Source organism: Anolis sagrei, chromosome 4, assembly GCF_037176765.1.
Source record: "Anolis sagrei isolate rAnoSag1 chromosome 4, rAnoSag1.mat, whole genome shotgun sequence".
NCBI lineage: Eukaryota > Metazoa > Chordata > Lepidosauria > Squamata > Dactyloidae > Anolis > Anolis sagrei.
Window position 1 is genome coordinate 215,313,648 of NC_090024.1, and position 72,089 is coordinate 215,385,736.

Genomic DNA, 72,089 nt, shown 5'->3' on the forward strand with positions numbered 1-72,089 from the left:
AAATGACTACTCTAAGATGGCTGCCTCCCTGCACCATCTCACAAAATGGCTGCTGAAATACTTGGGCCTACTTCCTGAGCTTTTCCCTAGCCTAAAAGGTAGGCAATTCAACATAGGGAAGATTGGAAACTGGCTGAAAGTTGTTCAATTGAGTGGGATCCAGTGATGCTTTTTCAATAGCAGTTTTAAACGTACTAACATCTTCACACACTGACTCAGCTCATATATCTCAAACCCCCTAACACAAATGCCTTCCAATGCCATTTAATCTCAGTAGGTTGTGCAAGTTTTACATGACATGCAAAAGTAGGCAGAAAAAAAGAAAGGGGCTGACTTGAGTTGGCCAAGTTTGATCTATTCCATTGTAATGGGATTTATATAAATGCTTTATGTAGTCTTTGTATATGTATTTTAATGTATGCCTGCCTTGACAAGAAAAATTGAGTAGAAGCAGCAATGATCCAAAGCTGTCTAAAATAATACATATAATCAAAAAGTGAATTTGCAGTATTGGTCTTGTTATGGGTTCTGTTTTTCCAGATGTAACTAAAGCTGCATCTATAGCAGCCAAAATCCCCAAATGCAGCATGGGATGTCCACCTACATTTGTGGAAGTGGCTCAGAACCCTTTTTGAGTCTAAATGACCAGTCAGACTGAGCACATCCACACCAGTACCCCAATCCTTGACCTGCCTTACTTTTAGACTGAGCGAGTCAGACAATAACCTCAGACTAGAGATTCTGGAAGTCAGCAGTGGTACCCTCCAACAGGCAATGTGACAAAAATATCTGTTCTGTGCCCTCTGCTCTAAGTACTCTAGAGAAATACATAGTCCAAATCAACATTATTAAGTTAAGTTTCAACTTCATGTTAATTGTGCACTGTACATTAAGGACCTCATCACATTAATGAGGTCATCCGGATTGATTCGCCAGTCTCCATGGTGTATTGGGGGGCAGTGGAGCAATCCTGATGCCCTGCGTCCCGCTTCGATGGCAGCTGAAACTAACCCATCACATGTGGGGAAGTGTCGCAGCACAGCTCCCCCCCTCCCGCCCCATGATAGCTCCATTGTTCCAAATGGATCATAGAGAAGTTCCCGTGTTGGGGGTGCAGCATCTTAAGATGCTTCTGCCCCACTTGAGCCACAGAGCTTTGCCAAAAGTGAGGCCACACTGTATGACTGGCAGTGTGGAGCTCTGTGGCTCAACTGGAGCAGAAGCATCCTAGGACACTGAAATTTCCAACTGTGATAAGGTTATAAGAGCAGGCAAGTTGTGCCACCTCATTTTCAGTTCCAGAGATCTACAGTGCTTCATGTGGGCAACTGTGGTTTCACAAGTGGGCAACTGAAGGCAATAGCACATCAATTCTCATCTCATTTTATGCAGTTGTTTGTTTTTTTTGGTGGGAGTGTTTTGAAGCAGAGGGTTCTCTGAAACAGCATTCTACAGTTTTGCAAGCTTTTAAAACATTTACAAGTGTTTTGGAAATGTCTGTGGATATTTGGGAAGTCATTTTGGGTCTCCAGGTCCTCCGTAGAACCCTCAAAAGTTTATATGGCTCTTGCTAACGGCACATTTCTTAACCCTGTTGTGCATAGGATCTGAAGGAAGAACACCATCTTGTCTGGTACTTCAAGCAGTAAAGTGTCTAGAAATGCCTGGCCTTGTGAAAGCATCCAAATTGTACACCCTTTTACATATTCTAAATCTGACTGTGTTCAATGAACAATTACTCTCAGCAGAGGGGTGGAGAATTACAGTCTAAATCCCACGCAAAGCCAGAAAGATAAGTTTAAAAAGTCTTGCTTGATGAAATAACAAACCTAAAATGGCATCAGTGCTGGCTTTCTAGGAAGTCGAATTAAGAACAATACATATTTGTAGAGCATCTCCAAGTTTCTACTGTAAGCTATATTTGCTCAGCACTATGTGATCTGCCTTGCAGTACAACCATGGCTCAGAGCCAAAGGAATTCAGCTTTACTCTTGAAATCCACTCTCTCTATCTTTCATAGTAATGAGCACTTTAATCTATCACAAGAATACAGAACATCTTGGCACAGCTTTTTTTCCTCCCCGATCTCTATTTTTTCTCTCTCTCCCTCTCTCTTTCTCTTTTAGGTTAATTTATCTGATTACATGCAATGTTCCAGAGCCAAGTTAGGTACCAGCCGAGTTTCCACTTGGAGACTAGGAGGAAAGATTACCATTAAAACGTGACTTCCATCCACTCCACTGAAATTACTATTGATTGCCAAAGAAAAATATTTGTGCTGTGAAGCTGGGAGCTATGATGTTGAACCATATTAACATAATGTTAGCATAGCTATGGGTGTTTAGTGGCATGCAATCAGATTTGAAATGAACGTTGATTATAGATTGAGATTAATGTTCACATATTCATGGGAACACAATGAAAAAAGAGCAATTTCCTTTCTACTACAGATCAATGGTTTCCCCATTCAATTATACAGCTATAATAATTGCATTGTACGGAAATATTTCTTAATGGCCTATTTCATTCTCTCTCTGAGTGTGTGGTGTGTGTATATGTCTATTTTTAATCTTTTGTTAGCAATACCTGGTGGGAGGCTGTAGACAGAATAAAATGTTTTCAATCAAAGCCACAACAGTTCTTGCTTAAACCAAATCAATATAGCTTCCCTTTTTTCTCCATAAGCATGTTCAAAGTCTCTAAGCTTTGTTTTGTCTTGCATCCACCACACTATAGCAAACTCACTTCTTCATTTCTTAGGAAATATTCACATAACCATCCTGTCACATGAGAAATGTTGGAAAATGTCCCATCATAAGCATCTATTTCCACAGGCAAAATCTGGTACCCAAAAAGTTTTGACATGTGCAGTTTTCTATTGATGTACAATCCATGCAGTTACCCCTTAGCCTTATGAATCTATTAATTCAGTTTATTATTTCTCTACTTTTTGATTCAAACTAGAGCCATCATTGGAACAAACTTGCTACATATGCCCAACATGAACAACTTTAAATACTGATGGAGTTTGGAGGGGTTAACCTGACATGAGGGTGTGTTGTAGTTCACCCACAAACTTATGTATTTTCTTAATTGGGACTATTCATTAAATAATTTTTTTTTAAAAAAATAGCATTGTCAGGTACCCAAGCTAGCATACACACACACACACACACACACACACAATTAAACATATATAAGTAACACGCACACACAGGTGTGGCAGTGATGTGGGTGCTGCTGAATCAAGTGACCGGGCTTTCAAGGGAGCAAAAGCCAGAGGGAGAGGTACTACAGAATCTCAATCAGATCCTCCCATGGGAGGATAACTTTTTGGTTTTGTTTTTTGTTTTTTTAAAAAAAGGGAGATTTTATTTTTAGCAATTTAAGAATTTCTTAAAAATCAATAGATGAGCCAAATGTTCTGAAACTTGGAGGGCTTGCAATGGTAAATGTGTTCCCCAGGTGTGGCCATTTTCATCCCAATAGCTCTAAAATGATGCAAGGGGGGTCCTCAGAAGTTCCCTCATTGCCACCAATGGACTAGATCTTCCTGGGTGAAAGTGGCAACTTACAACGTGTTTATCATAATCAATAACAATACCAATTGCTGGAAATCTGACACATGATGGTTCTCTCCTTACATTGGGTAAAAAATACCCTCCTTCTCTGGAAAAGACAAAAAACCAAGAACTTCAGAGTCACAATTTCCCTTTTGAAGCTGCATCATCGATTTGTTCATGAGTAATGAACAAATAACCCACAAAACCAACATTTCATATTTTCACTTCTGCCTGGGCAGATGTTTTGTGCAAACTGGATTTCAGTTAACTCACTGAGTACTTCTCAAATCTTTTCAACTAAGTTCTCTGTCAAAATCTTCCTCTGTCCCAGTTATGATTTGGAAGAAGTGCAAGAAAATCATTACACAACTCCTGTTGCGTGCATGATTGTGTCAGCTGGCATGAAAAGAAGTTTTGTAGCAGGACTGTTCTCCCCTTCTTATAATTATTGCTTGCTCAGACTCAATCTCATTCTCTCTCTCTGCTCACAACTGAATTTAGGTATTGAACTATGCAAAAGAAACCAGTAGTGTTTCATCTGCTTCTGTTCAGTTGAAAGGCAGATTAGGGAATCCAGCCTGTGCTGGATGGGGTTACATTGCCCCTGAAGACCCACGTCCACAGTTTGGGGGTATTCCTGGATTCAGCATTGAGTCCAGGAATATGCCTTTGCACAATGAAAACTTGTGCGCCAACTGAGTCAATTCCTTGAGAGGTTAAATATGGCCACAGTGGTACATGCCTTAGTTATATCCCTGTCTGGATGACTGTAATGCATTCCACGTGGGGCTGCCTTCAAAGAGTATTTGGAAACTGGTCCAGAGAGCTGCAGCCAGGTTGCTTACTGGGAATGGCTACAGGGAGTGGACAACCCTCATTTTGCAGCAGCTGCACTGGCAGCCAATTTGTTTCTGGGCACAATTCAAAGTGCTGGTTATAAAGCCTGCCCAGACCCTGAGGTCTTCAGGAGAGGCCCTTCTCTCATTCCCACCTCCATTGCAAGCTCGGTAAGTGAGAATGAGAGTGGGTCTTCTTGGTGGCTGCACCTCAGCTCTGGAATTCCCTGTCCAAGGAAGCCAGAATGGCACCCCCCACCCCCCACCCCCACCCCCACCCCCCACTGTCCTTCTGACAGCAGGCCTAAATGGTTTTTTTTTATTCAGGCAGGCTTTTAAAGAAATTAGAAGGTGCTGTGGTTTTAGCCTTAAATACACTTTAATCAGGTTTATGGATTTTAACTGTTAATTTTAATACCATTGATGTTCAATTTTGTTTTAATGTGTGTGGATTTGTGGATTTAAAATTGTATTGAAATGCTTTTTATGTAAATCTCTTTGAGTCTCTATTGTGGAAATAAAAAGTGGGGTATAAATAAACAACATCTTTTCCTTCTGTTATGTAGGAAGGGAGAAATAAAAAAAACAACTTTTCTAATGAGAGATTTATTTATTGATTTCCTAGCCTTATACCAATATGGGACATAAGTGAGTTCACAATAGATCACACATGTCTGCCTGGGGCCTGAACTGAGTATATCGTTTTCTGATTGAGCATTGAGGCTCACAAGAAAAAAAACAAGGGACAATTTGTGCAGGTGGTAAGAGACTTTAAAGAGGAATCAAATTATTTGGGACTGCCACAGACTCCAGGGAAAATTTCCTTGTTCAACTAGTTTGGAAGTTTTAGTCCTCAGTTAAGCAATGGAGTCTGTCCAGGAAGGCAAGCAAGATCAGCCAATCCACTGGGATGAGGAAAAGGCTGGGAAAGGAAAAGGCTAGGCACTGATCTGGAGGACATTAACTGAGAAACTTGTTTCTCCAACTGCAGAATTCACAAAAGGGTGGTGAGAAATTCTGCATGTTTCCTCTGCTGAGAAGTGAATCACTGTTCTGGAACTGCACATCTACAACCTTCCTGCTTCCTTTAATATCTAGACCTCAGTCAAAGATGACTGAATGTACTGCTACTATTTGAAATAAAATCTCAGGTACTTTTTTTATCTTACTTCAGTTTAGCTGCTTTGTATTTGTGACAAGAGTATCATTCAGTCTCTGCAAACTGTATACAAAAATAATCTGAAAAATAAGATAATTAATTTAGGATTGTTTGGGGTTAATTGAACAGAACCCCATCCTCATTTATATACTCAAAATAACAACAGATGATAATGGTTCTTTCTCCATATAATCAAATAAATAATGTTTTACCAAATTAGTTTGTCCCAATCCTGTAGATTTTGAAGATTGATCATTTCCCTTGGTTTATTTAGGGTTTTTTTTGTGCAACAAACAATTATTTTTTAAAAAAAATCCTGCTAAAATCAGAAGCAATTAGCTTCAAGAAACAGTTGAGGTTTATTGTTACTTAATAGATAATTTTATGTAGTTTTGCAGAGTGGCCTTTAATTTGACCCAACACTTAACCTTGGCAATGGGAAAGGATATGGTATGCCCCTCAACTCCTAATAGTCTAAAAGTGGAAACATGCAGGATGGCAGGTAAAAAAGGAAGGGTCAGAGGTCAAATCCAATGCCCTATTGCAAGTATATGGAAAATTACCTTTTCAGTAGCTTATGTCATGACCTTTACTCCTATTAGTCTATGAGGAGTTTCCATCTAACAATTCATACATTCATATATTCAGAAACCCAACATTATATATAAAAGGAGGGAACCTGTAACTTGAATCATGCAAGGTGCTTTTCCTATTAAGATTAGGCAATCTGGGGGAAGGATCAGGGGTGGCTCAACCCATTACGCAAAATAAGCATTTGCAGTATAGTTGATTTTGCCCAGGGGCGCTCTTGAGGCGCTCTTGTGGGGAAAATAGACCTTGACATATGCGAGTTGTAGTTACTGGGATGTATAGTTCACCTAAAATCAAAGGATTCTGAACTCCACCAATGATGGAATTGAACCAAATATGGCACACAGAACTCCCATGATGAACAGAAAATATATATCAGTGATTGGTTGGGGGGGGGGGGCACCAAAATACTGTTTGCTTACCATTGAAAATTACCTAGGGCCGCCTCTGGGAAGGACATAAACATAACTTTTTCTCAAAAGTGCCTAACAAATATGGGTTATAGAAGATGCAATGTTAATCAAATATCCACTTATTTCTACATCTGATACACAAAACTATAAATGAATTATACTTGCATAAGTAAATCTTGAACCTCAGTGACTGATTCTCATATCTTAAAAACTGGGGTGCAAAGTGCATCACATGGTGCCTTTGGTAAGATGTTACAAGGGTCCCATTTTAATTCATTAATGCTAGTTATGAAACACAAAAAATGCCTTAAGATCATGGTACTGAGGTTTGGAGAGCATTAATATTTTCTTTTTTCCCCAATGTTTGACATCAGAAGATCCTATAATTTTAGTATTTGGGGTAACAAAATACAAAAATAAACAGCAACTTTGCTTTCATCATGGTTGTTGACTTCCAGTTACACTATGAAATGTATTGCAGAGAGAAAGAGAGTGGGATCTTACTGGCAATTTCTTAGGATCCATCAAACTTTCTACAAATAGGTACTTTTCTCAAATGTAATTTTGTCTTCATTTACTAAAGTCACAGATAATTCTAGAGATTGAGAACTCTTGAGAGAAGGTTCCCATTGCTGTTCAAAAATCTTCTAATTCTCCCAAATTCCTTCAAAGTTCAGTGCCATACCCTCCAGTTCCCTGGAAATTAATTTTTTAAAAGAAATTTCCATTTTTTTAACAAAGTCATCAAAGATTAGAATTGTTTTTAAATGTTTGGTAGTAGATTTTTGTTATTTTGGTTTATTATATCATTCCAAAGTTGGGAAGGGTATTTTTATTTCACCTTTTCAATTATGTTTCTAATCTGAGAAAAAGGGTGCATTGAGACACTTCATGATAAGTGTAGGAAGCCAATGTGGCTGCAGATTCTGCCAAAGATACTATGGGTGAGCAATTTTGTGTATGTGGGGGGGACGGGACACAAGGCCCTATTCCTTCACCATATGTCCAAATATCTCCATATCTCCATTTCCATCAGAGTTCTTAGATTCTGACTGGAAATGATATTGCATTACTTCTAGTTACCATTTTGAGATAGATACAACCAAAATTGAAGTAGTGGTGGTAGAGGAGGAAGATTCTAATACATCTCCAAATTATCAAATTAGGATGGAACATACAGCAATGATTTTACAGTGCAAATGCACCCTATGTTTGCTTGGACCTGACAGAGACTAGGTGAGACTCCTCTTGTATTTAAATAAATGCAAATAGAAGCCCTTTGTTCAGACAATCTCACTCAACAAGGGGAAGACTGAGTACCATGGGAAATAGTACTAAACCCCTGCCTAGTATAATATAAAGAACATTTGGGTATAAATATTTGTATAAAGTTGCCTATGGACAACTTTCATTGTATATACATTTTGTCCATGGAGACATTTCTAATGAAGATTGCTTCTGTTTTACATAACTTTAAAGCACAATTCCTCAAAAAGGGAAGATATTCCCAGTACATTTTAACAACATCTTTTGCATGGCATTAATCTGCTCTCCTCTTCACTAGTACTTCCTCATTACCAATCTGTTTAAGGGAGATGGGACTGAAAGTGAGAAAGGAAGAAAAAAAACACCCTATGTTTGCTTTTTAAAAAAGACTTATCATAATGACGTATTTAAATCCTTTGCTTTTGATAGCTTTTAATTTTATACAATGACAAAATGAAATTGATATATACAAATTTTGACTGCTGCATTTATAGATTTTTGCTTCTCCTCATTGAGAGGGAGGTGGAAAAATAAAAAGACTATCTACTGTACACAGTGGTTACATTTAGACAATCCCCCTCTGCTTATGTTTCATATTCATACATGTTGTTTAGAATATCATGACTCCATGTTCTTCCCCCTCTCTTCCCACATCCATTTGGAGAGAGAGCTGCATTCATCCTTTGAAATCTACATACTCCCATATGTCTCAAAAATTGCAGACAACTGCAACCTATATAAAGTAAAATTGTGAATTTGGCATTGTGTCCATCAACCTGTTTTGACACACAATGGGTTTTTCTCCTTCTAAATAGAAGAGAGTAGGTGCTTACTTCCCACTAGGCACCCCTCCCCTTTCCACCCCTCCACACACAAAACATAATACCTAACACAGGCCTTCCCTTTAAATGGCACTATTGGTATTTGGGGATTTAAAAAAAATGGAATGGGAGAATGAACGATGGTTGGAGGAGGACCAGATGGCACAGTAGCATCCATATAGGTCTGGATAATGTGGGGAGGGAAGAGCTAGACCATCTAGGAACTATATTTTAAACAACCCCGAGCCAAGTACTAAAAATACACAATTTATCTAAAACTAATGCAAGCCTGTAATATCATCTTGCATCTCTGCTGTGATTCCTTGTGCATTCTGAAAAATCTGAGGGAGAATAGGATTTACAGTGAGTACTGCCTGACAATATTTATATAAAACATAGGAGAAGAATAATTCATAGTGAAGGAAGTGTGAAATCCAAAGCCCTGCAACACTTATGGGTGTGTATGCCTTCATGCTTCCTGTTGACTTAAATCAACTCAAATAACTTCATAGGGTTTTCTTAAGCAAATAATACTCAGAGATGGCTATCTATCAGCTATGAAGAAGGTTGGGGTAGTGGCTAAAAAACTTTATGCCACCTCCAGAATTGTCACTACCAGAGTAAGGCAGGAGGAGAAATAACCCCTCCCGAAGCCTCAAAGGTGAGTGAAGGGGGACCTCTGGAACAGCTTTTCTGGGTTCTAGGTCTTGAGTTGATGGAAAGGGAGCTCCCCTTGGGGCTAGAAGGGGGAGAATAATCCCTGGTCAAGTGGTCCCTGGTCAAAAAAAGGTTGGGACCCACTGGTATATATAAAGCTGACATGTGTTAAAATGTTGCTCATTAAATAATGTAAATTCTTGGCTATGTCCTCCTCAAATGTGAAGACGAAGAATGAGATATCATGGAGATAGGACTCAGGTCTAAACATGAAATTCATTTATATTTTCATGTGAACCTTATACACACAGCCTGAAGTTAATTTTATGCATGACAAAGGTGTCACTATCTCAGCCAACCCCTGCAGAGAATTTTGGATTTTGGAGTATTTTGCAATTTGGAATTCCAGCTACTCAGCCTATTTATATATATATGTATATTTGTTATATTTAGAAATATGTGATTAAAGAGAAAATTCATTTGAATATACATATTTAAATTGCCATTTTATGTTGACTTCAAAATAGTTGATTCATGTGAAGATGAGAGAGAACAAACTGTTGTGCTGTCATATACAAATGCAACCTGAAATAGACAGAATCTTCCGTTCCTAAACCAACTTGTATTAATAATCTCCTCAACTACCCTTTCTCCCTTCTAACACCATGTTTAATTCCTCATGATCGCAGGCCAGAGGCTGAATGAAAATGGCAGCGATCCCCCCATCTGCATGCATCGCTTTCCCTGGAGTTAATACGAAAAGTGTGCAAGGGATCAAGGGCAGAATGTGGCTTTGTGTCTTAAGTGCTTCAGGCAATGGAAGCTTCCTCCAGTTCACAAGACCTATTATAAAAGGAACTGAAGGAAAGTACTCACATAAAGCTAAGTTGCATTCTGTCCATGCTCTTCCCTTCAGCTCATACATTATGCTAACAGTATTAATAAGGATTAATGTAGGCATGAAAGAATTATAACACTGGCCAATATGTCATCCCTTCAGGAAAACCATGTCTTACATTTGTCACATTTTTAAAAAACCTTCTCTGCAAAGTCAAAATTGCTCTCAGAAGATATCTCAAGTTTAAGAGGGAAGGAGGTGGAGAACTTGAAATGGGTGAAAGAGAGGAGGGGCATGTCTTACCGTCGCTCCAGGAACTCATGCTGTGAAAGCTTACAGAGATGAGCAATCTTATTTTTAAAAACTTGAGCCTCTTAAAAATAAAATGAATCTGGGTACATTTTCAGCAAGTTTGAGCCTTAAAAAAAGGGAACAAGTGGAGAAAATGGGGATAACACTCCACTGATGCCTTCTGTAGCAATCATTTAACAGTGCTGTTATTCCTGACTTTGCTTTAAGTAAAGCCCATTGTTTACCTGCATTATAATTAAAAAAATGTTAAAACAGATTAAATGTTTATTTCTAACATTATGTGGCACCACTGTGGCCTTATTTTGAGGACAGATACAAGCAAATCTGGTGTATTGTATACAGATATAACCATCTCATGTGATTCCTCTTGCTAAGCCCATATAAAGCAAAAATGCATGCACTACCTTTATTTAATGATTTGGATTTAAATAGATGATCTAGATCCAGTGTGAGCAATGGTAGCACGTCTAAGGCCCGATTTTGTAGGACTATCCTAGAGCTGCGTGAACTGCCAAAATATTTAAAAAAATACAGAAGTTTTTGTTGGCTTTTTAAAAAAATGTTAAGCACCATAAAGGGCTCTGCATCACATTTAAGAGTTGATATGCCACTCTTGGTAACTTCCAAAAATAAATTAACTCAGGAAAGAGGGGACAGAATTGGGTCACTCCAAGATATCTGGTGAAGTTGAGGGCTGCAAAGATAGCCTTTGGTAGGGCCACATGCCCATTCCCTTTCTAGATCCTGCCCACAAAACTCCCATGCAGCCTGCCTATCAACACTACTACTCTCATTTGGCACTTAATGAGAGCTTATTGGTGCCTTAATGCCACCAAATTCAGGTCATGAAGCTATTCACAGCATGGGGGACCTTCCCAAAAGGTCAACCAGGCAGTGGGGATATCCAGCTACCTACCCTGGATGGCGAGGCGCTACGCCCGTCACCATTGGTAAAGAGTCTGGGAATCCTTTTGGACCCTCTGCTGACGATGGAGGCCCAGGTCTCCGCCACTAGCAGAACCACTTTTTTTCATCTGTGGCAGGCTAGACGGCTGGCCCCCTACGTGTCCAGGGACGACCTAGCTACGGTGATCCAGGCTACGGTCATCTCAAGACTGGACTACTGTAACGCCCTCTACATTGGCCTTCCTCTGTCGGTGATCCGGAAGCTCAAGCTGGTACAAAACGCTGCTGCTTGGCTTCTTGCAGGAACTCCGATGAGATGCCACATAACACCAATCTTACTGCAGCTGCATTGGTTACCAATTGAGCACCGGATCACTTTCAAAGTGATGGTACTCACCTTTAAGGCCTTGCATGGTCTGGGGCCGATGTACCTGAGGGACCGCCTTACCCCCTACCAACCCCAGAGATCCCTCCTTTCTGAGGACCAAGATCTATTGGAATTTCCCAGTGTCAAGACCTTGAGTCTAACAGCAACCAGATGCAGAGCCTTCACAGCAGTGGCACCATCACTCTGGAATACTCTGCCACCTGAAGTCCGTGCCTTGCGCGATCTATCAGCTTTCCGCAGGGCATGTAAGACATATCTATTTCGATGGACCTTTGATCTCTGATTGTTTTTAAATTGTTTTAAATTGTGTTCGATTTTAGCCAGGGGAGTGGTGGCATATAAGTTCAAATAATAAATAAATAAACAAATAAATAAATAAATAAACAAATAAATAAAATATATACAGAATGTGCCCCAAATATCTATACATCCTTTAACATCTAATAATGATAGATGTTAATCTGTATGCCAAGTAAATACACTTATATTGAAGAATAAATGTTATAATAATAATTTAGTCAGAGTTACACATTCTTTTTAAATTAATATTTAAGTAAAGCCCTCAAATTACCAAAACTCCGGCTGACCTCTCCCAGGGGTTTCATATAGATGTTGAAAAGCATGGGGGACAGAATAAAACTTTGCGGGACTCCACAGGTCAATGGCCAGGGGTCTGAGCAGGTGTCCCACAGCTTCACCAACTGGAAACGATCCTCCAGAAAGGACCAGAGCTACAGCAAAACCGTAGCCCCGAGACCCATCCCGGCGAGTTGTCCCAGAAGGATACCATGATAGATGGTATTGAAAGCCGCTGAGATATCCAAGAGGACCAGCAGAGCCACACTACCCCTGTCCAGTTCCCTGCAGAGGTCATCAACCAAGGCAACCAAAGTCGTCTTGGTGCTGTGCCCAGGCCTGAAGCCAGACTGTGATTGGTCTAGAAAATCAGTGCCTTTCACAGGTCCTAACATTCTAGCTAGGGGATTCTGGGAAGTGCAATACTTAAAAGATAATGTCTGCAAGTTCTGAGTTATATTCGTCCATCCTATTTCTGCATTAACAAGTACAATGTAAAGTGATTCAATTCATATAAGTTTGTCAAACTTTCAGCCACCTTGCTCTTGCACTTGGGTCTTAGGTTCTGGTTTTAAGTAGCCAATTGACAGGTTGTCTGTCACAAGGAAGGGGGCTATTTCACCACTTTGCTTTCATTTCTAATCTATATCTACAGAATGTTACATATATTATTCCTTTCTGATTCCCAAGGGGGACTCTTTTCATGCATTCGTTGTTAAAGGGGACAAGACAGTCTATGAAATGTGGGCTGCTTCTTTCTCCTTCCCTCCCTCCCTCTTTCTCTCTTGAAATCGGAAATATGCAGACCCACTTCTATGGATTCTAATTTTGATTTGGTGATGTTAAGAAAGATCATCTGCTGCGGAACAAGGTCAATGCAATGGCAGCAGCCCAGCCTGTAGAGAGCTCCCATATGCCCAGCTATTAATCATCCCATTTCTCGAAACGTACCAACCAAACTAGCTCTGGAAATATCATTAACAAGTAGCAAAGTGTTAAATTGCCGGGAATGTCCAGAATAATAGTGGAAAGGAAAAGGAAAAAAAAAATAGGAAAGAAGAAAGTTTTAAATTTTTCAAACTCTAACCAGATGGAATTAGGGCAATTGTTCTCTTGCAAATGCTGTGGAGATTAATGAGGTCTGTGGGCACAGCCAGGAGAAAATAGAAATATAAAGGATTGCAGTTTCCAAAAATACAGCTGCCACAATACCAGAGGGATAGATCACTTTGAGTGTTTAATCTTATACCCCTATCTTGCACAGTAGCTCTTTCACATTATTAGCATTTCAGAATGCTACTTTAGAAACCTTACAAACTCCCTGTACAAAGCCCATTTCTCTGCTAATGGGGGTGAGAGGTTCACTTTGGTGTATGTTTAGATTTCTCCTTATTCATCATAGCACTGGCACTATAATTCAGTTGAAATTCAAGTTTTGTTTGCACTAAAAATACCAGGTTGACTGCATCCCAGGCCTTGAGATTTTAGAGCCAAAAGCAGAAGCATAGGCTTATTCCCCGGTGATGTTATGTGGTCCAGGTCCTGGAGATGTCATTAACTATCAATTACATTTGCTTAGAGCATGTAATTCAAATAATAATAAAAAACAAGTGTAACAAAATGCTAAAAATTATGTCTATGGTTGGAAATAAGTGCCCCAAGCTGTGTTTTGAACAACAGCAATAAAAACAAAATAAAAACCACTCTTTTCCCAAGTCTGTTTTTAACACATTGGCAAGCACTGCTTTTAAGAACAACCTTGGTGGCAATAGCAATGGGCATTTGTGCTAACCAAAGAAAGATTTCCAAGCTCTGCTTTGATTTTTAACAAATCTGTCCAACTACACCAAAGTAGCCTGTCGCAGTGAGATGAAGCATGCAATACAATATAAATGATATTTTCAAGGCAGTACATTCACCCAAAGATCCCACTTCATTTCCCTGATAAAGTTTAATCTTGACATCAAGAACCCCTAGTTTGTGCATCCCGACTTTAGAGACTGATCTCTAATGCTCTAGCTCCAGAAATATTTGTGTCTGTGTTGGAATGAGACATTTTAAGGTGCTTCATTCACATCCCTTCACTTATTATCTTGGTTCCTTCAGCACTTGTTTAATTTCCATTCAGACACATGCTAAGGATAGTATTTCATCCCTATAATGTGAGATGTATGTTTCTCCTTTACTTTTTTGCCACAGGGTCTCTCAAGAACCTACTACAGGGCACATCCTTACCAAAATGTCTTTTTCAATATTTTTGTTTTCAAAATGGGAAGGTTTTTTCCATGTCAGGAGCAATTTGAGAAACTACAAGTCGCTTCTGGTGTGAGAGAATTGACCATCTTCAAGGACGTTGCCAAGGGGACACCTGGATGTTTTATCATCCTGTGGGAGGTTTCTCTCATGTCCCCACATGGGAAGCTGGAGGTGACAGATCGGAACTCACTCCATTCCCTGGATTTGAACTGCTGACCTTTTCGATCCTCTTCTCTTTTTTTGTCATTGTCAATGCAAATCACGTGTATTGCCTGTACTTCACACAACTGAAAATCTGGGGAAACAATATAGGGCAATGGGGATCAGTGTGCACTGTGCAGGAGTAGTAGGGGGCTTGCTGCAGAAGCTAACCCTTGACTCTTTAACAAAGGGAGGGGGATCTTCTTCTTGTGTAGAATCAAAGACCTAGTGAAAAAAGATTTATGGGATACCTTACATGCATGTGCTCTACCTAGTGCTTTTTACAATAGATCCCTGCACTCTGTGCCCTGTCTCCATGGGCCTTCTGTCTGAACTTGTGTGTGAAGCAGGAGTAGCTGACATTAGTAATAATAATGTGGCACAGCAGTGCAAGATATCAATCTTCCAGAGGTAATTAAATTACCCAGATTTACGCAGGCAGTCACCACATACTTTGGATTCTCAAACATGCTGCCAAGACCTTGGGGAGGATTCCAGCTGCCATGGAAGAAGAAATTGAAGGTGGATGTCCCACACTGAAGAAAGCATACAGTAGATATATTTGACCTTTGAGTTAAAGGAATGCCAAACTCTCATCGTAGCAGATACGATGGGAACTGGATGTCAAGAAACTCAATTTCAGTGAAGTGAGAGGGAACATGTGCTCTTCTGGTATGATTTCAGAGGCTGTAAAAAAGTAATCTGTTCCCTAAATTCAGAAAGCACACTGTCAATTTCTGCCAGCATATTGATTTTGGATGGAGTAGAGAAGGTTCCTTATCTGCACGTCTATCCAGTATACAGGGTCCCTGGGGTGATCCCATTGTGAATCCATTCTCCTGGCTATAATTCCAGCATGAGACTATGCATGGACACATTCCAGTAGATTTTGTATACACAAGAAAGAAGAAGCAGATTCCATTCCCAATAGCATTAAACACATTTAAATAATAGGCCAAGAACAGTTTGAATAAGCTAAAAACATGGTAGTAAAGACTTTCCTTAAATGAGGAAAGGTTTCTATTGTGATAAACTGGAGAATGAAGTGCAGATCAGATACGGTGCATGTGAAATTATGGTTGCATAAACTATTCCCAATCATTTGAGATAGAAATCACAAGTTTCTGGTGCACTACAGACATGCGTCTGAGTTACGCCCATCTAGACCATGAGCCTGCCAATTCCTAATATAGATTTTACAGGGTGTATAACATGCCTATTACAGCTATTTGCATTTGGATTCCACCCATCCTCCAGGGAAATCAGAGAAACACCATTAGTCTCATGATATCCCTGTGAAGCAGACAATGATGTGAATTTAGGATATGATGTGACTTGTCCACGTCAGCATGTTGAACAGCAATTTATTAATCAATTTCCAGTATTCCGGGCCCAACACTTCAGCCACTATATGCACATAATGTTTTCGGAGCTAGCCATCCCATTAAATAAATAAATCCAACCGTCTCCAGAAACAAATAGTAGTAGGCAGCATAGGATTCCACATGAGCACTAGGGCCTTTCCCTCTGTTACAGAATGGAGCAATATGTGCCACAGCCTCACCTACATCCTTAAACAAGTCAATGACTTCAGCTTTAGTGAATATCTCTGTTCACTTCTAGTATATAACATCTCTAATATAAGGTCTCATTTCCAGTCCATTGAGATAATGCATATAAAATGGAATAGAGTGCCTTTTTTTAAAAAAAAACCTTTACTTCAAACTGCCAGATTCCTTGGACATTTACTGCAGAATTCTAAAATTAACCTCAAACTCTCATAAATATCACATCACATCATCTTCATAATCATCACCGTAGATCCCTCTTGGTCAAGTGTGATTGTCTTCCAGAAGTAGAGTCTTGGCAATGAGTCTCTTCAAAATCCACAGCTGACCTCCAGTTACAATGCTCAAGTGCCAGGGCTTCTACATTTGTTTTAGGTTTGCTTTAAAGTCCATATTTAAATCTCTTTTGCTGTCCACCAACATTTTGCTTTCTGTTCCTGAGGTGAGAGTAAAAGTATCTGATTTGGAGATGGTAATCAGACATTTGGACAACGCAGCTGGTCCAGCGAACTTGATGGCAGAGGATCATGGCTTCAATGCTGGTGGTCCTTGTTTCTTCCAAGAATGTCGTCCACCTGGCATTTGTCTACCTGTCTTCTCAAGAGAGTTGCAAGATTTCTTTTGGATGCAGTGCTGATGGAATCTTTCCAGAAGTTGAGAGTGATGTTGGTAGATGATTTATTTATTATTTATTAAAACTTTTATATCCCAATCTTCTCTACCTCCGCAGAGGGACTCAGACCGGCTGACAGCAAAGATTCAATGCTTACACTAAAAATCTAAAACATAATACATCAACATTAAATTACCAAATACATATAGGATAAATTACATAAAAGCCATTCACCAAGATAAAATCATGTCCAACCCAGTCCGTATATTCAGTCCATATATTGTGGTCAGTAACTTTGGTCGATTGCCGGTCTCAGACATCATTCCGCAAAAGCTTTGTTCCACAACCAAGTTCTATGATCTATGAAACATGATCTATGTTTCACAAGCATATAACAGAATTGGAAGAACAATAACTTTATGAACAAGCATCTTGGTATCCCCAAAAATAGCCCGATCCTCAAACATTACACAGCACATAGTTTATGGGTAACTTAGCCAGAGTAGTCCACACACTGATAACTTGTAATACTGGACTACTGCAATATGCTTTATAGGAGGTTGGCCTTGAAGATAATTTAGGAGTTATAGCTAGTTTAAAATGTAGTAGCAAGATTGCTGACCAAAGTGTTATATACTAACTGGAGCTAGCTATAGGGAAAATACTATGCCCCTACTTGAGCAGCTACAATGGCTTCCAACAATTTTCTAAGCTCACTTCAAGGTGCAGGTTGTTACCTACAAATCCCTATATGTTTCAGGTCCAGTCTATCTTTTGGACCACATCTCTTTCTATAAACCGGCATGGGTTTTGAGATCAGCCGAGATTTATTATTTAATCTGAAAAGAGTTTACATTTATATTTTTTGCCACACTGAGATCTTTTGTTAATTATAAGATGCAAATATATAAATAAATAATGTATACTTAGGGCCACAAGATGAAATGAAGACTGAGGTTAGATGGCTTTAGGATGATCAAATGTGGTGGTAAACCCATTTCTTTAAAAGTAATCTATAATGTTTCATGATCTACACAATTAATGAAGGTTGATGTTAGATGGCATTAGGATTATCAAATGTGGTGGTACACCCATTTCTTTAAAAGCAATCTATAGTTGTCATGATCTATACAATCAAATACTGTAATCTATAAAATATAGACTGATTTTCTTCTGAAATTATTTGATGTGCTCTATTATTTTATATATGTTTGCAATATGATCCCTCATGCATCTTCTGGACCCAGCTCAGACATCTAGCATTTACTTCTAACCCCATACGTGGTAAACGTTTTTGTTGTAGAATTTTGAACACCACTTTTCCTGTTTGGGAGATTAATGGTTTTAATGAATTAATTATTTTGTGCTTATTGCAATCCCTGGTGTCTCATTTCTTGGAGATTGAAATGTATGTTTAGCATTTCCACCCCCACTCTTGGTTTGATTTTTTTTCCATTTTTTGGTTTTGTGGACAAGATCCTTTTAATTGTGATCTTGTTGCTATAGTAGTTCTCTTTGTCCCTGCACACAAGTCATTGAATAGTTGCATCCAGAGTTCCAAATACAATTATGCAAGTGTGAAATTTCATGTAGAAATATCATGTTGACACTGCCCATGTTGTCTACAGAATTCTGCAGAAAATGTTTCCTGTGCACAGGAATCTTCCTTTTTTCCTTCTCACTGGTGGAAATCAATGGAATAAAGACACATGGACCTGCTGTGAATGGTTTTGCTAGTCTGAACTAATTAACTCTGTCTTGTCCTCTTCATTTTTGAAATATTTCAGATATTTTGCATTTGGGATAGCTTCTGTAGTTTCCATAGAATTTCATTCAGGAAAAACTGAGAGAACATGTTAAAGTAGAACTAGAAGGATGCAATGAAGCAATAAAACCTATGTAAATGAGACTTCACAAACTGCCATGAATTCATTTGGTCTACCATGCTTAGGACTCATAATAGGATTTAGGTAAAATACTGCTACTGTGGTAACCTTTTCCTTCAAGTATTCAATTATTGGATCAGTTCTCATGAACAGAGCAACAACCATGAGCCCAAAATGTGAGTTGCCTTAGTTCAATTGTTGACAGAATTAAGAACACTTACATGTCACGCAGCCTTGGGTTTCTGGAGTCCAGAAAAGGTAATTTCAGTCTTCCCCTTACACATCATAACTGAATAGCATCCTATTCAGCAGAATTCTCAGATCCTCTAACAGTGTGGAAACTAAAGCTGAAGTCAGAGCGTCAGCATGTGTAGAGACAGTGAACATGTCGCTGATGGTATGCAGGGACAAGGGAGTTCATTTTCACCTATTTAGGTCAAACCCAATAAATTTGTAATGCATCCTTAAAAGGTAAACTATCCTTCCAGGAGTATGGGAAGGTGGATCAGACAATCAGTTACATTTTACATTTTAAAATGAGCTCAGAAGTTGGTTATTTTATTAATAAAACAAACAAAGAGGGGGCCACAGTGGCACAGCAGGTTAAATTGCTAAGCTGCAGAACTTGCTGACCGGAAGGTCAGTGATTCAAATCCACAGGACAGGGTAAACTCCCATTGCTAGACCCAGCTTCTGCCAACCTAGCAGTTCAAAAATATGCAAATGTGAGTAGATCAATAGGTACTGCTTCAGTGGGAAGGTAACAGCACTACGTGCTGTCATGCCACCCACATTAACTAGGAGGCGTCTATGGACAACACTGGCTCTTCAGCTTAGAATTGGAGATGACCACAACCCTCTTGAGTCGGACTCAACTAGACTTAATATCAAGGGGAAACCCTTACCTTTACTAGAACAAAAAAAAAAGTCCAACATGTTTCTGAGCATCTTGGAACATGTCTCTAGCTTCCTTTGAAAGTTATCTTGACTGCTTCTCACTTTCTGGGTCTTACAAAAAAGAGCACTTCACTTTATTTTCATTGATGAACAAGTGTATAAATTTAGGAAGTTCTCAAAAGTGAAGAGAATGAGATTCTCAATCTCTTTAGCTGGCCAGATTTAAAACTAGAAGCTTTTACCAGGATAGCAAGGATCATAATGTTGCACCAGCTTCCAATATAGCTGTAAAAATTAGGATTCGTTTTCTTCTACTGTACAAAGAAAGGAAAAAAGTAGTGTGATTCCAAACTGGACTTTAAAAAATAAGTGCTTTAAGCCTAAAAGGTAAATCTGTCAGTTTTACTTTGCCCAACAATCTTCTCTCTCTCCCAATTGAAACTAAGACAAAAATAACAAATTTGTCATTAATTTTTAGGACTGAGAATTCTGTGCTGTTGTCAGGTCAGACATAAATACTCTGTTTCTCTTTCTTAAAAAAAAGGAAAATAAACTCTATAAAAATCTAACTCCGTGACTTCAGCAGCCAGTTCATGGCTTTGATGTTCAATATGTTTTGACGTTCAATATGTTCTCACATGTTGTTATCTCCCATGTTTTAAAGTCTATAGAGCCTTTCCTGCAGATGACAGTTGCTGTCATATGTCAAGTACCTTCTAGTAGGTGATGGCCATATGTCAAATGTGGTTCACTTTGATTCATTTTTCCCTGGGGTAGAAAAATATGCTATCGCACATTGTTTTGTTTGGAGAAAACTTTTAAAATAATGGATGCTGCTGCAGCTGCTGACCCAGGATGAGAAATAGCTGACAGTCTGTAGGTAAGACTTCATTCTCCCAGAACTTTGCTCAGTTCCCTTTGATGTGCTTGTACCATTTTCTTCATTTAACATTGGCAACCTCTTCCCACCCAGCCTGGGGTCCTTTTACAGTTGCCATTCTGACTCCAGTTCTAACTTTCACACAGCTGGGATGTTTAATCCATATCTTTAAAATATGAATAGTGAGGGGAAAATAGCTTATTAAATCATCCATTCTTTTCACAGGCAACGAAAACAGAACTTCCATTCTGAAATGAAGGTCCATTGCCAATTGGCAAAGAAATGGCATTTTTCACATCTCTTGCCTCTTTTGAAAGGGCCCTAAAATTATTCCTCAACACTATTCCAATCTTTTATAATAAAATTACATATATTCTGATCTTAACTGGAGTTGAACCATTGAATCCATTGTACTTATCTAGTTATTAACTTATCAATCACCAATTGGTAAACTAATGTTTTGTGTTGTTGTTCATTTGTTCAGTCGTCTCCGACTCTTCGTGACCTCATGGACCAGCCCACGCCAGAGCTCCCTGTCGGCCGTCACCACCCCCAGCTCCTTCAAGGTCAGTCCAGTCACTTCAAGGATGCCGTCCATCCATCTTGCCCTTGGTCGGCCCCTCTTCCTTTTGCCTTCCACTTTCCCCAGCATAATTGTCTTCTCTAGGCTTTGCTGTCTCCTCATGATGTGGCCAAAGTACTTCAACTTTGTCTCTAGTATCCTTCCCTCCAGTGAGCAGTCAGGCTTTATTTCCTGGAGGATGGACTGGTTGGATCTTCTCGCAGTCCAAGGCACTCTGAGCACTTTCCTCCAACACCACAGCTCAGAAGCATCGATCTTCCTTCGCTCAGCCTTCCCTAAGGTCCAGCTCTCACATCCGTAGGTGACTACAGGGAATACCATGGCTTTGACTAGGCAAATCTTTGTTGCCAGTCTGATGTCTCTACTCTTTACTATTTTATCGAGATTGGACATTGCTCTCCTCCCAAGAAGTAAGCGTCTTCTGATTTCCTGGCCACAGTCTGCATCAGCAGTAATCTTTGCACCTAGAAATACAAAGTCTGTCACGGCCTCCACATTTTCTCCCTCTATTTTCCAGTTGTCAATCATTCTTGTTGCCATAATCTTGGGTTTTTTGATGTTTAGCTGCAACCCGGCTTTTGCGTTTTCTTCTTTCACCTTGATTAGAAGGCTCCTCAGATCCTCCTCACTTTCGGCCATCAGAGTGGTGTCATCTGCATATCTGAGGTTGTTAATGATGTCATGAGCGAAACCGTGAAGGGCCACCCAAGACGGGACGGTCGTGGCAGAGAGGTCAGACCAAGCGTGATCCCTGGGGAAGGCAATGGCAAACCACCCCAGTATCCTTGCCAAGAAAACTAAATGGACCAGTACAACCAGAGATATGTCAGTATGCCATTGGAAGATGGGACTTCCAGGTCGGAAGATGGCCAAAATGCTACTGGGGAGGAGCAGAGGATAAGTTCAACTAGCCCCAGATGTGATGACGCAGCTAGCTCAAAGCCGAAAGGAAGGCTAGCGGCCGACGGTACTGGAGGTGAACGACGAATCCGATGCTCTAAAGTTCAACTAATGTTTTAGTTGGTACTAACTAGCTACTGTTGGTTTAGCATTACTTAGAGTTTCAAGAGGAGGAGAAGGGGGGTTTGTTGCTTTCTTCTCTCCTCTGTGTTAGGAATATTGAGGTAAAGGTGTGTTTGCCAGGAAAATGAGGATCAGAGTTTCTTAAAGGTTGCATAAAAAATGAAATTTCAACAAGTATTGCTTGTGTAACAACTAATACCTGCTGAAATCCCCTCTTCTACTCAACCATTAAAGTGATGGGAGCTTGATCCCTTATTACATGTGACAAGCCAACCTCTTTTCTTTTAAGATACTGTCAATATTTAATTAATAAAAAATATTTTTTTAAAAAAAATCTGGCTACCTTATCTTTATCTCAGTCTTTCTGAGAAGAGAAGGAAGCAACAATATCTCCTTCCCTCCTCCATGGTCCTTAAATCCCTTCTCCTGTCTTAATTTTTCTATTCCACACCTTTATTTCTGACCACAGACATAGCAGGTGAGGGAGAAGAGTAATGGGAAAGAGGAAAGTGAGTTAGACCTTTTTTTCTTTCCTGGTGGATCAGAAAAATAAAAAAAAAAACATATCTAGCTCAAAAGGTGCCAGGTCTACCTTCTGGATCTCTGGAGATGATAGATAGATAGATAGATAGATAGATAGATAGATAGATAGATAGATAGATAGATGATAGATAGATAGAGATATTGTGTGAATAACAAAAAAATCAAGTACAAATAGAACAGTATCTAACAGAAACTGTACAAGTGTCATACCCATACTCTTATTCCTCACACCCATGAACCCATCACCTATTATTAATTATTTTATCTTTATTCTGCTTTTCTCCTATGGATGGGATTCAAAGTGGTGACCTATGAATTCTGACACTACTCAATGTGAATCTTATACCTATTAAAACCTACCCTTATCTCTGCTTTAATAAATTCCCCTTGTGACTACTTCAAAGTCTACATTTGTCCTCCTTTCCAATTCTCCAAATACTAGCCTCCATTTTTGTTGTTGAATTCTTCATTATTTCCTCCCCGAATACTATTGGTTAGTTTGGCTATTTGGATATGTTCTAATAGTTTTTCTCTCCAGTCTTTCATAAGTAACTCTTTTTTCTGCTTCCAACATTTCGCTATTGTTAATCTTACAGTAACAAAACTATATTGTCAAATTTCTTCATGTCCTTTGGTGATTTTCTTTATAAATAATCCTAAAAGACACATTTCTCCATTGCTCTTTTGCTTTAAGTATTCCCTGTAAGTTCTTATTTCTTCATTAAATGCTGGTCTTAATACAGGTGTTAGATGCAGCCATAGAGGCCTCTGGGTGGCTGAGAAGACAGCATCTTGAGTGTGAGCATGGAATTGCTAAATTTGACATTTTTCAAGCTGTGGAATGGCACTGAATGGGTGACTACTCTTGACTGCCAATGGTGCAGTTTGTTAATTGGAACTACTACCTACTCCTACAGGATAGCTGAGAAGTAGGAAAGTCCTTATACCTATAGTGAAGAAAGCAGAAGAAGCCTTCGTTTGTATCTTAATTGTTGCTTGTTTAATTGCTCTTGGCACAGAAGGAAATTGCCACTTCCAACAAGGATGGAATGCCAATCAGCAATGCCATGCTTGAGTGATGCTGATTAAGGCAGCCCTGCCTCAACCATAGTTTCCCATTGCTTCTTATTGGGGAAAATAGGGATTTTCCCTTCCTCTGTGTTTGTGAGTTCCAATAGCAAAGAGCTTCGTTGGCTAAAACCCCCTTCTGTAATATTTATAGTTTTCCAAATTTCCCATTTGTAAAATGAAAGTTATTCTTTCTTTATTTAAATATCTCTAAACCATTGATGATAAATGCCTTTAAAATTAAAACAACCAGAGTAATAATAGGTCAAACCATTTATAGAACATCTAGAGAAAGGGGGAAAAACAATTTTAAAGCCCATCAAAATCCAACCAGAATAAGTTTTTGTGGGCTGCCTAAAGCTAATCAGACATGGGGCCAATCTGACCTTCTCGGGGATGCTGGGATAGAAAATGACTTTGTATTGTTTCTTCAGCTTCCTAAATGCTCTTTGTGTGAGACATATAACATTTTGATCAAAGAAGGTATTAGTAAATTCACAAGGAATAAGTCAGTCTTGAAGTTTCTTGGACACAAATGAATTGAGTTTTTGTAAACTAAGTACCGTCATGTTGAACTGGACCTGAAAACCAATGAGGAGTAGTTTAGTTGTAGTAAACTGGTAGTATAGGGTTTACATATTGCAGGCCAGAAGATAAGTTTGGCCATAGCTGCAATTTCACAAATGTCTTCAAGGTCATTTCTATGCAAATTGCATCACTGATTTGAAAGGAAGATGATTGAAGCATGAATCACTATGACCAGATTTCATTTTTCAGAAGCATTGTATGTATTTGTAATTATATTTACACCATGCAGAGGTGACTGAAAAATTCTCATGTAGTCGATATAAACACATCTGAATACAATAATCTATTATGATACTTATAGAATCCAAAGAATTGCAGAAATATCCAAAAACTAACAAAAGAAAAGAGGGAAAAGAGAGAGACAGACAGACAGTCAGAGAGGAATAAGTTGTGGGAAAGCCCCAAGTAGCTCTTCTATTTGGTGGGCTTTGTTGTACTACTGACTGACTCGGACAGTACCTTTATTCCAGGTGATTCCACAGCAAACAGGAGGATGGCCAGACACCATTCACTGTAAACTTGGAAGCAATTGCTACAAAAGACAAAAAAAAAAAAAGATTTCCAGGTGTGGGAATATTGCAGTTTTGAGCTGAATGTCCAGATCTTTAAATGTCTGTACGTCTCTGCAATCAGAAATCACAGGATTTTTTATCTGCATTTGTTCCCAGGTTTAAAATGCTTGTTCCTGATTGATTAGTTCCTAAAAAGAAGGTGACATTTGAGTAGAAGGCAAAAACTTGTTTGTATGCCAGAAACTTCATGAAACGTATGGAGGGCACATTTTCTCTGGCAAGGACAAAGTTGTGCCCCCCTAGTCAATGTTGGACATTTTTTCACAAGAAGAGCAATCAGGAACTTCCATGTATAAGCCAGGAACAGCACTCTGTTGTTTGATGCCACAAGTACACAGCCAAATCTGTCTGGATAGATAGCCAGGCAGCCAGGCTCTAAAAAGTGTCAATAATGACAAAGTTCTGTTCCTGGCCATCTTGGGAGCCTCTAAATCTCAGAACAAAGCATCAAGTCTGGACAACGGAGGCAGAAATTCCAGGACCAACAGGTATGTATGTGGACCTCTCCTGAAGTCCTGGGATTTTTTGACCCCCACTAAAACCTGTGATTTAGTGCTGTCTGGAAGTACCCTGATTGATGGCATATGATAATACAATTACTGTATACAGGCATGTAGCCGGGGGGGGGGGGGCTTGAGGGGCTTCAGCCCCCCCCCCCCCCCCAAATTCTCATGGTGGTTCGCGAAAAGGCCTTACTGGTGCATTATTTAAACTGTTATGTTTATTCATATCATGATCTGATCACCATACTCAATATATCCCATAGGCATGGGGGTATTGGGGTAATGATGCAAAAGGTTTGCTAGGCTAGACCCTCTTTCACTCAGACTCAGCCCCCCCCAAAAAACTCAGCCCTCCCCCCAAAATCCCCTTGAAAAAAATTCAGCCCCCCCCCCAAACAAAATCCTGGCTACGGGCCTGACTGTATATACTAGAGTATAAGCTGAGTTTTTCAGCTCTTTTTTAAGGCTGAGAAAACAGTCCTCAGCTTATACGCGAATCAAAGTTATTTATTATTTTACTCCTTTATTATTATTATTATTATTATTATTGCATTCATTATTTTCCTCTATTTATTATTATTATTACATTTACATTATTTTACTCTACTATTACTGTTATTATTACATTTACATTAATTTACTCTATTATTATTCCTTATTACATTTATTATTTTACTCTATTACATATACGTAAACACATTTCCATTGAAGAAGGTTAGAATAATGGTTTAATCATATTGGACAGTCTTATCTTAAATTACAGTTTTATGTACATATTCCAAAATATTTACCGTACTGGTGCCTTGATTAATGTAATTTTATTTTAATTTTGAAATTCACCAGTAGCTGCTGCATTTCCCACTCTCAGCTTATAAGCAAGTCAATAAGTTTTCTCAGGTTTTTGTCGTAAAATTATGTGCCTCTGTTTATATTCGGGTTGACTTATACTCGATTATATATGGTATTCCAAAATATTCCCAAATCCAAAACGATATTGGAGAGGGGATTCTCAATTTATAATATATTTGTATGTATCAGTATTTTGGTATATTATTATAGTATAATAGAAGAAAGAAAGGGAGAAATGGGGATAACATCTGAGTAGTAGGGGAGAGGGAAAAAATCTTGCTCCTGGTATAAATGATCTGGTTGAAGTTCCTGCTTCCTCATGTGTTCAGCACAACTTATCAGATAAATAGCTGAGGAAAGATAAAAGAAAAAGACTTAAATTAGTAGGAATCCAACCTGAATGCCTGCATAATATTCTCCATAATGACTGCTTCCTTATCAAAGAAATGCTGTCTGAGGCCTTGGAGGGTGTATTTTACTGGGGGCGGCAGTATGCGTGCGGTTGGAACACAAAACTTGCCTCATCAGGTAATTGAGTTCCATCCTGCCGCTGGGGTATGTCAAGATACACAGAGAAAATGATGCTTTTTGTGTCCATAAAACAAGAGTTCAAGGGGGCCTTTTAACACAGGGATCATAGCCAGAAAAAAGTGTAAAAAATGTTTTCAATGTCAAAATATGCAGGAGGAGGAGGAAGAGGGGAAAATTTCCCCCCTCTCTTAGCCTCAAATAATGATGCTTAGCTTTAAGCAGGAGGTGAATGTTGTAAAAGACCAGACAAAGGGTAATAATTAACGGTGAGACATGACATAGGTGAAGTGGCTCTTTCTACCTTAGAGGAAAACAAGACACAAAGAGGTGGGGGTGAATCTCCATTTTTTGCATCCTGGTTTCATGCTGACAGTTAAAACAATGTAAAAAAAAACATTCCTGTATCCCAGACCACACAGTTATAAAACTAGTCTTTTCCATATCTGATATAGAATTCAGCTGAATTGTACCTCCAGAATGACACTGAACAATGATATGGGATAACAAAAGCCACAATTCTGTTCAAAGTTAAATATATCTAAACAAGGAACATCAGGTGAAATATCAGCAACATTTATTACAGCTAGATTTACTATCTTTGGCAGTTTTTACCCTGATTCAAAGTTTCCACATTCCATATTGATGGCACAGGCTTTGCACCATCTGTGATCTGAATATTATATGCACATTCCTGCTCTTTGATATTAGTCAGCATTCATTGAGTTAGGTGATACACAGTCCACGTTCACCTCTACGCTTGCTAGGTAGGTTACTGATACCTCAACACATGGGTATTTCAAAAATGCTTAGCAGGATAGTAGCTCCCAATTCCTGGGATGTGAAGAACACACATGTATTATGTGTTCTAATCTCTGTTCTGTGTATTTTAATATGTACTTTATAAAAAATATGTTTTAATACGTATTCTTATAGAAATATATTTAATGTGTCTATTTATAGAATTTCTTCAGTGTTTATGTATTTTAACTATGTTGTAACCTGCCTCAAGACACAAGGAGAGGTAGGTAAGAAATAACATTATTATTATTATTATTATTATTATTATTATTATTATTATTATTATTAGCTGTGCCCTGTCACTCGTTGCTGTGGCCTATAGTAAGACTTTTCAAAGTAGAGGTAGATATCTGGACTATTATGAAAGAGAGGTACCTACCTATTCCTTCCCCCTTTTTCTTCCCCTTCCCCTTTCTCTCCTTTCTTTCTTCTCTACCTCTTTCTTTCATTCATTCCTTCTTTCACTCTTTGGTTTCATCCTTCCTTCTCTCTTTCCTTCATTCCCTCCCCCTTTCTCTACTTCTTCCTTTGTCCCCTTTCTTCCCTCCCTGTTTCCTTCCTTTTTTTCACTTTTTATTTCCTTTTCTCCTTCCTTCCTTCCTTCTTTACCTCTTTCCTGCCTTTCCTTCCCTTTTTCTTTCATTTCTAATTTCTCTTCCTCCTTCCTTCGGTACCTCTTTCTTTCCTGCCTTCTCTCCTTCCCTCCCTCCTTCCTTCCCTCTTTCCTTCTTTTCCTCCTCTCTTTCTTTCCTTCCCCCTTCCCCTGCTTTATTCCTTCCCTTACCTTTTTTCCTCCCTTCTTTCTTCTCTCCTTCCTTCCTGTTGCTGTGGTCTAGTCTGGTGATCTAGAAAATAAAGTAATGAGAAAGTGTTGGTTTCTAATATATGTAATGTCTTTATGCTTGTGGGTAAACAGTATTTCTTGCTGTTTCTTTGCTAGTGTTGATGTGGGGGCTGTCTGGTTTGCCTACTCTGGAACATGCAACATATCATTGTCTTCTTTAGGGGGTCCCTTTCACATCTTTGATACTGCATCTGTCATATACATGTGTGCGTGTGAATGGCTGGATGGCCCTTTGTCAGGAGGGCTTTGATTATGTTTTCTTGCCCCGATGAAGGGAGTTGGACTGGATGACTTTAAGGCAGCATTTCTCAACCTGGAAAGTCAAGACCCCGGTGGGGGGGGGTCACCAGGAGGGTGTCAGAAGGGTCACCAAAAACCACCAGAAAACAGTATTTTCTGTGTGGGATGTTTGGCCCAATTCCATTGTTGGTGGGGTTTGGAATGCTCTTTGATTGTAAGTGAACTATGACTCATAGTAACTACGACTCCCAAATGTCAAAGTCTATTTCCCCCAAACTCCTTCTGTGTTCACATTTGGGCATATTGAGTATTCCTGTCAAGTTTGGTCCAGATCCATCAGTGTTTGAGTCCACAGTGTTCTCTGGATGGAGGTGAACTACAATTCCAAAATTCAAGGGCAATGCCCACCAAACCCTTTTAGTATTTTCTGTTGGTCATGGGAGTTCTGTGTGCCAAGTTTGTTTCAATTCCATTGTTGGTGGAATTCAGAATGCTTTTTGTTTATGGGTGAACTATAAATCCCAGCAACTACAACTCCCAAATGACAAAATCATAATTTTTGAGTGATGGTCACTCTTTGTGTTGTGAGATGTTTTGTTGCCAAATTTGGTGTGATTTCATTCATTGGTTCTTTTGTTTTTAAGGTACTCATTATGGACAGAGCATTTATATATATATATAGATTATTATTATTGCTCTGCCTGATTTACCAGACAGAGACGTTGCGGTGGTGGGTGCCCTCCCACCTGCTATTGCACCGACAGGACTTTTCCTTCCCAGAAGCCCTCTCGGTGGTGGCCAATCAGGGGAGGCTTCTGTTTGCCCCTCTGATAGGCCACACTACACAGGTTGCCTTTCTAAGAAACTGCTACATTCATGAGCAGTTTGAGATTTCAGTCAATTTTCAGGTTAAAAATTCCTGAACATTGTCCTCCAAATTTTAAAAAAGGTGAGGGGAAGGGTCCAAAAACTGTACTTGGGGGATTCCAAGAACCACAGTGCTTCTGCAAGAGGTGCATACAATTACTTGGAACGTTTTAGAAATGAATAAAATTTTGGAATTCTATGACATCCAGATTAGCACTCCTTTTTTGCAATCCTAAGCAATGAATATCCAGCTTCTGTTCCACCGTTGAACATGAAGTTTAGATGGAATTTATTTTCTTGGAATTTGAGTCCATTGGTTCATGTTCAAGTCTCTGGAGAAGGAGAAAATAAACTCACTCCATTTTCTACATGACATCTTTTCAGATATTTAAACATAGTTATCATGTCACCTTTCACTCTTCCTTTCTCCAAGGCAAATCCAGCAGGGTTAATTGCTCTGCATTTAGACATTCATTCTAGAGCTAAACCAATTATCACTCTGTTCTTCTCATACAATGCTTTTTCAACAAAGAGCAGAACTGAACCCCATACAATGACTTCAAGCTCCTCCATACCAGTAGCTGAGTATCTGCTCACCCAAGATCATGTAAAGAATGGATCCTGACTTCACGAATGGCATGAATGTATGATGGTGCTGCCAAAAGTGTGATCAAAAGCATCAATTGATTATACCCAATGGTTTACATATTTCTTTCTTCATATATCCCCACGGTTCTGGGTATTTTTCATTTACTATTCCACATTAGCTCGTCATTATAATAAAAAAGATTCTATTTTGTTCTATTTTACTTTTAATGTCATCTAATGACTTGCATGGTGTAATTTATATTCCTTCCAGATGATCCATGAATTATTTGGACCCCTCCTTCAAAACATTATTGTAATCACCCCAACTGTAAACCACTTCCTAACATGTCAGATCTCAGATGCCAAGTGCTTACTTTCCTTTAATGCCAGTGGAGACTTTTACTATCAAGGCCAGACTTTTGAGCTCTTAAGTCTTTTTTAGCAACACATGCTGTCATAAATAGCTATCTACAAGTCCAATTCCATTATGTCTGCTGCATTCCCCTGTCAGATCTCATTGTCACATCCTCTCTGTGATGTTAATCATATTTGTGAAGGATGACCTCCTCTTTTGTAAAGCGGAAGCTTCTGACTGTTACTAGATATGCTACCTGACCACCAGCTCTTTTCCTATCTCCCAAAAATCTTTCTCTATTTACAATAAAAATACTTTTACAGTAACTGAGGAGGGAAGTAAAGTAGCGTATATATGTCCCACCCTCTCCATTAGCAACCTCTGCATGCTTATAGGAAAGAAGGATGCTGTAATCACAGCATCCTTCTCTGTAAAAAAAATTTAGCATCAGTTCAGCAAAAATACTATTTTTAAAAAAGCATGTGAAGGGTATGCCTATAAAACCACATGATTTGAAATGCCATTGATAATAATGAGAGCTTTGATCAGAGTGCATGCACATTAAAGGTTCAAAAATATAAATTAGCATACTCTTTTAGCCTTGTAGGTATATTGATGTAATGTAAAATATAATATATGAAAATGTAAATGCACATGAAATGTAATGTACATGTAAACTGGATATACAAAAATCTAACTTAACTACAGGGAAGTGTAACTTGTTTTCATAGACAAAAGAAAAACTAAGGCCTGGTTCAGATGTGTTAAGATGAGTAGCAATCCTTTATGTATTTAAGTGACTGATGATTTAACACAGCCAATTCATGCCTGAAGAGTGGACTCCTTCGTTAAGGTTTAGTAAGGCAGTACTCTAATAATGCATGAACATGACCTAGTAAATACAGTACATTCCTTTTCACATTTATATCAGATATTTGTTATTTCTGTCCTCCTAAACCACATTATTCTTCAATGTTTCAAATACTTTTTATTTATGCTGAATATGTAACTAGGATATCTTTTTCTGAAATCTGGTCAAAGTTGCTACCTAACGTACATGTATGTAAAGTTCTAAGATTGCAATTTTCTGCCTTATCATCAGAATTCAAATTGCACAAGTCATAATAATTGCCTAGTCTTCCATGTTACCTGTTAGTTATGTTGTATTACAGTGCCTAAACTCAAAGTCATCCGCAACTGGGTTTTTAAAATCATGTCTTCCATCTCCTGCCCCTGCAAATTAGATGCAGATTATCTGAAATGATTCTTTAGGATTTCACCAGAATGCTGGATAGTCCAGGGGGAATTTTGGTTCATAGGAAAGTTAGATGAGTAAATTTGTGTATAACATGACCTCCAGAACAAACAAATAAGACTGGCAAAATCCACAAGTCTGAAAGATAAATTTCTGAACTCCTTCACCATCTATTAAAGGCTCCTTGTAGTCAAACCTGCAATTTTCCAATCAAGAACTTCAAAAAGAGTAATAATTTAGCTTCCATTAAAATAAAACCAAAGAATCTAATAATTTATTATTATAAAATCCTCATCCCTTTGAAGGATCCATATTTCAGAAGAGCAGAATAAAGGACTGGATCATGTGAGAGTATTTCCAAGGTCAGGGGCCTAGCACATCATTAGAAACCCAATAACAAGACTGCTGTGATCAGGTGCATTCTTCATGAAGACATACATATCTATTATGTATAGTCTCATTGTGGAGAAACTCTGCTTTTCTAAGAACACAAAAAGAATCATGCTGGATCTAGTCCATATTTCTGGCAAGGAATTTCTTGCCACCGAAATGAAGAAATCTATCATTTATAGAAGGGATGAAAAAAGAAAAGAAACTATCTGTCTCTGAGCCAACTATATCATAAATGTCTGGTTCTGCATGATTGGGCTGGTGAATTTCTCAACCTTTTGAAACTCTTACTTATTTTACTTATTTAGATGATCCCTTGTAGTCCAAGGATGATGGCCCTCCAAGTGCAGTGTCTTGGCACTGGATACATAGGTGGCTGTGGAGACCTATTCTTGATCCATATGTTCTTCTGCAGTGAGGACATTGGTTTCCAGGTGGAAGGCAGTCTTGGTCAGGGTTGGCTTGGTGCGCCTTTCTCTTGGCATATTTCTCCCTTTTGCCCTCCATTCATGCATCTTCAAATTCTGCAGCACAGCTGGTCACAGCTAACCTCCAGTTAGAGCACTCAAGGGCTTCCAAGTTCTTGGTGTCTATGTCACAGTTTTTAAGGTTGACTTTAAGCCCAACTTTGAATCACTTTTCCTGTCTACCAACATTCAATTTTCTGTTGTTAAGTTGGGAGTACAGCAACTGCTTTGGGAGATGGGGATTGGGCATTCAGACAACGTAGCCAGACTAGCGGAGTTGATGGTGTACGAGCAACACTTCAATGCTAGTAGTCTTTGCTTCTTCCAGCTTGCTAACGTTTGTCCACCTGTCTTCCCAAGATATTTGTAGAATTTTTCTGATGCAATGTTGATGGAATCATTCTAGGAGTTGAGTGTCCCGTCTGCAGACAGTCCATGTTTTGCAGGCGTATGGCAGGGTTGAGAGGACAACAGCTTTATAAACAAGCACCTTGATATCTCTATGATTGTTCCAATCCTCAAACACTCTCTGCTTTATTTGGAAAAATGCTGCACTCTCAGAGCTCAGGTAGTATTGTATTTCAGTGTCAATGTTGACTTTTGTGGAGAGGTGGCTGCCAAGGAAACAGAAATGGTCAGCATTTTCTAATGTTACAACATTAAGCTGTATTTCTGGCACTGGAGAGGGATTGGCTGATGACTGCTGGAAGAACACTTTGGTTTTCTCGATGTTCAATGAGAGGCTTCTCATATGCTTCTGCGAAGGTGTTTAGAGTGGCTTGTAGGTCTTCTTCTGAATGTGCACAGACTATGTTATCATCTGCATATTGGAGTTCTGTAACAGATGTTGTTGTGACCTTGGTTTTAGCTTTCAGTCTCCTGAGGTTAAATAGCTTGCCATCTGTCTGATAGATTATTTCAACTCCGGAGGAAAGATCCCCTTCAACAAGATGAGGTATTATAGCAATGATGATGGAAAATAAGGTTGGGGCAACAACACATCCCTGTTTGACACCTGAACCCACCTTAAATGTGTCACTTTTGGAGCCATTGCTGTCCAAGACTGTTGCCATCATGCCATCATGGAGGAGCCTCAGGGTGTTCACAAATTTATCAGGGCATCCGATTTTTTGGAGGACGTTCAAGAAAACACTGTGGTTCACTCTGTTGAATGCCTCTGCATGGTCAATGAATGCCTGCAAGGTCAATGAATGCCATGTACAGAGGTTGACTTTGTTCCCTGCATTTTTTTCTTAGAGCTGTCGTGCAGTGAAGATCATGTCCACTGTTTCTTTGGAGGGACACACAAACTCACAGTTTTGTTGTAAGGAGAAAAGGTAACAAGGAGAAAAGGCCTGTATACTTTCTGACCTCAGTGAGGGAAAGGCAAAATATAGGTGCAACTAAGAAATACTTCATTTTAAATTGTGAAATCCTGGAAGATTTTTTAAAGGAATCCTATGACACTCAACCTTCAAATTATCATTCTGTGATTAGTTGCATACATGTAGCTAGTGTTAGAAGCAAGGTGGAGCTTTTGTTTCTGCCTCTGTACAGATTCAGCTGATCGTTATTGCTAAGCAGGCTGCTGGAAAGTGGCAGAGACCATTCTGTGCATTAGCATCGAAGCAGGCAGTGTAAAAAATCAGATCTGATTCTGCCTGCGGAAGATAAATGAGGCAGAGTCCCCAATGCCCAAGATTTGGTCATCTCTTTATGAGTTCTGAAGTACCTATTAGCAGCTTTGATGAGTGCTGGGGGAGATGAAGTCTACCTTGAACAATGTTAGAGAGCTGAATCAAATCACTTGAAATCTCCCAGAGGGAGAAACAGCCTGAGTTGGTTATATACACTGTATCCTTTCCCTCTATTGCCTACAAGTTTTATATGAATGCTCAGCTGGGGAAAAAATTGTAAGCACTTTTCCAGCAAAATCTCTCAAGAATGTACACTCATATATCCAATAGCTGCTTCCCCTGCAGTTTTATGTACATCCGTAGTCAGTTTTTTCTCTACACCTTTCATCTCCACCTCGTTCCTTCACCTTGATTTTATACGGATGTGGCACCTGCAAGAATAAGGCGCTTGGATAAGATTTTTCTCACATTTATTTAAGTAGCATCAGCAATTGCACAATAAAAATGGTGTTTGGACTACTCTGGATTCCTTTCTTCTTTCTTTCTATTTATTTCTTTTTGGATTGCATTGTGCACTGAGTGAATAAATGATTGACTCATTTACCATACACCACAAAACCATACATTTCCATGCCACTACAAATGTTCTTAAAAGTGAGATCACTTGATGCCATGCAAAACCTTGGTTTGCACTGTCATGAATGATTCAGATGACCCATTATGCTATGTGTTGAGTAGTAAGGATGAAAATAATATCCATTTGCTCTTTGTTTCTCACTTTAAAAGGTTTTTTTCCAGTAGTTTTGAGGGAAACTACTGGGAGGAATATGCACAGAGCCACGTGGCTACTACAAAATTCTTTGTCTCTTTGGAAATCCATTTTCTGCACAGGAAAGAAAAACATGGGTATTTCTGCACAAAAAGAATTTCTATACAAAAAAAACATGTTATTTGTGCAGAAAAAATCACAGAAAGCATTTGTGCAGAATACATGGTGCTTTTCTGCAGATAGTGCACAGAAATTATGTGTGCTTCTCTGCAGAAAACATATTTTCTACACAGAAAGTGTGTTTCTGGAGGGGGAAAATGTGTTTGCCTATAGACAAGTGTCCCCTAAAACACAAATCATAATCCAGAACTAAATAGAAATATCTATGTTCTTATTCAGCAGGGAGAACACAGAAGACCTGTTCTTGATAGCTAGGATGAAGAGCATGAGATGTATATCTTTAGTCTTCAATCAGAACTTAAACCATGTGGTTCTAGAGATTCAATTTGCCCACCCCTATTCTACATCCCTAATTTACCCAGACTTTGACTAGAATACTTGCAGTTCAGCATAGTTTCCCTATATGTTCTTGGATCAGAAGTAGAGAGAAGATAGAGCTTGATTTACTGATAAGTCACTGGTTGATTTGTGGTGGACTAATAAGGAATCCTGAATCCCAGCTTCTTGGCCATTTCAACAGTTGTATAAGTCCCTGCCTGCCCTGAAATATACTGCTGACATGAAGACCACATCACACCCTTCTTATGTAGAAGGAGTGTGTGATTTTTTTCAGTTCTGGTCTTGAAAAGGTATTCCTGAATTCAGAAGAATTTAACTATAACAGCAGGTCTGTAGCACCAAACCCTTAGAACATTTTTTTCAATGTAAAGTGTAAGTGAATTTAATAAACTCTCAGCTGCAAGAGTCTGAATGGTATTCTCTTCCTCTTCGAGGGAAGGACAGCATGCTAATATACAGTATGGCATATTCTATAGTAAATTAAGGTATAGAAGTAATGGACAATGATTGAAAAAAACACAGAAAAGCTTCAACATAAATTCAAGGACCCCAGAAGTTTTGTCTATAAAACTGAAAGTTATTTCAAACCATTATGCAAACCTAAATTTCAGGTACTTGTAACTATTTGCCAAATATAAGTTTCCAAAACTTGCAATGTTTGAGTGTATAGGAAACAACCACTTATTTGAAAATTTATACAAATGTGCATATTTGACATGTGTTCAGCAATGGAAAATTTGAATAAAATTGTGTACTTTGGAATCATACATACAAAAATAGATACATTGGAAAAGGAATGTAACTTCTTGTGTGGAAACTTAAAGATAGGTCAACACAGCACTATAAAGGGTCAAGAATGTTTATGAGATTTAGAGAAATTAAATAAAAACAAGACACCTCTTTAACAGGTATGGGTCAATGCTACTGAATCACGGGGGTTGTAGTTTTACAAGGTCTTTAGCCCTCTCTGCCAAAGAGTGCTGGTCCTCACCAAACTACAAAAGCCAGAAACCCAGAAATCCATAACATTGACACATGGATTAATTGCATCAGTTCTATAGTGTAGATGCACTAGATTCTCATGCTTATTCTCTAACAAGTATAATCAGAATCACAGCCTTAAAATGATTTTTACAATCTATGACATTGAAAATATTATTAATGCAGTGAGACAGATACTGGAAGAGATCAAATTTTGAACTGATGGTCTGCTTTAGTTTACTGGATCCTGTATTCTATACTAATTTTATTGTCAGACTCAAGATTTAGGGTTTTTTGCTTCAATTTGAGTAATCTGATCTGAATCAGGTTCCCCATATAACCTCAATGTACTATTGCTTTATTATCCCAGTTGCAGCTCTACCAAGCAGAATGTACAAAAAAGATGATTTGCAACATAGGTCATGGGATGACATTGTCACCTGCACAGTAACGAACAATCTCCCCATTTTTTTACCACTTCCCATGGAATTTTCTCTGTAAAAAACTTTGGACACAATATCAACAACCTCCTTATTGACATTTTTGGCAATTGAGATACTTTTTTTTGGCATAGTCAATATAAAGCATATTAAGGCACATGCATATACAAAACATCTCATGCCATTTTTTGACTGACTATGATAAAGAAATGCAGAAGTGGTATATTCTTATTGTCAAAAGGCTGGCCCCAGTTGGGGAAAATAAAAAAATGATCTATCCTTCTATCCATCCATCCATCTGTTCAATAGACGTTCTTTATTACAAGTTGGAAACAACCTGAAGGTACATAGGAAAATTCCCTTTGAACCATATTAAGAATAACACTCACAGTCTAAGAACTGTAAATACATGAAACACGGATTAATCAGATAATATGCCATTGTCATATGCATCCAGGTGTAAATGGAGAGCAGCTTAAATGTGATGAAATACGGACTGAATGCACATACCTCTTTGCCTTGAAGCAGCTCAATAAATAATTATCTTTTTCCTCATTTGTTTCCTACATTTCAATGTAGTTTTCCTGTCTTTGGTATGGAGTGAGGGCAATAGTCCTGGAACAGTTAGCGCACTGTCTTGGGACCTGGCTTAATCCACTGGAGTCCCTGCAGGACACTAGAGCTGTGTTAAGTGGGCTTCAAAGGCAAGAGGCTGAATGAGGTATGACAGGAAACCAGCTTCTTCTAACTGGTTCACTTCAGGCTAGCTTTAAATAAATTGCAGCTCTGAGCATCTTGGACATTGACAAGAAAGCTGTGATATTTGCAGCTTTGCTACAGAAAATTGTAGTCTTTTGTGGCAAGGGCAGGAGAACACAAATAATATATTTTAAAGCAGGAAAGCTGTGCCTGAAACCGGATCAAGAAAAAATCCTACAGTCTGTGGGACTCCTGGAAGGTTCAAATTCATATGTGACCTCTGATGTAAATGGAGCAGCAGATTAGCTAACATTCACATCAGGGTTGCAGTGACTAGAAAAAACAGAACTGACTAGTAACCAGATTCACAAAGCATTTTTTTCTGATAACCTTTTTACAACTTTTTACTTCATTTAAAAAGATATATCATTTTCACATTCCAAAATGTAGATTTGAATTTCAAATGCTGTCATCAGTTTTTACAAAGATAATTTGGTTTAAAAGTATAGCATGCGGTACCGGAAAGTGATACAATTATCTCAAAGCATTATTTCAATGTATTTCCCCTTCCTCTGTGTATGTGAATAGTGCATTATTAGTATAATTTGAAAATTCCAGACAGCTATCCTTGTTAGTGTGAAGCACAAAACCAAATAAGAGTGGATCACTTCCTCTCTTCATTTTTTAATTTCAAAATTTCACGAAATGTGTAAAATCTAAATGTGGTAGAAAGCACGACTAAGTTTTGAGTACTCCTCAAAAACAACAGGGGCCTGTCATATCTTAAAGACTAATCAGTTTCATCAAACATGCGCTTTTATAAACACTGTCTACTTCTTCTGGCTGATACACACACACTTAGTTAAAGGCTATTTTTATGGTAGTCATAACTCTGTTTATATTTGGTATTTTACTTCTTTTTCACCCAACCATTTACAATCACTAACACATGTGTACATATATATGTCTGTCATTGGAGATTAATGGTTGAAATAAGAAAATTGCAAGAAGAAAAAGTAATTGCAACTCCAGGAAATGCCACTGGCCTTAAGACATCTGGGAAATGGCACTTCTGGTAAGCAAACAAGAGCCCATCACACCTTGTTCTGTTCTCTCCATACCTTTTAGAATGATTATGATTTGACTCATCGCATGGCAGACAGAATTGTCTGTCCTATACTCCCCAAAGTCATTTCCCATCACCCTCTTGTTCTTGCCTTCCATAGGATCCATGGATCCTTTGGAAGTCAACCATTCAAAACAGATGGTTTGGAAGTGGCAGTCTCATTCTTCCATCCCATCACCATTTCTGCTCTTTGCAAAAGTGAAGACAAGGCAAAATGGGTCATTATTAAAATTGCCTTCTAATCTTTGAAGTGAAACAAAACTCTTTATCATAATTTGTAAATAACCCCACCTCTTCCTTCTGAAAAGATTGAGGAATCATTTTGAAAGTCTCTCGGTACATGTTGTATTAGCCTGAGCTTTGGACTATGATTCTGGAGACAAGGATTTGAATCCCTGCTCAGATATGAAAAATCACTGACATGCTCCCTTCATGAAGGGGGCAGTAAATGCCTCCTTGGAATAAGATGAAGTTCCAAATTGCCTAAAGGATCCAGTTGTGAAGCCTATATTTTAAAAAGCCATCCCCAAACCCCTCTATAATGGATAATTACCAGCAATATTCAACCTCCCCTTTCTGAATAAGGTATTGGAACTTTGGGTATTTCTTGATGAGACAGATTATCTAGATCCATTTCAATCTGGTTTCAGGTCTGCCTATGGAACAGAGACAGCTTTGGTCGCCTTGGTGGATGACCTCCGCAGAGAGCTAGATAGGAGCATATCCCTGTTGGTTTACCTGGATCTCTCAGCAGCTTTTGATATCATTGGTCATGGTATCCTTCTGGGTCATCTCACTGGGATGGGACTAAGAGGCACTGTTCTACAGTGACTCCAGTCCTTCCTAGAGGGTCATATCCAGAAGGTGGTGCTAGGGGACTCCTGCTTGAACCCTCAGCCATTGACCTGTGGGGTTCCACAGGGTTCCATTTTGTCTCTCGTGCTGTTTAACATATACTTGAAACTACTGGGAAATGTCCTCTGGAGTTTTGGAGTTTGGGACCACCTGTATGCAGATGACACCAACTCTACTACCCCTTTCCACCTATATCCAAAGAAGGTGTCCTGACCCTAAACCAGTACTTGTCATCAGCAATGGACTGGATAAGGGTAAACAAATTGAAACTTAATCCAAACAAGACAGATGTACTCCTGGGCAGTCAGAAGACAGACCAGGGAATAGGGACCTGCCTATACTAGATGGGGTTACACTCCCACAAAGACACAGTTTGGGGGTCCTCCTGGACTTGGCATTGAACTTGGAAACCCAGGTATCGGTGGTGGCTAGGAGGGCCTTTGCACAATTAAAACTTGTGCACCAACTGTGCCTATTCCTTGAGAAGCCAGATCTGGCCATGGTGGTACATGCCTTAATTACATCTCACCCTAGATTACTGTAATACACTCTACGTGTGGCTGCCTCTGAAGAGTGCTTCAGCTGGTCCAAAGAGGTGCAGCCAGGTAGTTCCATTGGCTGCCAGTCTGTTACCAGGAACAATTCAAATTGCTGGTTATGACCTTTAAATCCCTAGGCGATTCAGGTCCAGGCTATTTGGATCCCCTTGTGCTAACCTGCCTAGGCTCTGAGACCTTCAGAAGAGGCCCTTCTCTTGGTCCCACCTCCAACTCAAACTCAGTTATTAGGAAAAAATAGAGCAGGCCTTCTTGTTGGCTACCCCTCAACTTGGAAAATCCTTGCCCAGGGAAGCCAGAATGACCACCTCCCTGATGTCATTCTAGTGGCAGGCTAAAATGTTTCTATTCAGGCAGGCTTTTAAAGATGAAGGTGTTTAAGACTATCAAGGGCATTTGTTTATTGCTTGACTCATAAATTTATGGCAAAGAAAAATGATACTTGTTCAGGCCTAGGTTGTGGCCTTAAGTGTTTGTAAAATGTTAATTAATTTGTATTTTGTTTACACCATATGTTGTTAATGTATGTAAATAAAAAATATAAAAATAATATTTTTAAAAGACCATCAAAGACTGCTGTGCTTTTGTGATGTGATATTATATGCTTTTATGGTTTTAACATGGATTGTTTTAATATTAATGTTGTTTAATACTATTTTAATATTTGCATATTTCAAGTTGTACTGAAATGCTTTTAGTTGTGAGTAGCTTTGAGTCTCTGTATTGAGAGAAAAAGTGGGATAGAGAGAGAGAGAGAGAGAGAGAGAGAGAGAGAGAGAGAATTTTCTTCAGAAGTCACCACTTTCCTGCCATGGTAGAAATGAAGCTCAATACTGAGTTGTCTGGTTTCATAGGCAACATAATTCATAACAATCTTGAACAGCAATAATTAACAGGAAGCCTGTTAGGATCTCCAGGATGTCAATGTGATTTTACCTCAATGCTCTAGAACCACTACTACAAACTATTCTAATATTGAGCCATATTCCACCTCATTTCTGTATATCCCTCATATGCCATACTTGGCCAGTACAGACAGAAATGGAGTGAGAATGAAAGCATATTTGTTTGTTTTTTACCACTTTCCTATTGCCTTCTGTTCCAAACATACACAAAAATGAAAGGAACAAAGAAGAGGTATTTCTTCCCTTTCTGATGATAAACTGAAGGAGGGAGGTGGGTTGAATCAAAGTACTTCCATCTTCACCATTCATTGTTGCTCTGGCCCTTAAAGTGACATTGTGGCTGGGTGGGAGTGGGAATGGCAATTTGTGTTGAAAATGACCCTCCTCTCAAGTTTACAATCTCTCCCACCAGGCTGAAAAGGTTTACTGTCTCTCTGGAGTATACAGAAACATTGCTTCAGCCAAAACCACTCTTCAGTTTAGCTGACCCTTTATAAATGTAATGAAACCCACTGCAAAAACCCACAGGGTTAAAATTAGAACCTAGCACACAAAGGTCTTGGTGCAGAGGAAAGAGATAATGCAAATAAACAACTACCATGGGAAAAAGGACAAACCACACAAGGAGGGTTCCCAACTCATCTGTCACTGCAGATGCGGCTGTATGCCGGATATCCGTTGTTCTTCCCAGCACTCCAGCTTACACTAGTCTTTGTTAGCAGGATTGTGACTCAGAGAGACCATAAGTGATATAAAGCCACAGCAGACACCATCCCCCAAACCAGCACTGTTTAGACAAAACACAGTGGGGAGTGGTTTGGCTTACCATATGTTGGCACTAAAGCGAAATGTTCTTCCTGCCTGGCTAGACGTGTTGTGTGAAAAGTTCAAGAGCTGTCAGAGATGGGCAGAGATTTTTTTCCTGCAGATGTTAGGGATCAGTATTATGTAGTAAATGGATTGGCACTTAATCTGGTTTCAGTGATGTGGTCCACTAAATGATAATTGGAAATCTGGAGTAAGTAATATTTACTCATTCCTGAATCTGGGTGGGACCATGCAAAGTAAAACAATCACTGGAACTGACAAAATTAATATCTGATATCAAGGAAGATTTCCTCTGGTGTGAAACCATGATCTCCTTTCTTGTGATTGATAGGTATCTTTTAAAGATGTAATCTCTGAACCAGCTGCCTCTCCTCCCATATCTACCATCCCAATATATACTGAGAAGAACTGTTTCAGACTTTACCATATCGTGAATGGTGTAACTCATCAACACTTAAAGGTTGCCAGCTGCGCCCGTACCTTGGGAAGTCGGATCTGGCCACAGTGGTCCACGCTCTTGTTACATCCCGATTAGATTACTGCAACACACTACGTGGGGTTGCCTTTGAAGACTGTTCAGAAACTCCAACTAGTCCAGCGGGAGGCAGCCAGATTGGTTACAGGAGCATCATACAGGGAGCATACCACCCCCCTGTTATGTCAGCTCCACTGGCCGCCGATCCAATTCCGAGCACAATTCAAAGTGCTGGTTTTGACCTACAAAACCCTATACGGTTCCGGCCCAGTGTATCTATCTGAACGGATCTCCCTCTACGTCCCACCTCGGAGTCTAAGATCTTCTGGGGAGGCCCTGCTCTCGGCCCCGCCTCTATCACAAGTGAGATTGGCAGGGACAAGGAGCAGGGCCTTCTTGGTGGTGGCCCCTCACCTATGGAATTCACTCCCCGGGGAAATTAGATCAGTGACATCCCTCCTTTCCTTTAGAAGGAAATTAAAAACATGGATTTGGGACCAGGCGTTTGGGCAACCTGGCAGATAAATAAAGGACTACGAAATGGACAAAGTGGAAGGAAGCTATGGACTCTGAATGGCGAACGCTGAGCATGAGATTAGTGTTATTGATTATGTTAGATATTGATTGTTTTAGCTGTTCTAACTGATTTAATTGCTGTTTTATACATTATTTGTATTATTGTGTGTAGGCATCGAATTGTGCCTTTTGTAAGCCGCCCTGAGTTCCCCTCCGGGGGTTGAAAAAGGCGGGGTAGAAGTACTCGAAATAAATAAATAAATTTTGCAATATGGAAGACATTTATGAATTGAAAATCCTCCTAAGGAATTGTCAAGATGTGTATCAACTTCAAGATGTATAGAAGTACCTTGATGCATATTGGTTCCATTGTGCATTAATTCCAATGCACATTAGTTCCATTGTGTATTTATCCCTTGTACATTGGTGCTAATATCAGCAGTGATATGCAGTGATAATTTTTCTAGTGACATTATGGCAGCCTCTTGAGGAATATCACTGTTACAAAACCACTCAATTCTATTTACTGCAAACCTAAGTCCACAAACCCAAACTGAATTTCAGCTTGTATTTCAAAATTAATCAATGGAAATTTAGTTTACTACAATACTAGAAGTTTGAAAGATAAAGGGAAAAAATGGTTGGGGATCGGAATTTTTAGTGTGCCCTCATTTCTCCTCAACCTCACCCTGCCCTTGGCTCTCCTACACCTCTGGTAATGCTGGTTGCCAGAAATTCAAGTTGCAATCATCTTCATTAAGAATCTTGATCAACATAAACTGCAGGAAAGAGGAAAGTATGATTTTTTCAATTTTCATTTTGTTTTTGGGTGCCTGTGGTGTGAGTTTTCTTCAGTTTCCCCCACAAAAATCAACACTGGAGGAAATACCAGTCCCACAGTAAACAGAAATCATGGATCTACTGAATAAATTATCTTCACTGGAGTCAACATTATTCATTAGTATGTTTTCTCAACAATATTATTGAGAACAGTGGTTTGATTGTTGGTCTAGACTCTGGGAGACGAAGGCTCGAATAGCCTCTTTATGGTAACCCCCCCCCACACACACACACACACACACCTTGTATCTCACAAACAAAGTAATTAGCATTCATAAGTAGAAGATGAGCAACACCCTTTCCCACCCCATATGCTCAAAAGATCTAGCAGAATAATAAAACAAGCTTAAAGAAATGAAGCAGATTTACTGAAAGTGTCATAACATACTATTAAAAGGGGGGGGGGGATTGTAGTCCACACAATCCATAGAGAATTGGGAAGGGAGATTATTCTCTGGAACTTGTCCACCACTGATCCTGCATTAATGTGTATCTAGCACTCAAAGATGGAGAGAGAATTATGTCTTGTTAGATCCTAGAACAGTGTTTCTCAATCTCGGGGTCGGGACCCCTGTGAGGGTCGCAAGAGGGTGTCAGAGGGGTCGCCAAAGACCATCAGAAAACATAATATTGTCTGTTGGTCATGGGGGTTCTGTGTGGAAAGTTTGGACCAATTCTATCATTGGTGAGGTTCAGAATGCTATTTCATTGTGGGTGAACTATAAATCCCAGCAACTACAACTCCCAAATTCTGAGATCTGTTTTCCCCAAACTCCACCAGTGTTCACATTTGGGGATATTGAGTATTTGTGCCAAGTTTAGTCCAGATCCATCATTGTTTTAGTCCACAGTGCTCTCTGGATATAGGTGAACTACAACTCCAAAAATTCAAGGTCAATGCCCACTAGACCCTCCCAGTGTTTCCTAGTGGTCATGGGAGTTCTGTGTGCCAAGTTTGGTTCAATTCCATCATTGGAATTGAATACTCAGAATACTCTTTGATTGTAGGTGAACTATAAATCCCACCAACTACAACTCCCAAATGACAAATTCATTCCCCACAACCCCACCAGTATTCAAATTTGGGCATATCGGGTATTTGGGCCAAATTTGGTCCAGTTAATGAAAATTCATCCTGCATATCAGATATTTACATTATGATTCATAACAGTAGTAAAATTACAGTTATGAAGTAGCAACGAAAATAATGTTATGGTTAGGGGGCACCACGACATGAGGAACTGTACTAAGGGGTCGCGGCATTTGGAAGGTTGAGAAACACTGTTCTAGAAGCAAAAATAAGAAATTGGTAATGAGGGGCAGGGCAATATTAAACAGGTGTGAAGGATTTCCTACACAGGGACCAGATAAGATTGAACCAATTTCAATAACTAGGGCTGGCTTCCTCTAGTTTTGGCATCTCCTGATTTCTTATGATCTTTAATTCCCTCTTTTAAAATTAGCTTTGTTAGATGCTCTCTAAAAGAACAGGCCTGAAAATGACCTCTTTCCTTCTTTGTTTATCCATTTTATATCTATCTTTATTAAGGAGGGAGAAAGACAAATTTCCAATGAGAAATTTCAATTGTTTAGTTACTAATCTAATCAGTGACAACTTATGTTCTCAGATTTATGACTTAACAAAAATTAGATCTATCCGTTCACCAAAGCCTGTTCTTGGGAGGATAATTACACCAATACAATCTGGGCTTATTATCTTATCTTTTTCTTCTTCTTTATAACACAACAACATTTCCTACATGTGTTCAGTGAAGCTGAAAATGATATTTTGATAATGGACACGCAGCAAATGTTCAGAAGGGCTGAATGACAATGTAAGACTTTATCAGGGGAACGATGCTGGCAAAGTCTCCTCTTTCCCATTAATAGGAATCACTAAGTAAGGAGAGTTGGAAGTGGGAGGGTTAGGTGGTTGCTGATTGATTCTCAGATTATCTCTTCTTAATATAACATCAAGTTTAAGACATTCCAGTAGCCACATTATAGCTGTTTCTGCAGAATATTGTATCATCTGTCTTTGCAGTCACTTCATTCACAGCCCATTCCCTTTTGAACTTCACTGGAATGAAAAACCCATGACAACCAGCATGGTGACAGTGATTAAGTGACACTGGTGAAGTGTTGGACTACAGCTGATGAAACCTGGGTTCATATTCAAACTTGGGTGTAATGCTCACAGTGTGAAATTGGGGCATTCAGTTTTTCTCAACTTAACCTACACCATAGGATTATAAAGATGAAAATGACAATGGGGATCATTGGAGGAAAAGCAGAAAAATGAAATAATAATACAAAGAAAAATATATAGAAGAATTTCCTTTGAAGTGGTAAGCTCTGCTTTTGTCCTACATCAGTTAATTAGAATGACTGCAGAACCTGGAGAAATATTTTACTGCCTACAGCTCCCTGAAATGTCCATGCTTGGTGAAAGACACTAGGAGTTCTGGGAGACATCTACAATGAATCCAGAATGAGTCCCAGTGAATCCTGTCCATGCAAAAGAATGTTGCTGAAAATGGATGAGAGGAGCTTTTATCTGGGAACTTCCTGACTCAACATCTTATCAGTCACATCCTCCCAGAGAGATATGCTAGTGTGGACATTGGGAAAAACCCCATGTCCATGCAATTTTAGGTCATTATATCTGCTTAGGACTTCCAGAAATATAAAGCTGGAATACATGAATGATTTTGAGGGCCATTTTACTACTACTTGAACACACAAGTACTGATTAAAAAAGAAGAGCAGATCGCCAATAAACAGGCTATTGGTTTTCCCCCTATATGTTATGCAAATTTACCCCATATTGATACAGATGTAACAATGGTGAGCAGGCTTTGGAAACAGTTCTTTTACTGGCTTTTAATGACACCAGATGTCAATGTGGCAAGAAGAAAGAAAGAGTATGCTCACACTCTGAATTAGACCCTATGGAGTACAAGCTTTAATGTTCAGAACTGTGCCAAAATCTCATTCCTCTACATGGTACCACCTGTATTATTATCTTTCAGCTAAAACTGAAGGGTGCCATGGATTTCTTTTTCAAATGTCATAATTCCTTTACCATCTGTTTAATGTGAGACTAACACTGTATAGACTTATGTTTATTTATCCCCTGAGTATAAAATCATTAGGCAAATGCAACAAAACAACTTTTGGATTTCGTTCATTGATGGTCTTTTTTCCTCAACAATTCTTTGAAAATAAATACAAAGTGTTCAATCTTGAAGGGGAGAGAAACTCTGGTTCCTATTCTTGATAATAATTAGAAAATCACCTAATTAGATATCCTGTCTGGGAAATATTTTAATAATGTGTCCAGTTGTGCAAGTGGGCACTTGTGTATTGTCAGCAGGGAAATGATGTGGTACACCTGGAAATGGTAAAGAAATCTTCACAGTTATTTATTTATTTTATTTATTTCGGGTACTTCTACCCCGCCCTTCTCAACCCCCGAGGGTGGACTCAGGGCGGCTTACAGAAAGGCACAATTCGATGCCTGCACAACATACACATAACGTATAAAACCATAGTTAAAACAATTATCACAGTTAAAAACAATCAGTATATAACACATCAATAAAACTATTCTCATGCTCAGCGTTCATCTTTCAGAGTTCCATAATTCCATTCCATTAGTCAATTCCTATCTTTTGTCAAAGTCCTTTCTTTATCTGCCAGATTGTCCAAATGCCTGGTCCCAAATCCATGTTTTCAGTTTTTTCCTGAAGGAAAGGAGTGATGTCACTGATCTAATTTCCCCGGGGAGTGAATTCCACAGGTGGGGGCCACCACCAAGAAGGCCCTGCTCCTTGTCCCCGCCAATCTCACTTGTGATAGAGGCGGGGCCGAGAGCAGGGCCTCCCCAGAAGATCTTAGACTCCGAGGTGGGACGTAGAGTTCGGATAGATACACTGGGCCGGAACCGTATAGGGTTTTGTAGGTCAAAACCAGCACTTTGAATTGTGCTCGGAATTGGATCAGCAGCCAGTGGAGCTGACATAACAGGGGGGTGGTATGCTCCCTGTATGATGCTCCTGTAACCAATCTGGCTGCCTCCCGCTGGACTAGTTGGAGTTGCCGAACAGTCTTCAAAGGCAACCCCACGTAGTGTCTTGCAATAATCTAATCGGGATGTAACAAGAGCTTGGACCCTAGTGGCTTATGTATTTTATGCTTAAAATACATTCTGGGGATCTCATGAAAAAAAATCTTTGTCAATTTCCCTATATAATATGGTGCCCTTTTGTTGACAAATCCATTTGGCCCTGAATCCATGCTTTTCTTCAAACTGATTATTTCCAAATATTGCTATAGGTGTTTTTGTGTTGAATGATTACTGAAAGCTATTCCTTAAAGACTTTCAGGACTTCTCTCAATTTGTCTTATCAAGAATTTCTTTTGCTTCAAAGTTGAGTTGAGGTATCTTTAATTCCCTTTCAGCTCATCCCAACATAGTGCTATGGTGGCATTCCTCAGCTGAGGAAATGTAAGCCTTTCACCCATGAAGACTGGCAAATGGTACAACAAACTAGTGACCTATCAATTCATGCCATTTGTTGAAGTTCACTTTCCTGTTCATTGTAAAACAAATGACATCTCTATATGACATTCCAAGCATTGAACCAGGATCTGCTACACGCAAACACACACACTATTTGGGATGCATTTAGTTTTCAGTTGCCATGAAGTCTATTATTGGCTCTCCTTCTGAAGTGGAACCGGACACCAGTATCACCCTCTCTAGTACCAGCTATTTTACTGTAAATGCATGAGAATCAAATAACATCAGCAACCACATTCTGGTTGGTTGCTTTTTTTCAGGAAACCACTTCTTCATTTCCCCACCTCACATATATTTTCTCAACCAAGTTTGCAAATAGCAACTGAATAAACAGAAGGGACCATCATAATAAATATAACCTAGGTTGTGTCTGGAACTTAGAGGGATGTAATTGCATTATGGTAATGGAAAATAAAGAGTGTGGGCAGCAGTACCAGTAACTTAAGTGGCTTATTGCTTAACCAGGACACATGTCCTCAACTGTCATCTCATAGTGTCATAAACAGGTCCATTATTTTCTGCCAGGCATCATATGATTCCACCAGGGCCAATATTCTAAGAGACAACAAAAAGTAGAGAAAATGATTATGTGAATATATAATAATATCTATGATTAAACATTTAGGACTGCTAACCTCTTGTCTGTGCCATGGTTGCACAGCCTCCTAGATATTAAGAGACTTGCTGCTCATCTTGCCTCTGTTCTGTACAATCCAATAATGTCTAATCAAATGTAAGGTCTATCGCATTTAGTCTTTTTGGTTTTTGCAGACAGGTCCATGAAATTTGATAACATTGTAACTTACACAGGTATGACCAAGCCTTCTAAAATGACAGAGGTTGAGATCCAGGGATTTTCATGCTAGTCACCATTAAATCTACTTTTGGTATGCTGGCTTTCCATAAAAAAAGCAATGTGACAGCAAATGGCAGACAGAAAAAAATACGGGCAGGCAAGAAAAAAAATGAAACAAGACAGTCTGAAATCTACATCAAACTAACATTTTAAAAAACCTAGTATCCAAATTAAAATGGAGAAGAAGAGAGAAAGGGAAGTGCTACTGTCTAAGAAAACTACTGCTAAAAAAACAATGCACTTCACTTTACCAAGCATCTTTGTTTTTGCTAATGTATCATGTTGTTTCTCAAAGCACAATAATCTCCATTTAGTCATTTTAGCTTCTAATAGAAGTTATTATTTGTTCACTTTATTTTTTCCTGCCTTTCTCCCAACATAGGGACTCAAGGTGGCTTTATTTGCTCTCAAAGCCATTTATTTGTCTTTTGGCAGCTCATGGTATGCTAGAATCTGTTCCTCCACCGCCACATTTCAAATGAAGTTATTCTCTTCCTTGTCAGCTTTCTTCACAGTCCAGCTTTCACAATCACACAATGTAAATGGAAATATTTTGGTACAAACAATTCTTTAATGACATAGTTGTAGTTATACATAATTAAAATAAAAATTACAAATACTTGCAATCTAAATTTACAAGCTACACATAGCTAACATTATGAATACTTAAAATAATAAATTACAAATATTCTCTACAATAAAAGCAGTAGAAACAGCAGCTGTCAAAAACAAATTAAACACTTGCTTATTCCCCAAAAGCTTGTACAAATAAATAGCACTTTTATTATGCTGTTTGCAACATTGTGGAGACATGCTGTCTGGCTTGCTTTTATTGAGGTAAAATGCCCAGACCACCAAATTGGTCCAAATTGCTCCAAGCTCTTCTGATCTGATTCAGACCTAATCCCAACCAATCTGAACAAATTGAGACACAATTTAGATCAGACTTAAAAATGAGGTTCTTTATTTGCCCCAGGGGGCTACAGGATGACCTAAGGCCATGTATGAATATAATTGATTTTTAAAATGATTTAATGTTACAGCAAATAAATAGGTAATCATGTCCCTGAGATTAAAAGACAATATTCCAGACAATATAAGAAAATTTATAATTTGAGAGAAAATATAAGATGCTCTTGTTATGTTACTTCATGTAATTTCTGACTTATCTTTACATTGAAGTGACCATATGAAAAGGTTTTCTTGGCAAGATTTGTTCAGAGAGAATTTGCCTTTGCCTTCCTCTGAGTTTGAAAAAGTGTAATTTGACTAAGGACACTCAGTAGGTTTCCATGCCCAAACAGAAATTCAAACCCCAGTCTCTAGAGTCATAGTCCCATGCTCAAACTGCTACATCATAGTATTACTCTCTTCATTTTATACATACAACGTTTAGAACATGTAAATTTAGCTATACAATGCAACATCTGCCTCTAGTCTTCCACCAGTCCTCTAGTTAGAACTCACCATGTTTCCATTTGTTCGCATTTTGGCCTAAAGATTCAGAAAAAAATGCATATGGTTAACTGTTCCTGGAGGGAGGTTGCTAAGGTGAAGAAAGGATCCTGGAAAATGCAGATGACAAAACATTAATTCAGGAAGAAATGAGAAGGGGAATTAAATTAAGTAGTGAAGTCTGAAAAAACAAAAACAAAATACAATAAAAGAAACTGGACAATGCAAGAGTTTGTGGAAAACTTCACATTTGAAAAATCTATTTATTTATTTATTTATTTTCAATATTTGTATACCGCTTTTCTCACCCCGAGGGGGACTCAAAGCGGTTTACACATAAGTAATGGCAAAAATTCAATGCCAGTTCAAACAATTACAATTATACACTACAATTAGATATAAATTAAATTAAAAAATACACCCATGAGAAATAAAACAATCATTAAAACAATAAAACAGTCTCGTCTGTTGAATCTAACCCATTTTATAAACTTTACCCTTTCTCAAAATCACTTATGGTAAAGGAAATCCCCAAGGCACCAAACCAAACACAATTTTAAAAAGTATAGAAGAGAGTGTATCTATCAGGGTACTGCTGCTTTTGGTCCATTGACACCCTCATAATTTCCTGTTTTCCAACTGGTCTATTTTTTCTCATACTTAAAATTAAGTTCATGATCTGGCCAAAATTGGTTGAGTAATCCTAGTAGAGATCGTAGGCTAAAACAAATATCAATCTTATTTAGATTAGAACTAATGCAGTTGAATATAGCTGTGACTAATTTACTCCATTCCCATCAATGGGTCTACTTCAGGTAGGATCAACACCCATTTAATTAATTATTAAAGAGAACTAAGGAATTGATCATGTTTCCGGTTTCCTCATCTCTGTTTGTTCTCTTGCATACTGAACAACATTGCTTCAACAATTTTATTTATGTGAAATGCCATTGACATCTTACCTAAGAAGTCATAGGACATCATAGTTCTGAAAGTCACTACCGAGCTGAATGATGCAGTCATCATGGGGCTATTAATCCTTTCCTCACTTTGAAATATGCTACCTATTCAGTCTTGAAATATCTGCATCAGTTACCTGCACCAAAAGACATAGTGTTTGCATTTAAACTATAATCTATACCACATGTGCTTTGAATCCAGCCCACCATTTTATGTGGTCCTCCAGATGATGGACTCTAGTGTCTATATTCTTCATCATTAGGCATCATGACTAGAGCTGGCGGGAGTTGTGGTACAGTTACATCTGAAAGGCTGTAATTTATTTTGTTTAGACAGGATAGTGGGATTTGAATTTAGATACAAATTATGAATATGATGCCTGACTTTAAAATGTCTATAACCTTTCCTCAATCCCAGAGCCCCAATCCCAGAGCCAGTACACACGGCAAATAATAAAAATTATGGGAGCTATCATTCAGGAACATCTGGGGATCAAAATTGGATTAAAACTAAAGACCACTAGCTGCAATTTCCAAAAATTGTAGTTGGCAATCTGTATCCATGGATTATCTGCCCATGAATTCAACGGCCCTTGAAGGCAACCATAACACTGATGGAGCCCTCAATGAAAATGAGTTGGACACCCCCGATCTAGACTTTTCTTATGCATAATCCACTCTTTCAAACACGTATGGGTTACTAGACAATTACATACAGGTGGTCAATCATAAAATCATAGAGATGGAAGAGACCACATGGGCCATCTAGTCCAGCCCTCTGCCATGCAGGAAAATCAGGTGTCCTTTTATTGTTTTTCAAACTCCACAGCAAGATATGGATTTTACTGCATACAAACCCCATTTCCTGCAGTGTTTCTGCAATGTAGGATACTGGCTACTTCCTGGCATTGTGATGTTGTACAACTGCAGTGTCTTGCCACACTTCTAGGTGGGCAGTGTAACTCCATCTTTTTGCTGTGCTCCTTCTCCTATTTTGTTTTCATATTTTTCAAATGAACTTATGAAGTCCTGTATAAATTTTAAAAAATCTTCAGGGAGAGTGGATGAGATACTACCTTGCCATCAATAGCCCTTGACAGCTACATTGTGGGGAGGTGGTAGACTGGAAATTAATATTCCACAACATTGTGTAATAGGAACCATAACCTCCAGCAATAAAGTCCATCATCCACTAGAGCTCTGATTGGGAATGTTAACTCAAGTACTGACCCTCCAAAAGACTGTGTGGATATTGTAGAATGGTCATCTGCCTTGTAGAGTGCAGTTCTCTATTTGAAGGGTTCTTGCTGCCCTCTGAAGAAGGATCCAGACTTCACTCAGGTTAAACATAAAGAACTAGGTGAAATGGAAAATTGAAGTCTTGAAGTTGTCCATCAGCAGCACCTGTACACAGATCAGTACGCAGACTAAGATACACATCCCATAAAGAAGATGTATTGTATTTCTGTTTAAATTTTGCTCTGAATTTCTAAATCTTGCTCCTATAAGAAGGAGTTTCAACCAATATATCAGTCTTGGGCCTAGAGAACCAAAAAAAGGGCCAATGGATTTCTGATAGACCTCTACATTTAAAAAAAACCCTCATAGTCACATTGCATTGCATTACTTTATAAAATAAACAGGGCTACATGTATCTCTTGATTTTTTACTGGGATCTTTCTATTTTGCCTATCAAAAAGCAACCTTGTTTTGCCTTACAAAATTTCTATCTGGGGTGCTTTGGTGTTTTGTTCCTGCATGGCAGGAGGCTGGACTGGATGGCCCTTGTGGTCTCTCCCAACCCTATGATTCTATGATTATATTGGAGGCCCTGTTTCTAAATATAAAGAAATAGGAACACGTGTGCAAATGTGATGCAACTATCATCCTTTTGCATCAACTTTTTGAAGACGTGTTTACTTCCTTTTTCTAGTCCTAATGTATAGATGGCAAGTATAATCTAGTAGACAGGGCAGCAACGTGATTGGTCCTGATTGCTATTATTGTGCTTATGCCTATGTGAATAGATGGATAACTGACAAGAGAGTGAAAAGATGACAACCTGGTGCTGTACCTAGATGGAAATCATATTAAATTATTCACTAATGTTGTTTATTCTTTAGTGGTCATTTGAAAGAAGGATTAAGGATTTATATGTGAAAGGTGACATACATATGCTGGGTGACAAGACTGTCATTGATAGCAAGAAATTGCTGTCAGTTAATCATGAAAATAGAGTCCAAGATGACTTTGTGGGTGGGGGCATCAGGTAAATTTATTGAGGAAGGTAACCAGTATTCTTTTGACATAAAGAGGATGAATATAATGGAGAACCCTGTTTCAAAACTACGAGTGTCATCCAGTTGGTTATGATTGAAACCAGAATGTTATGTTAAATAGCAGGGCTGGGCGGTTTCGTTTCGTTAATTCGTAATTCGTTAATAATTCATTAATTTTTTCAATTACAAAACGATAACGAACCATTCTGGAGCGATTTTTTTAAAAAACGAATTTTTAAACACATTTTGTAAATGCTTCGTATTTCGTTATTGTATTCGTTTCGTTATTGTTCTGAGGTCGTTTCGTTATTATTTCCGCATGTCTGGGGCAAGTTTTTTGTTTAATTAGTGAAAAAAAATTATAATATCACACCAACAGTCAACAACAGAGGGAGAGGGAAGCTTCAGAAGTTTTTGGAGGTTTTTTAGCGTATTTTGCGGTTGCGTCCGCCATTAACGAATCGATTCGTTATTGTTTCGGAAATCAATTCGTTAATGTTTTGTAATTTTTTCACATTTACAAAATTTCGTAAATATCAAACTTTTTAAAAGGAAAATTTTGTAATTATTTTAAATATCGAAACAAAAAAAAACCCCAAATACAAATCGATTTTAGAAACAAATTTTTCCGTTGTTACCCAGGCCTATTAAATAGATCTCTTCCCAGAGTTTGGAAAAAGTTATTTTTGGAAGTACATGCTGGAGTAGAACTCTAAGAGTTATCCAAAAGGTAACTTTTTCAAGATCTAATGTTTTTTGTATGTAGTAACAAGAAGCTTAGTGTTACATTTTCTATGTAAAAGAATGCTATTTTTATATGTGTTAAACTGTAATAAATTTCATATCTTGGATTTGAGTCTAAATGTAAAACCTACACTGGCAAATATATGTGTTTTATTTTCCCAAAAAACAAAACTGCCATTCTCTATTTTATGTGATTTACTGCTTGTTGCTCTGAGAACACTTTTGTGTGAGAGAGAAAGCAAGAGAGATTGAAAGAGGAATTTGTAAATGTAACTGGGAAATAATTGCAATTAACAACATTGACATGAGCAGGCACAATTAGTTCAAAGAAGGCTTTAAGGGTCATGTATGTGAAGAAGCTCTTTTGTTTTAGGGTTATGCATGATGAAAAGTTCCTTGTTGGTGCAATGTCAACTTCTCCAAACAGTGGATAGTCTCCCAGCCCTGCATTATGACGGCTTTTGAGCTTTGGGGCCATTTGATTAATCTGATTGGCTGAGCACATTTAGCTCTCTGCAAAAACAGATGAAGGAATGCAGAAATCTGTCAGGCTATTTGATGTCCAATCTCCTCAGAGCTTCTTTCCCATCCTTTCCAAACAAGGGGACTGGGAGTGTGTGGAGGGAAAGGCGGAAAGAGAAGGAATCAAGAAGTCAACCCCAGAAATTCAGAGTAGCAGAGTGCAACTCTCCTCAGCCTTGCCCTTTCAGCCTTTCTAACTGAAGGGGGTGTCAACAGTGATAAGCAAGCGAGAAAGCGATGGCTCGCACTGAGAGAGTTCAGACTGGGACAGTTTGATCTCTCCCAGAGCTCTCTCGGCTCTTGAAGATCACCGCTTTTGACACATTTCTCCAGCTGCTGAATGAGAGGATTTACTTGGGTGAAATTTAGGCCCGAGGGGGACGTGAAAATCATATTCATAATTTGAAGTGACATGTGATTCGGGATTAAAAAGCTGCCTGGCAGAGAAAAGAGCTGAGGTTATCCTTTTGAGCTGTGCTAATGCAGAAAACTGCCTTTTTAATCCTGTTTTTAAAAAGGCCTAGAAGGTTTCCAGCTGGGGCAGTTGGAATCTAAAGAAGAGGTGGAGATGAGGAATCCCTTTTAATGTTTGAGGTGGGGTGGAAATCTACAGTAGTTTTCATTCCCCCTCCCTTTCTCCTCCTCTACTTTCCCCCTTTTTCTTCTCTTTTTGTAACAGCAAGCCATAGAGTATTAATTGAACATTCTGGATCTCGCCCATCAATTCTTGCATGTGGCACTTTGACGCACTTTCAATCAAGGAAATATTGGCATCACCCAGGCAGGTTGCTGAGATGCTAAAAGGAAAGAAATGCGAAGAAGAAAGTGCTGTGGAATATAATATTTATACCATGGTGCTCTTGCTGATTAAAAACTATGTCCATCAAAACATATAATTTAATTTAATTTAACTTTGTAAAAATATGGTTTGAATGTGTATTTGTTCTGCATTTGTTTTGTTTTACTTGTTTAGTTCTTTGCAATTAAATTTTGTGTGTGTGTTTTTACATTGATGTGTTTCTCTTTTTCAAGACAATGAAATATTTTAATTCTTTTCTTTCCTTAATAAATAATGATTTAGATACATTGAGCGTATGCTCCTGCAATAAACATGGCTTATTTGAAGGGACAGACATAAGACAAGGTTGTGTGATATATATAGATCAATACATGGAAAATAGTCATGCTTGGGTTTTGCTGACTGGCATTAGGATACTGCATTAAATATGTTTCAAAGGGATAGAATTAATAAGGTGCCTCTAGATAAGATGCCTCTAGATAAAGAGATGTAATAGCACAAATGTGCTGAGAAAGAGGAGGGAGGAAAGGAAGGAAGGAAAACATAAACAGAATCTGTGGTAATAAATTAGAAGGGAAATAATAAGTGCCAGGAAGAGCACTTCTTATGTCTAGATTAATATCAGAAAATAAACATATTTTTAAATAAAGCAATGTTTGCAGCTTGGGAGTCCTCCTGGACTACTGCAATGGGGTTGCCTTTGAAGACTGTTCAGAAGCTTCAAATAATCCAATAAGAGGCAGCCAGGTTAATAACTGGGGTGGCATACAGGAAACGCACAACTCCCATGTTGCACCCGCTCCGCTGCCTATCAGTTTGCTACCAAGCACAATTCAAAGTTCTGGCTTTGGGCTATAAAGCCCTAAATGGCCCCAGCCCAGTTTACCTGTGTACAGAAGTGTTTATCATAATGTGTTTATAGCTGTATTTATGTTTTACATTGGTTGCCTATGGCTGGAGCGGCCTAGCTGTGAGAGGTATGTTGCCATGGAAACAAGGCAGAAGAGGAGGTGGGAGGAGCTTAGAGAGAAAAAGGTTTTGGAAAGTGACAGTTAAGTTTCAGTCAGGAGGAAGAGACCCTGAGAGAGTAGCAGAGTCAGATAGGGACTCTGAGAGAGTAGCAGAGTCAGGGAAGAGACTCTGAGGAGTGAAGCAGTGTAGAGTCAGTTAGGTTTTAGTGTTCGTGAATATTTCTTCAGCTAGGAAGCTGAAGGGAAGACCTTGTTAGATTTCTTTAGTTAAAAAGAACTAACAGAGGCTTTTTGGGATCGCCAGTCGGTGGAAGACTGGAGATCTGGGATTTTATCCAGTATAGGTCAAACAGTGAGAATATTCACAGCAGGGAACACTGAATAATAAAGCGCTTCACTACAGCAAGAGTTTAAAAGTTGTAACATCAAAAGTCTGAATTGTATCGCAACCAAGTCATATTGTAACCATCAAGTATATGCCAAGCTTAACATCTTTATATTGCAACCATAAGCTTTGTTTAAAAATAAACTTGTTCTCTTTGGTTTTTAAAACTGCCTCAACTCCATTAATTTTACGTTCTGTGCATCCACTCTACCAAAATTACCTCACAACACAAACAGAGACTTTAATACCAGAGTCTCTTTACACTTTGGTGGCAGTTTCATTAGCATTGTCGGAGGTTCTTTACAACCTGTTTGAACGCATTTCCCTCTATGAACCATGGCAGGGACTAAGATCCTCTGGGGAGGCCCTGCTCTCAGTCCCACAGGCACGGGAATGAGAGAGAGGGCCTTCTCAGTTATTGTCCCATGGCTATGCAACTCCTTCCCTGGCAAGATTAGATCAGCCTCCTCCCTCCTGTCCTTCAGAATGATGGTAAAAACTTAGCTGTGGGACCAAGCCTTTGGGACAGTTCAATAAGGTAATAATAGGAAACCCTATCCTGCTGGCAGGGGTGGCTCGTCCATTACGCGAAATAAGCGGTCGCAGAACACTTTTTTTTGCTGGGGCACAGAGGCGCCTCTGTAAATGCCCCTCGACCACCACTTGAGGAGTGCCCCCTCAGCTCACAACAGCCCTAGCAGTCCGGGGGGAGCCTCAGCTTTCTTGCCTCGCTGCCGGGCGATCCTCTTCCCAAAGGGGCCGGGCCCTTGAGCCTTGCCTAGCCCCTCTCATTCCTGCTCCACCCGGCCACCGGGTGTGCGAGCAGAGCCAGCGCTCAATCGTTTTCTGCATTCGATCCCTTCCCCATGACCGGCTCCCTTTCCTGATCCCCATGGCTCCACCCACCTCCTCTCCTCTCCCCAATCCGCGGGTGGGCCAAGGGGTGGAGTCGCCACGCCTGGCCTGCTTCGGGTCCGGAGGCGTGTACTACGGAGACCCCAGCGTGCGCACCAAAAGTCGCCTCTTCTCCTGACTTTCTCTTCAGCCATTGGGACCAAGAGAGAGAGAGAGCCCCTCCAGCTGGAGGTATCTCCCACCTCCGCTCCCTCCTTTGTTTTTGCGCCTACCTTCAGGAAAGGTGGGCATCTCCACCTCTCTCTCTCTCTCTCTCTCTTGGTCCCAATGGCTGAGGAGAAAGTCAGGAGAAGAGGTGACTTTTGGTGCACACGCCGGGGCCTTCAGGCACGCCTCCAGACCCAAAGCAGGCTAGGCAAGGTAGCAAGTGCGGCAAGTGTAGTTACTGGGATGTATAGTTCACCTACAATCAAAGAGCATTCTGAACTCCACCAATGATGGAATTGAACCAAATATGGCACACAGAACTCCCACGACGAACAGAAAATATATATAAATGATTGGTGGTGGTGTTGGGGGGGATACTGTTTGCTTACCATTGAAAATTACCTAAGGTCGCCTCTGCCTGCTGGCAAGATCCAGTATGACTGTTTTGAGATGGTTTTTAACAATTGATTTTAAAGTGGATACAACAGATTTTAATGTTTGTTTTATATTCCAGCATTCAATGTTTGCCATATATATGTTATGCTCTACTCTGATTCCTCTTCGGGGTGAGAAGAGAAGAATATAAATGTTTTAAATAAATAATAAATATTTCTAAGTAAAACTCACAATAGGTTTATCATAAGGTTGCCATAAGTCAATAATTACTTGAAGTCATACAATAAGACACTTCTATATCCTATGCAAGATGTTTGAGGTATAGAAATAACCTCCATACTGGTATATAAGCACAAATCTTTTCTTCATTTATTTTCTTCTATCAACTCTGTACTTTGTCCTCATTCTTCTAACATCTCACCAATGATATCTGCAGCTATCAAGGCTGGGGAGGTAAAGGTGGCAACTTAGCATAACAGAGTGTGTGATACGATGTGTCTAACATGCCAAGAATGCATATAAGGTTGTATTTAGGAACAAAAAAGGAATGCCTTATCTCATATTCTTTCGTATGCTCTTTTGGGATGGGGGAGAACTGAGTTCACAAATTTCATAACCTTTGGCTTATCCATGATTTTTTTTTCTTATAACAAATTTTAAGTTTTTATAAAAAAAACATTTTTTGAATAATAAAGAAAATCTGTTCCTGGTTTGAAAGTGTTGTTTCCTGTTTCATTGGGTGGTTTTTACTTTGAAAGTAGTTGTTCTACTCTGGAAACTTTATTTGTGTGGCACAAACTGTGTTAAATTTGGGGAGAACAGAAATCATAGTACAGACCCCATCAAGGTACATCTAGACCCCCTTTTTCTGGGCAGAAAGGCACCATCCAAACTCTCCTGACATTCATTTGCTTCCTCTACTAAGTTGGAGGTAACCCTCAAGAGACATCCATCCATTTATTCCTTTTTGCAGATACGATCAATAGTTTAATTTTATCATTACTTACTGACGTTAAGAGCTGGCTGGCTGTGCCTGGCTACCCCAGTGCCCTGTTCATGGCAATCAGGCCAAAGTGAAATGATTAGTTTTTAAGCAGTCTATGTACTCTTTGCAAAAGTTGCTTATTGTTTTGCTACCTTCTTTAGACTTCTTTTAGATTCAATCAGTTTATTTTATATTTAGATGAAGACTGCTACAGACAACTGTAGGGGTCCTTCAACCATTTTGGCTAATGAGCAGCGGGGCAGTGTGTGAAATGTCATTTAACAGCAGGGTCTTTTGCAATTTCTACCATTGGGGGCCTGGTTTTCACAAACCACAACAATGGCTGTGCTTAGCCACACCCACCTCCCTCCCTTGCATCACCGGGGAGAAAAAGCATGAGATTTTAAAACGTTTTAGGCTTTATCAAAGTTGCTTAATGGTTCTGAAAATTAAAATAACCTTGGGAGACATCTGGACATTATGGAATATTTCCAGTGGGGGGAAAAGGTTAGTGGTTCAAATTCGGATTCCCACCCACCCCACCCCACCCAACATTTCCTGCATGGTTCAAAGGTCAGAAGTTTTATACAACTTTCAGGCTCTTCTGAACAAACGTATCCAACCCTATTACTTATATCTTGCTGTGCTTTGTGGTATTGTTAGATGTTTGCTATATTTTCAGTTATGTTTGTGTGTGTGTGTTTATTTAACATATTTAATTAGAGAGAGAGAGAGAGAGAGAGAGAGAGAGAACCACTGAAGTGCATGATATACAATAGAGTTTTTCTTTTCTTTTCAAGTGACCATATGCTTCAGCCATGATTCAACGGTGTGTTTCAGTACCTGATCCCAGCAAGGTTCAGTGGAAGAATGCCATTGCATCATGGCCATACAGAACTATACTCTAAGCCTGTGATGTTATAAAATACCTTTTAAAACATCAAATGCATTATTCCAATCAATACGAGGTGAGAATAGGTTGTAGATAATACACACTAAAACTGCCAGTCTGACAACTTTCTTAAATGCTAAAAAATCACTATCTGTATCTTAACACCTTGCAAAACTAAAATTAACAGGATGTGTTGTTGATGTTTCATACCAAAATAATATTTTCTGATTCATTCAACTTTGAATATCTTTTCCTGTGTTTAGATGTTAAAAACAGAATAAAAAGATTTTATGAAACCATGCCAAAGCAATGAACAAATGGTGCATTTTAAAACAAAAGAAAATGCCATCATCTGCTGAAGGCTTGTGTCAAAATACAGTTTTATTTCCAGTTGAAATGTTTCATCTCAATATGTGATGTTAAAAAATGATTTAGCAGTTCTCAGTCTAAACTGAAGCATATACTCATACTAGTGGAGACATGTTTATTTCAGAACTATCTGACAACATTTCATAATTTTTGTCTAAAGCATTTATCAAATTCTCATGAATTGTTAAAGGAAGAAAACTAAAAAACTCAAGCAAGAAAACAAAATATATCAAACAATTAAGAAACAAGTTGATTCAACACACCAACCTTGCCTTTATATTACCCAAATAAAGCTGTGGACATTGGATTTTTTTTCCATGGACATCATGGATATCTAGAGTTGCCAGGCCTGGAACATCACTGGGCTAGAGATTTCAAGGCCAAAACCTGAGATCTAAGGATGATCCCTTGTGGTGTCATAGGAAGCAGACTCTCATGATCTTACAAGAGGCAACACTCTAGTGGTTTTTATGTATATCAGGAGCGAACCAAGGGTACATTAAATACAAATTGCAATGTATTTAAAAATCAAACAAAAAACCCACAAAGTTTGAAAACTTGACATTATATTAAATGTCCTTTGACCAGAAGCTAGCCACTTGGGGTGCCTCTGGTATTGCTATGAGAAGGTCCTCCATTGTGCATGCGACAGGACTCAGGCTGCATTGTAGCAGGTGGTCTGTGGTTTGCTCTTCTCCACACTCACATGTTATAGACTCCACTTTGTGGCCCCATTTATTAAGTTTGGCTTTGCATCTCGTGGTGCCAGAGCACAGTCTGTTCAGTGCCTTCCAAGTCACCCAGTTTTCTTTGTGTCCAGGAGGGAGTCTCTCATTAAGTATTAGCCATAGATTGAGGTTCTGGGTTTGAGCCTGCCAATTTTGGACTTTCACTTGCTTAGGTGTTCCTGTCAATAGCATTCTAGTGGTGCCATTAAATAAGATGATACATTATTTATTTATTTATTTATTTAGATTACTTCTACCCCGCCCTTCTCACCCCCAAGGGGGAACTCAGGGCGGCTTACAAAGAAGGCACAATTCGATGCCTATGTCAAATATACATGCATACAAAACAGCTGACTTTATCTATAGTCATAAGAGGAAAAATATTCTGGTACATTTATAGGATATCAATGGGCTCAGAAGTTTGCAAGATCAAAAATAATTCAATGGCTGTGTCTTGTAATTATAACCTATAGGGAATGTATGTTGTACCATCTCAAATCAAATTCTGCCTTTGTCTCAGAGAAATTCTTCACCAGTGTCCCCTATCACCACTGCTGTTACTTATTTGACACATTTGGTCTGGCTCCTCAGCAAAAGCCTGTTAGATGTGGGAGACCATATCAGCAGTAGTGCTACTACTACCCTCTTATCTAATGAGAGCATGCAATCCTATTATAATGGAAAGTCTTGTGCTGAAACCATTTCCTTAGAACGGGGGTTCTCAAACTTTTTCAGTCGTTGAGCCCTTTTTGAAACAAAAGTTTCTCATGGAACCCCAAGAATTAAAAAAATTATTTTATTATATACTAGCCGTCCCCTGCCATGTGTTGCTGTGGCCCAGTCTGTATATGTGTTTTGTGTGTGTGTATATATGTGTATATATGTGTGTGTGATGTATTTCTTTTCTTTTCTTTTCTTTTTTTTTTTTTGGCTTTTTATGTTTCTTCTGCTGTGTTTTCCATTGTTTTTTATGAGTGATGGTTACTTGTTGACTTAACAGGTGCATTGTGTCCAAATTTGGTGTCAATTCATCCAGTTGTTTTGAGTTATGTTAATCCCACAAACGAACATTACATTTTTATTTAATGTATATAGATTATATTATATATAATGTATATATGTCAGGCATGAGCAAACTTTTTTAACAACTAACTTAACATTATTTCAGTGGAAGGCCCCAGAGGCCATCCAGACCAACTTCCTTCTGCCATGCAGGAAAAGCACAAAGCATCCAAAGGCAACACAGCCTTTGTAACAACAACAACAACAACAACAACAACAACAACAACAACAACAGAACCCCCAAGGACAATCCAGTCTAACTCCTTTCTACCATGCAAGAAAAGGGTTTTGGAAGCAAAGAAGGCATAGAGAAAAGGCTTTTGGCAGCAAGGGAGGCAGGGGAAAAGGCTTTTGGGGGTAAAGGAAGCGAGAAAAAAGGCACCTAGGGGGAAGGGAGCAGGAAAGATGAGGAGAAGCTGGGAGGGGGAGGGGGAGGAGGGTAGTGCGGAGCCCCTCATGAGAACTACTGCCTTAAAGGTCCAAGAATTGCCAACACTGGCATCATTCTGTTGTCAATAAAAACCAGTGGTTTTGGGGGTCTATTCTGCACACATGCCTGGTTTAAAATTGTTTAAAACTTTTTTAAACCTTTTGAATTTTAAAAATTGTTTAAATAAGTAACTTGTTAAAATGCAATACAAAAAACAAGAATTGACACAATCTATTTTGTTTAACTCATACAATCACCAGCTGAGTTCTCTTTTCAACCCTGACAGAATTATTTTGTGGTTGATTTGCCCTTCTGACAGCAGTAGACTGCCAAAATCAGATAATGCATTGTGTCAAAAACCACAGAACCAGAATGGCTAACCTCCACTTGTTTCAAAATCATAAGCCAAAACCCTCAAAATCATGATGTTGGTTCCATGTCAACAGATATCAAGCCAGACTATTCTTTGTTTTCTAAAATGTATTGAAAATCCTGCCACCATACATTTTTAGACTTTCTTGTGAAAATGTATTGGACAAGCACTCACAAATAAATATCCTTTTGAGCATTGTCTTTATTCTAGAGAAGGCAACGAACTCTGTGCTGAGATGTCTGAGAAGATATTATCTATCTGGATCCTTTCCAGTCTGGCTTCCAGCTTTCTTTTGGGATGGAAATGAAATTTGCTGCCTTGATCCAGGATGCTCTGGACAATTCCTGCTGCTCTCAAACACAAACTCAGCTGCGACATACAACATCGCTAGGTTCTGCACGGCTGCAATTAAAATCTGGTGGACGATAATTGAGAGTCAAAAGACCTAAGCTTCACCTCTGGAATATAGATGAGAAATCAGATGTAGACTGATATTTATAGTGTTGGATATCCTCCCCCCCCCCCTTCCCACTTGGAGATTGTAACCAAACATTGTTAATGGTCTATAGATTTAAAAACTCCACCTTATTTTCCCATGTACTAATCCCAGTGGCACCACTGAGATCATGAAAGTTGTTTGTTCATTTGAACATGGATATGGGAAAACAAACTCAACCTTAATGTGACGAGGAGGAGGTACTGCCTATATTCCCCAAGTTTATTATGTTTATGAAAATAAATATTTATGAAAATAACTTGGTTGTCCATATAACCAGCAAGATCAATCTCCCCTTCTTGTTAGTCACAGGAGTGTCTCATTCTGACATTAGCAAAGGAAACTGCTGCATCAAAGCACTCAGACAGACCTTGATGGTTTGTTAGGAGGAGCAGTAGCAGCAGCAACATGGAGGAGGATAATAGCCCAATGAGGCTATTGTAGTTCAAGACCATTTAGAAAATAGCCCCCGATTCAGCATGTATGTGCTGAATCCAGTGTCACTCAAGAGGTTATTTATACCCGGCTAACTTGCCCAGGGTAGATGAGCCCATAGACATTTCTCCTGGCCTGATCTTCTAAGCTTCTTGCAAGTGAGCAAGGTTATGACAATCAGAAGTAAGACTCCATTGTAATTCATCATCACAGCCTTGCTTACTAGTGGAAGAAGGGTAGAAAAAACATCTTCCTCCTTATGTCCCCATCACCAGGAAAAGCAACCTCCACCATTTGATATGGCAGCTGGCTATTGAGTTAGATTTTTGAATGTGAATTATTTGTAAATTCAAATCCATTACAAATCTTTAACTAAGTTATAAAATCAAAAGTGCAATAAAAGATGTCAGTCAATGTTAATTTGTAGCCATGACACCTATAACTCCCCACCCCCCTTTCGCCTAGTGTAAATTTAAGGTGACTGAGCAAGCTCTTAGCTTCTACACAAAAAGAACTATATTTCATTCAGAACAGCTTCCTGAGCATTTAGTCATATTTAATTGATAAAGAAATGTAATGTCACTTATCTTTTCCCTTACTCTTTCAATGCACTACTATGCCACAGTTTACTACTATCTAAGGGCTCAAAGTAGTGGGAGGAAACATCTTCCCTCTTCTTCCACCTGGTTAATGGGAAATTCTCCATAAGGAGGAGTTAGAGGCTGTAACCACTTTTCCTAGGTGAAATTAATTGAGCTCCTAAGGTCAGAAGGTTACAAGCAGGCTCATTATGACAAATGATTTTTGTTTGACTAAGACCTTTGGGGTCATTTCAGTTTTTTTTTCCCCTCTAAATTTTGTAATTATGTCTGCCTGAAGCCTTAAGCAAACAAAAACATGTTGAACAGAGGCTAGTTCGAGATTACGGGTGGAGGTTAGATGGGTGAAGAAAAATGGTCTAGCCTGATAAAACAGGTTTTCGTTTGAGGATGCATTAAACAAGATTTAGAAAGAGGAGGAGGAGAGGGAGGGGGAAATGATCATGGTGAGAATTACAGACCCACAGAAGAATACATAACTTGGCAGAGAACAAATAATCACTCATTCTGAGGTGCTTTCCTTCTTTGAAAGGCACACACACACACAGTAGTTTAACATCATTTCTGACAAATACTTCTATCTTCTGTGCCAAATCAAATATTCATATTGTGCTACAAACAATGACAATCCTTTTGTATGGAGAACTATTCAGCAGAAGAAAATAAATGCATCCTTTAACAAAGTGATATGAATCAAAAGCAAGATATTATCCCAAAGCATTTTAAAACCTTGAGGGTTAATCAGGACACATGTTTCCTGGTTCAAGATCCTACCCTATGAGATGCCTGGTGTGGCATTTACAAGTTTATTTCATGCATAAAGCTTGTTTGTCTTTATGATCTCAAGTGACTCTTATCTGGCTGTGTCACAGTAGAATAAAATCATAGAATCATAGAGCTGATGGACCATCAAGGCCATCTAGTCCAACTCCTTGCTATGCAGGAACACAAAAGCTAAGCACCTGCCCCCTATATATGATTTACCCTACAAAGATCTTCAGTCTGAAGTTTGGTGAGAACTTCAGACTGAAGTTCTCACCAAACTTTCCAAGAATTCTATTAAAAATTCAAAGTCTTTAAGTCTGTGTGATCCCTGGGGAAATTAAAATAATTATGAAACCAGTTAAGACTGCAGGGCTCATCTCTAACAGGTTTTGATCTTGCATGCTGGTGTCATTAGAGTTACTGTCTTTCACCAGAATCCTTTAACAAGTACATGGCAATCAGGTCCAACATGCTCCTTTCTATGTTGAGAAATGAGCATGACAGTACAGATAGCTGAGAATTTTGTTAAATTTATTATTTTCATACTGAAATACACCTGTTTAAATCAATATTATGGAAAGCATTACAGTAACTTAAAAAAAGGTTAGCGAAAGACAAAGAAACAGAGCCCATCCCAGACTCTCCAGTGGAGAACTGATGGAGATCTGATGTAGTTTAAAATTGACGTGGCTCTGTGACCAAGCCTTTGGAAAACTTGTACAATACATAGATATGGAATGATGTGCAGTGACTATTGGAACGACCCGGATTATGCTTGAGGATTACGTAATTAATTTTGAAGATATTTTCTTAAATGTTTTAATTATTTAATGTATTTTATAATTCTATTTAAATGTTTATTTTAATTGTACATTGTTTTATGGCATCAAATTGTTGCTTATGTGTAAGTTGCTTTAAATTCCCCTCTGGGGTGGAGAAAGGTGGGGTAGAAATGTAGTAAATAAATAAATAATGTCATAAAAATGCATCCTGAAAGAAACATCATGGGAACAGCCAGGAGTGAAGCCAGAGTGATTCCAAATTATAATAACTGTGTAGATGGGCCCTTAATTTTTTTTTCATTTTTTAAAAGCTCTCATGAACTAGGTTAGCTTTAAGAATGAAAGAGGTTTCACAGCATCATCTAATAATGACAGACTGAACTAACAAGTTCTCCAGACATTAAGGAAACAAAGACAACGGCAAACAAGTTCAGACTGAACAGACAGAAAGAATATGTAATCCCCCCCCCCCCCCCCGAAAATGCTGAAAAATAGTGTTACCAAACCCTGCTGAGAATTCTGGAAAATTGTGACAATTTGCATTTTGGGGCTTATCCTACACAAAATTTACATATGGGATTGTATGTGTGTGTAGAAATTGTGAATGTCTTAGAATAAGTCCCAAATTGCGAATAGTTTTACAAGACAGTTCAGTTTTCAAGGATATTCTAACTGTGACAAAAACTGCAAAATTGCTTTTCTTTCCCTAGCAATAGAAGTTAGAAAATCAATAACACCCCTTCTGTAGACTACTGGTGTAGCAGGAAAACTGGCATGGTTAAGACCAGCAAATATGTAATAATATGAATATGTGATATGCTTACGTTTTAGGGGGGCATGCAACTAACAACTGCCAAGTATTCTATACCTTTAACAAATAAATTATCTCTTGTATTGAACAAGGTAAGGTAATTAATTACTGTACTTAAGTATTGAACCTGCCACTGTGCTGGCAAGAAACCTGGGCAGCAGAAGAGCAGCAGAAACAGGCTTGCTCTTCTTCCAGCAGCTATTATTTTTAATCTGTTTTAGTTTTTAACATGTTATGGCCTGCTCTAAGTTTTCAGGCTGGAGCAAGCTGACAACTCTGCACAAATAAATGTGCAGGTTCATGGCTCATCTGCTAAAATGGTGAAAAAAAGGCACTACACATTAGTTTTCCTGTCTGTTACATCTCTCTGTGCCTGCATAAATTGTACTATTATTTGTATGGATGGGTGCCCATACTTCATGTATTAGATGCATTTTAAAGATGGCATAGAAAATATCTGGAGCTTCCTTCCCCATGTCCAAACAAGCAAGTTAAGTGGTGACTGGTTCACATTATGTGGCTTAAGTAAATGTCACAGGGAGGAAGAAGAGTGATAAGCATCTTCAGTATTGCCACTACTGTTCCTGGTCAAAGCTCCTGCACCTTAAACAGCTGCACCAAAAACTGTTTCTTTTTTTTTCTTTTTTTTTTTTTTTTTTTTTTTTTTTTTTTTTACAAAAAACTCAATTCTAGACTACTGGACTCTACATCTATAATAGCTGGACATTTTTCATTTTTGCCTGTCACACTACTGTGAAAGACCCAGGAGTCAACACTAGCAAACCATGTACACCTCAATGATGTACAGAAAAAGAAAAGATTTGCAATTGAAAATCTACTTATTTCCAGGCTCACAATGCATTCTGTGAAAAAATATGTTTGATGATAAGTATAAATTTCAAAAATGTATGTAAAACAGTCAGCATGTTTCCAAAATGTGCATAATCATACATTAGACTAGATTGCCGATTCTTAAACTGTGGGTCCTGAACCAATCATTGAACCAATTAGCTCAATGTTGAGGTCTCTGGCAAAAGCAAATTTTTTTTCTGAATGTCACCCAGTGGCTGTTTTAGATATTTACATGAATATAATGTGCAGTGTTTACAGTGCAATCTGCAGAAGATGCTTCAGCTGTACTTTATAAAAAGGAAAATCAAGCCTTGCAAATGCTGATTTATCAATAAATGTTTGATTTTTATACCTTTTTAATATACCTATATGCCTGGGATTACATAAAAAATTCAAGCTGAATGGATCACAAGTTGAAAAGTTTAAGAAGCCCTGACCTAGGAAACTCAGTCCTATTGGTGTATTCATTTGAAATATGCACACAGAAATAAATATGGATTTCCCCCTTTAAAATAAATAATAGTCATTATAGGCAAACTCTCATGGCTCACAACTCATGAGAGCTCAGCCATGGACAAATCTTAAATATTTGCTCATCCTTAGCCCTAAACATTCGCCTCTTTCCTCATTTGCTACAAGGAGCAAATCAATGCATTTTCATGGGCAAGAAAATAATTCAGGGGCCATCAAAAATCATAAAACAAATAATTTCGTTGCACACAAATATTTGTAAAATATGAATATTTTGCTCCCCCAAATTTTGCAGAAAAATACATCAGATATATGTACATGTAATTTCTACATATATACTTTCCCGGGTTTAAAGATCCTCAAAAGAAGCACCTCTTTCCATCTTACCACATTCAAAGGAATGACTGATGGAGCCATGAAATCGAGCATTCTCAGTGACTGCCCCAAAACTATCTGATGGCAACATTTTTTCCCAACAATTTTTGAGAATTGAAGGTTTGTAAAGAAAGAGCTTTTACATGGATGCTCTATTGTTTTTATTGCTTCAACTATACTGTTCATTTAAACTGCTTTCAGTCACTATTAACTATATATTTCAAACTGCTTTAAAATGTAGTTGTTAGTTTACTTCCCTTTTAATGTTGCACTTTTCCATGTTTTGTTTGTGTTGTATCTTAATTTGAATCCCAGTTTGGGTAAAAAGTGGATTATAAAAAATATGATAATGATGATGAGGACGACAGCATAGGACTGAAATCAATCTGCTTATACATGATGCCTACCAGTGTGCTAAAAAGATATGTGTGCATTTTCTCCTCTCCTCCCCCCTCCCTCTCTCCCAATACATGTGTCTCTTGTTATCATTTTTCTCTGATGAAATAAGTTGTCACATTGTGTATTCAAAATCTGACAGCATCCTGACCCACCTATTTCTTGTAACCTACTAAACTATTTTTCTTTTTGGACAGCATGGAAGATTAAAATAATATACATTGTGCGTTTACATATAAAACATGATTTCTGATCACTTCTGACATTAATCTCTACTCTCAAAGATCAAGAGATAAGTCACTCAAATTGTGCCTGTACTTGCTCATGAATGTAAATGACATCACGGTGATGTTGGGTAACGAAATAGCATCAAACCGTATTTCCATAGCCATGTAGGCCATTCATTCCCCTGGCTCAAATTGTACTCTTAGTCTGCTCATGCTTTTTTAAAGCACTACCCTTGCTAAAGTTATAATAAAAGGATAGAGTGAATTAAATGGTACATTTAAACATTTAAAACAGTATAATTTGGTATCTGTCAGATCTTGGAAATGCAGTTTTGTGGCACATGTAATTAAAGGGATCTAGACCCACATGAAAAACAAGTGCGCTGTGAATTCAGCTTGTGCAAGCCTAAATCAGAAATGGTATTATGTAAAGTGGTGATCACAACTGGATACTTTCCCTTAAACCCATTCAGTGTCGTGGGACTACTCTTGTAAGCCCTATTTGGGAACAAGTCTCAGTTGAAATCAGTGAAGCATTTTTGTGTATATAAGTGTTAAGTCAAGCTTTGTGTGCAGTTAAAGATATTTTTTGTGGACTGTGTTTAGTTTGATTCAGAATGGAATTTGCACTTTAATTATGTAGTTGCTTTTAGAGGCCCAAATCTAATATGGAAATGTACACTTAGTATCCATAGTATAAGGAAGGCTTTTGCTATTCAGTTTATCTGCTTCATGCACATAAGTTTTACAGAGGGTCTACACTATATTGCCTTCCACTTAACTTTTGTTCCCACTGATTTTTTTTTCTTTCTATAGAAATTGTTTCAGGAGAAAAATACAGAACCGTGCATTATCTTTTGTGCGTTTCACACTATGCAGCTCCGCCTTCATACTATGGCTAAAAGGCATAGTAAAATAATAGCTCCCATAGAATATAAAAAAAGAGTTTCCATGGCCAAGTGGAGATTTGAACCCTGGTCTCAGTCCAACACTCAAACCATTGCACCATGCTGGCTTAAAGTACCTTTAGAAGTGTCAGCTCAGTTCTCCAATAGTGAGTTCTAAGCACTCTCAGAAACCTCAAAAATGATAGGTAATCAGTAGCACACAGTTTTTGAACTAAAAATCTAATAATCCTTGACCACCAGTTATTCTATATCTGTCTGATGAGAATTGTAGTTTAAAATATCACGAGGGTGTTATAAACTGTTTCTTACATAAGCTTATTTGTTTTTGTTTGCAGTATTACTGTTAAATTTGTTTATTTGTTTTTGTTTGCATTGTGATGTTTATCTTCTACTCCCCATTTTGAAAATAGAATCATGGCAGCACATGTGGGGTTTTTGCAGTAACAAGATCTAGGGCAAGTGCGTCATATTTTTAGCATTAGATTATGACTCTGGAGACCAGAGTCCAAATCCCTGCTCAACTATGGAAGCCCCCTCTAAACAAATCTTGCCAAGAAAACACTGCAATGGGTTTTCCTTAGGGTCACCAAGAAATGACAAAATAACAACAGAATTCAGGGCAATCCTATATGCAACTACTGAGAGGTAAAGTTCACTAGGGCTTAGAAGGTATGTTTAGAATTAGCCTTAACTTTTATTGTTTAAATTAAGCATCTTGAAAGACAAGAGGGGCACAGGCCATTTCCTAGCTTTTGCAGCTCAGAAATAAAATTGAGCCTGTACATTTAATTTTAATAATTGAGCCTGTAAATTCAGTGCTTGCTCTATATTACAAGAGTTTTGAAAGTATAGCAAAAATAGGTTTCCCACATTTTGCCAAGTGTCTGAGACAGAAAGTAATTACATTTTAGCATAATGATATTGCCCAATGCAGGATTACACTTACAATGAGAGGCGCAATGAAACACCTGAGAGACATGTCTTGAGTTGAATTCCACGGGTCTGTTTCACCAGGTACAAAGCAAGGTCACTATTTGTGTGGCATGTATGAGAAACTAAAATAGCAAGATAGTAGACAAGCACATAAGAATTATTATTACTCCTGTCATCCGCCCCAGCCCACTTTACTTCACAAGCACTGAAGCAATGATTTTATACCTTTTCTTAAGACAAACGTTCTTGTTTTCTTCTAAGCAGGTAAACCCAGCAAAATCCTTGCTCACATTTTGAAGATCAGAAGGTTAAATAGTGCAGTTTCTATGAACCCTAAATCCATTATCTC

At 38.7% G+C, this 72,089-nt stretch overlaps 1 long non-coding RNA gene across 1 annotated transcript; it reads right to left on the reverse strand.

Annotated features, from left to right (window-relative positions):
- Nucleotides 1-26,259: 26,259 nt before the first annotated feature.
- LOC137096835 (uncharacterized) lies at nt 26,260-37,737 on the reverse strand. The gene is made up of 3 exons (XR_010909763.1): nt 37,548-37,737; nt 28,470-28,530; nt 26,260-26,706 (listed from the first exon to the last, which is right to left on the reverse strand). It is a non-coding gene; the product is annotated as an uncharacterized lncRNA (long non-coding RNA).
- Nucleotides 37,738-72,089: the final 34,352 nt, after the last annotated feature.